We start from the raw sequence: 72,089 nt of genomic DNA, 5'->3' as shown, positions 1-72,089 counted from the left end.
AGTCATTGGACCCGGGAGTGAATGCTGATTGTGCCCTTTCACATTGAGCGTGTTTGATGTCCCCTTTCTAGCCATTCAACACTGGTCAAAAAACCTGCTAAGATCCACCAACATCTGGCTTTTGTTGGCAATGGAAAAGGGCCCCTGAGCACCAACCTAGGGATGTGATGTGTCGTATCCATTTTATCAGTCTGCACAGCAGCTAGTAAGTCACTGTTTCAATCTGCATATGTGTGTGCTCTGTGCTCTGCATATAACGTTTCTCTCTGTAGTTGTGTGTGTATCCTCTTAAACAGCAAAGCAAACTCGGCCAGCAGTGTAAAAGGAGTCGGTTTAAAAAACCTGCTTAAATGCACAAATTTTGGTGTAAAAAGGGTATAAACAACATTATCATTATCTTTTTCAGGTACAGAATACTAAATGTATAGCTAAAGTGATACACTTACAAGAGGATTATCAGTTAATAAAAATAAATACTAAACATACAATATTACAACCAACTATTCAAAATACTCTCATCTAGAGCCTGACCGATATTAGATTTTTGGGGCAGATGCCAATATTGATAGTAGGGAGTAAAAAAAATTCTGATATCAATATATCGGCCGATATATTTATATATAAACACTTGTGAAAAAGATATGTAATGAAAGCAGGATATTTTACAGTTTTTACAATAAATTTTATTGTCCAAAATTACATCAGTGCACTGAAACGGTAAATTTCACTAGGAATTAGATAAAATAACCATAAAAATAAAGAACTATAAATAAAAAACATAAGAACACATATACAGTACAGGCCAAAAGTTTGGACACACCTTCTCATTCAATGCGTTTCCTTTATTTTCATGACTACTTACATTGTACATTCTCACTGAAGGCATCAAAACTATCAATGAACACATGTGGAATTATGTACTTAACAAAAAAGTGTGAAATAACTGAAAACATGTCTTATATTCTAGTTTCTTTAAAGTAGCCACCCTTTGCTCTGATTACTGCTTTGCACACTCTTGGCATTCTCTTGATGAGCTTCAAGAGGTAGTCACCTGAAATGGTTTTCCAACTGTCTTGAAGGAGTTCCCAGAGATGCTTAGCACTTGTTGGCCCTTTTGCCTTCACTCTGCGGTCCAGCTCACCCCAAACCATCTCGATTGGGTTCAGGTCCGGTGACTGTGGAGGCCAGGTCATCTGGCGCAGCACTCCATCACTCTCCTTCTTGGTCAAATAGCCCTTACACAGCCTGGAGGTGTGTTTGGGGTCATTGTCCTGTTGAAAAATAAATGATGGTCCAACTAAACGCAAACCGGATGGGATGGCATGTCGCTGCAGGATGCTGTGGTAGCCATGCTGGTACAGTATGCCTTCAATTTTAAATAAATCCCCAACAGTGTCAACAGCAAAGCACCCCCACACCATCACACCTCCTCCTCCATGCTTCACGGTGGGAACCAGGCATGAAGAATCCATCCGTTCACCTTTTCTGCGTCGCACAAAGACACGGCGGTTGGAACCAAAGATCTCAAATTTGGACTCATCAGACCAAAGCACAGATTTCCACTGGTCTAAAGTCCATTCCTTGTGTTTCTTGGCCCAAACAAATCTCTTCTGCTTCTTGCCTCTCCTTAGCAGTGGTTTCCTAGCAGCTATTTGACCATTAAGGCCTGATTCGCGCAGTCTCCTCTTAACAGTTGTTCTAGAGATGTGTCTGCTGCTAGAACTCTGTGTGGCATTTATCTGGTCTCTAATCTGAGCTGCTGTTAACTTGCGATTTCTGAGGCTGGTGACTCGGATGAACTTATCCTCAGCAGCAGAGGTGACTCTTGGTCTTCCTTTCCTGGGGCGGTCCTCATGTGAGCCAGTTTCGTTGTAGCGCTTGATGGTTTTTGCGACTGCACTTGGGGACACATTCAAAGTTTTTGCAATTTTCCGCACTGACTGACCTTCATTTCTTAAAGTAATGATGGCCACTCGTTTCTCTTTACTTAGCTGATTGGTTCTTGCCATAATATGAATTCTAACAGTTGTCCAATAGGGCTGTTGGCTGTGTATCAACCTGACTTCTGCACAACACAACTGATGGTCCCAACCCCATTAATAAGGCAAGAAATTCCACTAATTAACCCTGACAAGGCACACCTGTGAAGTGAAAACCATTTCAGGTGACTACCTCTTGAAGCTTATTGAGAGAACATCAAGGGTTTGCAGCACTATCAAAAAAGCAAAGGGCGGCTACTTTGAGGAATCTAAAATATAAGACCTATTTAAGAGTTATTTCACACTTTTTTGTTAAGTACATAATTCCATATGTGTTCATTCATAGTTTTGATGCCTTCAGTGAGAATCTACAATGTAAGTAGTCATGAAAATAAAGAAAACGCATTGAATGAGAAGGTGTGTCCAAACTTTTGGCCTGTACTGTATATATTTAACTTGAAACAACTTGAAAACAAAGGATCAAATACACATTAAATACTGTCTATATAACTTGACTTGACCCGAGCATTTCCACTGAATTATTGCTTCTTAATAAAAGCATTAATATCAGTGCATATCGGAGAATATATACACTGATAAAATTGGCTCTACTCTCATCTTAATCTGTCAGTGGGTAAAACTTTGAATCGCCATTTTTCCCAATTCAAAGGAGCAAAAATTTGTGCTCTTCGTCTTTCGACCTCATTTTTCAAAAAGCAGGATATGAAATAATTTCTTCATATTTATGGATAATCCTAAATTCAAAATTAATCTGCCGTTGAATTTAACAAACCCATCCTTTAACTACATTTCCTTTTGTACATAGAATAAGGCCCGGTCTGTGAGAACAAACATAAAACAGGGACCACTTAATTTAAGCCTCTTCCCATATTTGGGCCAGTATTCGCCTGATTTCATGGCCCGCATTTTGCCCATATACAACATGTTTGTCAAATGCTACTTCCACATCTGGACCAATTCTGGTGCACACACAGAAAATCTTACAGCTACTCGACAATACAGGATAATCACAGCCGGAATCTGCACAAATGTGGAAGTGCATGGGCCAGACTCAGGCAGAGGACCCAGGCACCCCAGGGTTGGGTGGGTAAGGCGAACAACACTGTAACACACTGTATATTTGTATGAAGTGTTTGAGCCATAAAGTACTAAGTATTTTCAAGCTAGCTCACTAGTCATCAGTTGCTTCACAACTAATGGCTCAAGAGAATTATTTCCAAATTGGGCTCCTCAAGTTAAAAATGACATGCATGCGATATCATTTTTTTATAATAATAGTGGAATATAGGCAGTAATAATGTCAGTGTCACAGCAACATGTCAGTCACATGTTGTGTGTGTGTGTGTGTGTGTGTGTGTGTGTGTGTGTGTGTGTAGTCTACTGCAGATTTGGGTTTCGGGGGAAGGTTGAACTGAACGCGGAGAGGAGAGGGAGGGGACTGGTGTCTGTTCTGACCTTCAAACCAAACAAACCTTGGATGTCAACATTATTTATCTAACAGCTCCTACAGATGACCACACACAATTATTTCATTGTGTGTGTGTGTGTGTGTGTGTGTGTGTGTGTGTGTGTGTGTGTGTGTGTGTGTGTGTGTGAAGAGCTGATATATGAAAGATCCGCAACATTACAGCGAGCCTTGAGCTGAGGCGGATGATGCTAACTCCATGCTTAATGTCATAGCTAGCCAGAGTATGAAAAATCACAGTAATTAATGGAACAATTTGTTGTAAATTTAAGCGAATGTGTACAGGAAATGGCTGTCAAGCTAGTGTGTCTCCTAAAGGCGTTACAGAAAGAGACGAGCTGCGAATCCCACTAAAAACGTATGCTAACCATAGCCAGCTAACCTGCTAGATAGCTAGCTAAGTTTCGGTCCATTCATTAAGCGGACTGCGGGGACAAGCGGGGCGGTGCATCAGAAATCGGACACTTATCCAGTTGACATTTATCCAAACAAAACTAACGCAAAATAAACATCTAATTCAGTCTGGTCCATCACTCTCTGTCTACCAGCTAAAGACTTAGATGTAAGCTAGCTTTCACCATAACCATAGGTTGAAAATGTCAGAGAACTGGCTCCGATTTGTTTTACACTGGTAGCTTGGGTGGGCGGGGTTTCACTTACGAACCTACATGCTGAACTACTCGCTCTCCCCGTCAATATCGCTGTCTGCTGATTCAAAAATCGAGCGCACCTAAGCAGGCTGCTGCCTCACCTGACTCTCCTGCTGCTGCTGGAGTCTCTCCTGTAGGATAGCCTGAGCCAGTCCGCCCGTCGCGCCGCCCGCTCCGGCTGGCGGTTTGTCCGTGGACAGTGTCCGTACGATGTCCACCACGGCCAAGGAGGGGGCACCCACTGCCCCGCTCCTGAGCCTCAGGAGGCCCCGGCTCGCTCGCACACACATGGGGAGCACAGACGTAGCCGACATCTTGGACAGTAGCACTAACTGCCGGCGAACGTATGTGACGATGTGAGTCTAAAGGACAAAAGCATGCGATTGGCTGGTGTTGATTTGAGTGGCAGACAGGAGGCACAGTCAGAGGAGAGGAAGGCCATGCGTAGCAGGAGGGAGGCGGGCCATAGAGTTTTTGGTCCAATCAGAAGCCCGAGTGAGTCTGACCTTCGATTGCAACACAAACTGCCATGATGGTTGATGGCAAAATGCCCCAAGTCTGCTTAGTTACATCACCTGTATTAAAGAACTGTTAAAACAAAATCCTCAGACATAATCATAACAACTTTAAATATTAATGCAGGAAATATGTGTAAAACACTGTATTTCCTGTAAGTGTAAAATAATGAATTACAAATACAATAGCAGGTGTTTAATATAAGCATCTTCGATATTGACCAAGTACATTAGAGGGAATTTGACTCTTGGTGTACTCAAACAGCTAAGACAAGGTTTGCAGCCTTACAATTACTTCAAAGGTATGTGGGAGCGCAAAATAAATACTGTGTGGATTATGTAATACTATTAGTTTTACCCATACTTTTATATACGTTTATAAAGAATATATATTTTGGTACATAAATCAGCACTGTACTGTGTCATCTCACCATCTCCACCAGAACAGATTTATTTTTCATCCATTTCACAGATAAAATGCTATCAGTCTGATTTTTGATATGCCATACTATTTCCCTATAAATCTTCCAATTTTGGCATATATTGCCAGGACGCTTGAATGCATTGTGCAGTTGCAGCCACATTCAGATGATCTGGGAACACATCAATTCCAAACCATTCAGCAAAATGATATGGAATGATGATATACATATGCTGCATACCACTTCACATGTGAAAAAAAAATTACATGACAAATGTACAATATTTTTGACTACAAAGGTGGAAAATTGCCTTTGGTCAATCCGGCAGTTCATTCACACACTACACAACAACAATTGCAGATATGTATATATATATACTGCAAGTAACATGCAAGTAAGGTGCAATACAAACAACAACAAAAAACAATAGAAAAGAAAAACTTAAAGTCTCTGTACCTATGGATGTGCAGCTTTGACATGTGCTTTCTGGACAAGAACAGGTATGTGGTCAAGTGTTTTGGTTGCGGTTAACTGTGTCTTTAATAAACACATTGCACACTGGTCTCTTTGATTGATTAATAAGACAGAAGATTAAAACAAAGTTAAGCTTTAATTCGTGGTCAGACAGGTTATTCAACTGAAAACATAAAAAACACAAAAAAAGAGATTCTCCCTTCTTCATCAGGAACCAGCAGTAGAGATCGGACTCCCCTGACCTCAGCTGTGTGTCCAAGAGGAGTGACCGGTCAAAGTCTGAACCTCTTACATTCAAAGACGGACATCCTCCTTCTGAAGAGAAGTAAGCTGTTACTGACTCTATACTAATAAAAAGTAAGAATTTGGAACTGATGATAAACACACGAGTTGTGTACTGAAAGACAGAGCTTCCAGTAGCTGCGGCTCCATCAAGACTGGTTTTGCAGGTTGTTTCACATTGTGTGACATCTAGAAGTGACTGCAACAAGTCCTGGCACCTAAACAAAAAAATAGTATAAATAGTTGTCATTAGCATCCAAAATAACCCATAGGAGCATTTTCTGATCTGTGTCTTATCAGAAGGACTCAGCTCTAACAACTTAAGACTCAATTTGGTATGTATTTGGACACAGAATGAGTACTATGGATTTGTCCCCATCACTTACATAGAAGTATGAGGGGATCTCCTAATGGCCAGTATGAACAGGAGGGATTAGTACAGCAAGTAGCTTCAATGTATGTGCACCTGACTGTTGCTTAAAGACAGACTTGAAAAAATATTTACCTATCCTTTAATGTTAGCTTAAGTTTCAGAAACAAACCACTTGGTTAAAGTTGGAAAATAGACAAAAAAAGAATTCCTGTCTCTGGCGCCAAGCTCAGACACCATGCATGCATAAAAGTCCACCCTTCCCTCCTCCCTAAGAGGTTTTACTGCTCTATAACAACAATATACTACTTTTGCCTTGCTTCTGACAGACTAAAGTCATAATTCTAGTCCTCCACCACTACCACCAGACACAAACCTCTCAGCTGATATCTTTGCCTCGATCCTTCTTCACTGTAAAGGTAGTGGCCATCAGTTGCCATTTCTCTGACCCTCCTAGAGACAACTAGTCTCGCTGGTTAAGGGCACACCACTTTTGTCCTTCTCTGCCTCCTCTGATCAATACCTTACCACTTCCCTCATACAGCCCTCTAACTGTGTGCAAGGCTCCAAAAAGTGTAACATGTAGTAGTCCAACCATATGTCCATCCAATTCTGCTCAGGCCAAGGACACATCTTTTCTTTCATTCACCCCTCTCTCTAAGAACTGTGTGTGAAAACCTATGACCAGTGGCCGTCCTATTACATGTGCACTGGACTCCATTCCCACAAACCTCCCCAAAGTCTTATCTCCCACCATTGAGCCACCAGTCACATGTGTGATAAATGCTTCACTGGCTTTGGGTCCATTTCCAACTGCATTCAAACTGGCTCAGGTAACTCCTCTGCTCAAAAAACCCTCACTTGACCCTACTCAAGTGGAAAACTATAGATCTGTTTCACTGCTTCCATTCCTATCTAAGCGTATAGAAAGGATGGTTTTTAAGCAGGTCTCAGAATTCCTCTCACAGAATGACTTCCTTAATCCAGATCAGTCAGGCTTTAAGAACAACCACTCTACTAAAACGGTTCATGTTGTCTGTGACAGAAGCCCTAAGGGCAGCTAGAGCTGCAGCCCAGTCCTCAGTTCTTATCACGATGGACCTCTCAGCATCCTGCATGGGCACGGGCATTTTGGCCAAAACATTTGCTTGGTTTGAATCCTGTCTCATTGTGCGCTCCTTCAGTGTGTAGCATTAACGCCATAATTTAGAATTTACTCTCATTGAAATGGGGCACCAGTCCTCTGGGAGGACAACAATGAATTATTTCCTTGATAAATTTATCAATCTCATAAAAGAAGCTATGACTTCTCGATTCAATGGAACTCCAGTCTCTACGTCAAAAGAACACAATAGGACAACAACTCAGTGTAAATAAAGGAATTTATTAACTAAAATACTATCTACAGTGTAAATGTAAGGTGTAATAGACATAAAGATGAAAATAATAATGAAATTAGCGGTGTGATGAGTCGGCAATGGTGGGAGAGAATATGTTATGGCTATACACTATAGCTAGACAGCTAATGATACTACGTCTGCAAATGAGGTTTGATGATTAAATATTACTATATTTCAACATCAACCCAGTCATGAGCAGAGTGTTAAGACCGGCCTACTGTGAGTTGTGCTGTAGCTGAGGACCCTTGGCTGGAACCTAGGTGGCTTTGGTTGCCGTGGTAACCTTGACGCGGGATCTAGGTGGATTCTCCTGGAGGCCATGCCCCATTATCACGGTGACGGATTCTGCCGGTGTCTCAGCAATTCAGCTCTGGTGGAGTTTGCCAGGAGACTTTCTGTCTCGGGCACTCTTGATTTCCGGTCGGCTTCTCTGCAAGCACATGGGCAGATCTGTTATCTACTGGCGTCTCTTGCGGGTTGATGCAAAATAAACTCTAATGCTCTTCAATTTGGCTGGATAACTTTAGAGGGGACTGGTGTTGACCAGATGGCTCTAAAGTTATCACAAAGCTTCAAAAAGGAAAACTTAATAATAATTAAAAGTTACAAAATTACTCTGAGGCACTTCTGTTGTCTTGGTTCAGCTGGTCTTTACTTGGCTTATAAAAATAAAAGAGTCCAAGTGTAGACCAAATAATGTTACTTGGAGCACGTGGCAAAGAAATAATAAAGGACACGGACAAAACGATCAAGTGCAAAAATGACTACGAGCCATGGTTGTGGCTAGCAGCTTAGAGCTAAGAGCCGGGCTGTTGGTAAGAGCCTGGACTACAGAGCTTTCAGCTTCTAGCTTGCTAGCCTGGGGGCTGGCGCACGTTTCAGGGGCATGTTTCAGGGGCATAACCTGTCTTCTCCTTTGTTTAAACTTGGAGAAGAGAGTAATTTTCCATGGAACTTTTGAATAGTTTAATTCTAGATTTTACCTATGAACTCACACATCCGTCTTCCACCATTCCATAAAACATTAAATTCAATAACATATAAACCCAATGGCACTAATAATGACAGATAGGAGTAATACAAGTGTTGATTTCATATTACATCCTTCAAACCTGGAATTAATCATAATACAAGTACTTAACTGATCAAAAAACAATATAAACATTTCCTAAAGCTAATAGTCTATAAATGTGGATTACACAGCAGTTCTTTGACTGTAATAATAATAATATGGACATTCTGGATATCATGTAGTGTGTGTTATCTTGTGTGAAGGATGCTCACAGTATGGTCACATGAAGGACATTGTCTTAAAGTCTACATGTTACATTTCAAACATTCTATAAGATAGAAGTTTGGGATTGACCTATTACATAGAAACATCTCATGAGTTACAGAACAGTTAGATATTTAATTTTACATTCTTCCTCAGATCTGTGTCTGTGAAGAGTGTTCTGCTGGTCACTACCCAGGATTGGAGTGCGGGTTGTAGTTTATGACTCATATCTAGAGAGGGACAGAGGAAGGGAGGTTGGTGTGTGTGTGCGTGTGTGTGCGTTCATGCATGGCACAGAGAGGCCAGGATTCACACCTTAGTGATAATCAGTCCTTTTGGTGTTATTTGTACTATGTAAGAAAAAATCCAATATCATAAGACAGAGTCTTATTGTTACAAATTGGAGATTTTGCCTATATTCTCCAGTTGCCTGGTGTCCATTCATTGATCTTCTGGAGCTGACCCTTTGACCTTTGGTCTGGTTCTGTATCTCTCTGGCATGCTAAAAGCATGGACTGTTGATGAGAGAAAGGTCCTTTGTCTCTGTTTCCAATCAATTTGATAGTTTGATGGTGGGAAGAGTAACAAAGTGTCAGTTGTGGGTCCATAACTCTGCATGTCCTTACGATGAACTTCCTTAATGGCTTGTGACTGATGCCAGGCCAGGTATGTATGCTACAAATGTGTCATGGCAAGTCCAAACGTCCTTATGCCATCTCCTCCCCACAAGGTTTCCCCAAGCATCGATACTGGAACCCCTCATCCTTGCAATATACACCACCTCCTTGGGTCCTATTATCCAATCGCATGACTTCTCATATCACTGCTGTAGCTGGCCCTTGGTACCAGTAACTGAGGCGGAGAGTTTCAAACTGGTGCGTATATTTTATTTACGTCGAGCACCGTGAAAACTACAGATAAGAAATACAAAAGAAAAAATAAGGAACATTAGTCAAAATACACAAGCAGAAATTTCATTAATACATTTACAATGTTGATCGCAATCAAAAGAAAACTTCATAGCACAAATTACCAAATACTATAAAAGTGCAATTAACTAAATTAATAAGAAAAGAAAAATACATTCATTAGACAAAAGGTGATAATTAAAAATTCGCACGAATAATTACCGCAGCACCATCGCTCAGAAACATCACTCAAAATTAAACAACCACAGGATTAATAATCACATCAATTCAAACTTACATACCTCGTTCCACAACCAAGGGGGCTAAAATATTAGGGGAACATCAAGGTACGAATCTTCTAAAGGATCGTCTGTTTCCTAACAACCCAACAGTAAGAACTTGACATTAACAGCAGGGACAAGATAATTATGATGGAACCAGTGCGTCATCAAACAACAAACTTACTCCGAGTACATCATGGACATCTTCAACAAAGAGAAGGTGAGCAGCACGCCACACCGCAGCGGACAACAGGTGAGCAGTACCAGCAGTGACAGGAAAGCACGGGTGGATCATGTCGTCTAATTAATCACTTCCTCCCCTTCCTGCCACCGCATTTCCTCTGACGCTACACAACAGTGACCCGCCCCCAGGCAGCAGCACGAACCAACCCGCTGTCATTCACAACTGCTATGCAGATGACACCCAAACTATACCTCTCGTTCTCACCAGAATATCCCATGATTTTGGCGTGGATCTCATCCTCTCTCTGACATATCCTCATGGATGAAGGAATGCCACCTTCAACTAAACCTCTCTAAAACTCTTGGTCATCCTGGCAAGACACCGGGGTGTCAAGGTAGATGACCAGCTTTATTTTTCTGACTATGTTGCATCTCTTTCCCGGTTGTATCACTTTGTTCTATACAACATCAGAAAAATCAGGCCTTACTTGACTCAGTACTCCACCTAGCTCTTAGTACAGGCCATGGTTATCTCTCCCTTCGATTAATATAATGTTCTTCTGGCGGGCCTTCATTTGTTCACAGTGAAACCCTTCCAGGTGGCCCTGTCTAGTCTTTGATCAGCCCAAAAGGACACATGTCAATCTGCTACTCATCAACCTACACTGGCTATTTTTTGTTTGTATCATCGTTTGTTAAGTTGGATCTCCTGCACAAAGGTCAAAGACACTACATGCTCTTTCACCACCCTATCCTCCACACCCTTCTACACTGGAAATGAACGGAAATTCTGATCTGCAGATTCATCCAATATAGATGTGATTCGTAGATATATTCATGTGCATGACAACATAGCTGTTCTAGAATGTTGTGAACAAACATCAGCCTATCTTTTTTATGCCATCACCACTGTTTTGTCCATCCAATTACTCACCAGAAATGTGCCGACAGAATACAGAAACTTTAGAAACTTTTAAATGGGCCAAGCTCAATGTCCTAACATGTGAAAAAAAAGTTTTAAAAATTTATTTATTTATTCACAATGTAATCATCATTTACTTTTTCTAGAGTTGTATATCTTACCTAGAAAAGTAATAATGTCAAGGATTCAGTTGAGGACCACTGGACATATTTGGCTCAGCCTGCTGGACAGCACAAGATATGCATTTACCAACTGAATACATATTCCACAAATGCAACAGGAGTGCATCTTTTAACACTGGTCAAACAGCCATAACATTATAATCATCAACAAACAAACAGTATAATTTAACTAAGGTAAATATGACACTTTGGCCTGAAATACAGTATGTCCTGGCATGCAAAATCAGGCACCATCAGCCACTACACAGGCGATGTCACTTCAAAGAGGAGAAAGAAGCGGGAGTCTGTAATAGCTGCAAGCATAATATTGACTTCCACGGCAAATTTCAACCCTTGCAGCAACTGTGGCCGCCAAATGTTGGAGAAAAAAAGACTGTTCACAGACCGGCCGATAACATTACAGTTTTGAACCAAATAGCCAACAACAGACCCAGCTATAAGTTACCTTAGAGCTAACATTAGCCTAATGGTAACGTATCTAGACACAGCTAAAATGCTTATCAATTTGCCCTTCACTGGCAACGTTAGCTAGTAGCAATTGAAAACACATAATCTACATAATTTCACATAAACAACATAATCTAAATAATTCCACTCATAAAAAATGTTTACCTTGGTAAACTTGATTCCACCTTTCCCTGGTAGCCGAAGACGGTAAGTTCTGAAGGAGCAAGTTAGCTGACGGACTTTTGGAGGAGAGCAGAGAGTGTAGCGTAGCTCACACACACAACTCTCCCAGAGCTCGAGGAGGCAATTGGAGGGCAAAGATTCAAACTTTAATATTTGAATAAGGCGCCTTTCTGTCCAGAGTGTGTACTCAAATTTAAAATGCATATATTTATTACAACCCGTTTTCCAAACATTGACTTTACCTTATATATAAGCTTATATAATAGGGAAAAAATCTGAAACTATAACTATATTAACTATATTTTGACAGTTTACTACTGCTTATACATGTTATACATTGGCAAAAACACATTTATTCAACATTTTTGTTGTGAAAACTTCTGTAATTACACAAGATTTTTGTAAATTAACAAACAAATCTCAATAAAATTACAGAACAAATACTGCTTTTACTGTTAATGGTCAGTAATTTTATCTCATTTTATAATCTTTTTACAGTATTAAACTTGAATTTAACAGTTTAATCTGTTAAATAACAAAGAAATACTTGTGAAATTACGATACAATTGCAAATTTATTTTAACAGTATTTTTATGTGAAAAAAAATGTAATTTTCTTTCAAAAAAATTGAAATTTTATGGTTATTCACAGTTACGGTGTTTTCATGTTATTTTACATTTGACATGTAAAATCACAGTCTATTTTTGTAATTTTATTAATATTTTCATGTATTTTAAAAATACAGGAAAATCTGTATAACATACAGTAAAAATTCAGTTAAATTACATAATTTTTTTACAGTGTGTGACGTTACTAGAAACGCTCTCATGAGACATCTCCACTAAAAAATGCTGAAGGAAATTTTGTTATGACGTGCATTTTATTGTTTAGTTGCTATATCAGTCAGAATGGAGAGTAGTTTGAAGTCAATTTGCATTTTCTTGTGTCTGTCAATAGATGTTACCAAAGATCCATATTTTACCTATAGCACAATTAGTTGTCAATCACTGGTGAGTGACTATTAATTTGACAAAAACCCTTTATGATGAGATAACATCAATAGCAGATACTTTACTGAAACAGTAAGAATGAATGATGTCACCATTTTGAGCAGGGGCTTTCAGAAATTAAAGCAACTACTTACATTTCCTCAGATCTGTTTTCAGCCTCTGCAGTCCTTTATTGTCCATCCTGAAGTGAGGGGTACACAGTGTCAGAACATATCCTCTTTCATTACAGAAGCATTAGCAACAGTATTAATAGTATTTCTAAAATGGAGGAAAGATATGCTGTCCAGAACAAAAAAAATATCCAGTCAATAATTGTGTATAGGCAGACGTCTCTACCTTATTTTCACAGACAACTTCATCTCTTTGTCTATTTATAACTATGATTTTTTGCCAAATGATTAAACACAACCTTCCCTACATATAACTTTTTAAAAAATCAAACAAATCCACCATTAAAACATTTAAAAAAATGACAGGCTAACAGCATTACTTAGCACGGTTGCCTGGGCTGATGCCTCTTTGGGTGTTTTCTCTGTATTACAGCAAGAATCTCCATACCTGAGATGTTCCAGTCTGCAGAGTGGGTCCTCAAGTCTAGAGGAGAGCAGCATCACTCCTGAGTCTCCTGGATGATTGTAGCTCAGGTCCAGTTCCCTCAGATAGAAGGGGTTGGAGCTCAGAGCTGAGGCCAGAGAAGCACAGCCTTCCACTGTTACTTGACAGCCCGACAGACTACAAACACACAAAACATGTTTACATATTAACTAATCTTAATATTCTATTACATTATTTGTGTCACAGTAAAATCTAAGGAAACACTGTAACTTGGATAAAAACTGCTGACAGAATTAGCTTTTATCTTTATTTAACTAATTTAAGAGTTGTATTCAGACTGTGAAAAAATATTTGGCTTTCACATAATATAATGGCCAACAATGACTTATGAGCAGGCCTGGTGTGGTGGATGCAGTGTGTATAAAATATACAAAGCAGCAATAAAGGCAGTTTTGGACCATTATTGTATAGTCAGTTTAGGCAGTTTGGGCATCTGATTTGGATGCCCCCCGGACATTTGTGTGTGTTGGCAAACCAAACACACACAACTGTGAGGAGATCCCAGGGCCCACAGAGAACACACTGGAGGTACAGTATATCCCATTTCCAGTGCCTCATGAACCAGAAAGAGCTGGAAGATGTATGACAAGTAACCGAGTTGAACTGGCACGGTTTGAAGATCACATTAAAATCTTATACTGTTAAGGTGTCTATTCTTAAACATTGATTAATGGTCACTTATTCAGTTTAAGGAATCCTGACCTGAGAGTTTTCAGTCGACAGCAAGGGCTTCCCAGTCCACCAGAGAGCAGTATCACTCCTGCATCACGCAGGTCATTGTTACTTAGAACACTTGTTCTAACTTTCAGACAAGAGGACTCAGAGCTGATAACTAGAGCCAGAACACTACAGCTTTTCTCTGACAGACCACAGCAACTCAGCCTGAAGAAAAAAATGTAAATATCATTATCTTTCATATGATAAATTAATAAATAAGCATGCAATGTCATAGTTACAACATTGCACAATCTGAACTGACCTGAGAGTTTTGAGTCTGCATTGTGGACTCCGTAGTCCAGCAGAGAGCTGCTTCACTCCTGAATCCCTCAGATCGTTCATGCTCAGGTCCAACATTCTTAGACTGGATGACTGTAATCTAAGAACTGAAGCCAGAGCTCCATGCAATCAGCCTGAAAGCAAAAATGAGGACAGAAAATTATTTGCATTTTTTCTTTCTGCCAACAGCTTTAATGCAGATTCTAAGTTGAACTCAGCAAGTGAGACCAAAGATCACTGCTATCCAGCTCACAGAGAACTAAAATGTCCATAGTGTAATTTCAGTCCAGAAACAGTCATATCAATCTGTCATTAGTATGGTGAAAACTATACAGTGTACAGTATATATCATTATGGTCCATACCATTCCCTTACATCATAATTATGTGTCTTTGCTACAGGTGTGTGGATGGGGCATAAAGGAGGATGACTCAATGGACTGTTTTCCAGCATTTATTTGCTCCTGCAGAAGACATTAAAACACATTAACTGCCTGCTGGTCTTGAATTGCTGCAGCAAAAAAACGCATATAAAACTTACATTAATGGTATTAATGGTCAAAACAGCACAAAACAGCTTGGTAACATAATAATATGCCACAGATAATAATATGTACCAAGGATTCTAGCATAAATAGCTCACTTTCCAAAGAAAATAACATAATATCACAGCAGCCTTCTCTCACACAATTTACCCTCAGCAATGCAAGACAGCACTATAGGGGGTAGAAGGGAGGAGTTACGGAAGCCCAGGAGGTATGGAAAAGGCAGAGTGCAAGCCGGTAATTTCCACAGGAAATATTAATAAAATAACAGTAAATAAAAATAACTCATTGAGATAAAATTCACAAATACTCAAAAAAATCAGTAAATGATAAATAAAATTCAGAAACATAAATTGTGTGCATTTTTAACTCTGTTACATATATAATGCTTTAGGTTACACGTTTTCAGGGGAGACTTTTTGGCAACATAGATAGGAGGAAAAATCTCCTAATGTAAATGATCTAACCTGAGATCTTCCAGTTTACAGAGTGGACGACCCAAGCCAGCAGAGAGCACCTTCACTCCTGAATCCTGCAGGTCGTTTTAATTTAGGTATAGTTTTTTCAGACTGGGGGACTTGGAGCTGAGGACTGATCAGAGCTCCTGACAGCATGTCTTTGGGAGATTAACTTGATTCAACCTACAAGTGAAATGAAACATTTCCCTTTATATTTAAAAGTTAAGTTTGTAACCCTTTGAGTGATTATTATACAAATTGTTTTATGTAGGAAATTTATAACTACAAATAGGCTAACACCAAAACACAGCACAAAGATATGAACACCAGTGTACAGAGTTAAATCAAAGCACCATAACTTTATCTAACCTTAGAGTTTCTAGTCTAAAATTTGGACTCTTCAGTCCAGTCACTCCTGAATCCCGCAGGTCATTGTTATTCAGGTCCAGCTCTGTCAAACAACATGACTGGGAGCTCAAAACTGATGCCAGAACTGTACAGCTTCCCTCTGACAACTTACAGTCACTCAGCCTGAAGAAGCAATAATGAGGATGAAACATAACAATGGAAAAGATATTAGTGCATTTAAAGTAAATTAAATCACTTTAAGTTTGTTTATTAGTGTATCTATATACTGTATATTTATTTCTGAACCTACAGAGCTTTGTTGGAGGCTTTGACCACTGGCAGCAGCCTCAGAAAACCCTCCTCTGAAGCAGAGTATTTTTTCAGGTCAAACATGTCCAGCTCTTTCTCAGATGACAGTAAGATGAAGACCAGAACTGACCACAGAGCAGGAGGCAATTTAGTTTATCTGTGAAGTGAACTGATCTCAGGTAATGTTGAATCTCCTCCTTTAGAGAACATTCATTAGTTCATTCAGAGAGTGGAACAGATTGATGCTTCTCTCTGGAGACAGATTCTTCCTGATCTTCTTAATGTACTGGACTGTTTTGAGGTTGGTTTGTGAGTAACGCTCTTCCTGTTTTGGCAGTCCTAGTAGGAGAGCCTGATTGGTTTCCAATGAAAGACCCAGCAGGAAGCGGTAGAAGAGGTCCAGTTGTCCATTTGGACTCTGCAAGGCCCTGTCCACATCACTCTGGTAGAATTTTGAAGATGTGTCGTTAAATAGCTCAGACCACTTGGATTTTGATTGCACGTCAGATAGCAGATTGATTCCACAGTTGATGAATGTTAGATGGATGTGAACAGCAGCCAGAAACTCCTAAACACTCAGATGGACGAAGCAGGAGACCTTCTCCCAGTACAGCCCTCTCTCCTCTTTAAAGATCTGTGTGAACACTCCTGAGTACACTGAGGCTGCTCTGATATCGATGCCACCTTCTGTCAGGTCTGATTCATAGAAGACCAGGTTTCCTTTCAGTAGCTGCTCAAAAGCCAGTTTTCCCAGAGACTCAATCATCTTCCTGCTCTCTGGACTCAAGTGTGGATCTGTCTCAGCTCCTCCATCATACTTGATTTTCTTTAGTTTGGACTGAACCACCAGGAAGTGGATTTACATCTCAGTCAGGGTCTTGGGCAACACTCTTTCTCTGTCTGGTTTCCAACACCTCCTCCAGAACTGTAGCAGTGATCCAGCCAAAGACTAGGATATGGCACATGTCATCCTGCTGGCCTGATTCTTATTTCTGAACCTCTTCTTGAAGTACTCCTCCTTCTGGGGGTCAGTGAATCCTCTGACCTCTGTCACCATGTCAACACATTCAGGAGGGATCTGATTGGCTGCTGCAGGTCGTGTGGTTATCCAGAGGTGGGCAGAGGGAAGCAGTTTCCCCCTGATGAGGTTTGTCAGCAGCACACCCAGTGAACCTGAGTTTGTAACATCAGTCATAACTTCATTGCGATAGAAGTCCAGAGGAAGTCAACCCTCGTCCAGACCGTCAAAGATGAACACCACCTGGGGCTTATCATAGCTGTAGGTTGCTGCTTCTTTGGTTTCAGAAAAGAAGTGATGAAGAAGTTTTTTCAAGTTGTACTTCTTCCCTTTCAGCAAATCAGCTCTCTGAAAGTGAATGGAAATGTGAATTGTATGTCCTGGTTGGCTTTGTCTTCAGCCCAGTACAGAGTGAATATCTGTGTTAAGACTGTTTTCCCAATGCCAGCCACTCCCTTTGTCATCACTGTTCTGATTGGTTCATCTCTGTCAGGTGATTAAAGCTGTCTTTACATCTGATTGTTGTTTCTTGTCTGTCTAGTTTCCTGGATGCTGTTTCAATTTGTCTGACCTTGTGTTCATCATTGACCTCTCTGGTCCCTTCCTCTGTGATGTAGAGATCTGTGTAGATCTGATTCAGAAGGGTTGGATTTCCCACTTTGGTGACTCCCTCATACAAAAACTTGAATTTCTTCTACAGATTATTTTTGAGTTTATGCTGGCAGATGAAGACATGTGTTTCTAGATGAACAAACAACAATGTCAGCAGGTGAATGATACAACACAGATGGCAAAAGAAGTCGAGTATAAAGGGGTTATTCTTGATTTGGGAAGAACATATGTAACAAAATAATCTACAGTTTAATTGGGAGTATTTGTTGCAGTTACAGGTGTTTTTAATGTACAAAAGAAAGAGCCCAAAATATATTATGCCATAAGCCTACAAATTAAAAGAGTTCAGCCGGTTAAAAAGTTAGTTTTATTTTATTTTTTGTTCTTCTTCTGCTTTTTCTCCAAACTGTCTCCCACCTCTTGATCATCTCTCCCAGTCTCCGAATATTCTGGGTTATCTGGACTCAGGACCCTTTGGATCCTTTTCAGCTCGTTCTTCACTAACGTAGTAATGTTCTCCTCAAGTAACTGGAACAGAAAATAAAACTATTTCAAATGTGACACTAAAGTCAAATTTTGCAACATCAAAGCAATGTTGCATGAGGTGATAATAACTCACACTGGTCTAAAGAGAGTGGCATGGAGATTCAGTGCTGAGAGGTTGCTTTTCATTGATTTTAGAGGAGGTAAAAGGTGTTGTTGAACATTCACATACCGTAAATATGGAGTCCAGGTCTATTTGATGCCTCTGGTCAGACTGAACACACTTGTCCAGAAGGTCTCCGTGAAGAAAATATGATACATAATGTGTTCTCATAGCTGACACACTAACATATAGCAAAAGAAAGTGTGGTCATGCTTAGCTGTAGCAGAAAGACTTGAACAGTAGTGTGAGTACAACAGTCATGATGACACATTTTTGAAAGTCTCAAAGAAAAATTCTATATCTCACAACTGAGAGTCTGACACCTATAAACTGATTTTCTTTGGGTTGCCACTTTTAAATCATCACCTCTTTTTAGGTGGAGGGTGTCCATCTTTGAATGTAAAAGGTTCGGACTTTGACTTATCACTCTTCATAGACACACAGCTAGGTTCAGAGGACTCAAATCTCTCCTGATGCATTCTGAGAGAAACAGAATGTCACTTCTAGATGTCACAATGTGAAACAACCTGCAAAACCAGTCTTGATGAAGCCTCAGTTACTGGAAGCTCTGCCTGTCAGTACACACAACTACACTTACAGTATACATAACTCAACCGTGTTTATCATCAGTTTCAAATTCTTACTTTTTATTAGAAGAGTCAGTAACAGCTTACTTCTCTTCAGAAGGAGGGTGTCTGTCTTTGAATGTAAGACGTTAAGACCAGAGGTTCATGACCAGTCACTCTTCATGGACACACAGCTGTGTTCAGAGGACTCTGATCTCTCCTGATGGATCCTAACAGAAATACAAACACAAATTCATACACACTTCCAGTAAATGTTGACTTAAGTGTTATACACAGAACTGCAAAGCACGGTATTCCCACCTTGAACAGGCTGTGTAAAAAGGGGCTTAACATTAACACTAGTTAGATGCGTGGATCTGCATTAACCTTGGCGGATCGGGTGGGTTGAGCCCAAAAAATGAACATTTTGATTAATTTGTAATTTGGAAAATTACTATATTTTGATAGTTATTTTCCCTTATTTTACAGTATTTTTCTGGCGCCCCAGCTGCCGGAATATTACCCTTTTTTACCTGTTTTTTTTTTACAGTGCAGGAAATAATACAATTTTTATGAAATATAGTATTAGGCAAGTTCCCTGCTCCTTTAAAATGTGTTAACTGAACTAAAGTTGTATAGTTAGTTCAGAGTTGTCACATATATTTTTAAATAATAACTCTTGGAATAGGAGATCCTTCCAGTCAGCAAGCTGTGCCAGGGCCTGCGAAGCAGAGGGAACCACGTCCTCACTGGCCAAAAGGGGGACACCAGCAGAAGTCTGTGGCCCTGTTGAAGGACTCTCAAGTGTAGGCCATAGCAGGAGAACCAGCAGGAAGGCATGAACTAAGCTCTGCAGCCAGGTGTTTGCCGGCACATCTTGACTCAGAGAATTGGTCCTCACCATCAAGGAGAACCAGAGGTGGCAGTGGGTTGATGCCTCTGAGGCAAAGAGTTCCACATCTGCCCTGCTGAAGAGATTACCCGCAAGCTTGTCAGCCATGGGGCTGTGAGGAGGTACTGCCGTGATACCCGGAGCCTCCTGTGCCTGTGCCACTTAGTGTTCAAGTGGAGGCTGTTCAGCCACCTTTGCAGAGGGTGCAGAGATAGTAAGCCCACGATTGAGGCCACTACCGGTTTGCCAGAGAGTCCTCCTCTGGATATATGGCAACAATCTGCTCTTTTGAAAGAGGGGAAGGAGCTGGAGAGTGTTGTCCACAAGCTGAGTGGATGGACAGGCAGTCACACCAATGAAGATCGTGCTTTGAGAGGGAATCAGTGAGCTCTTCTTGAAATTCACCATAAGACCCAGCAGGGCCACAAGAGAAAGAGAAGGAGATGGGCCCCCTGAAACCTGAATGGTGCAGCCAGGTCAGACAGTCGGCCAGGTATGGTAGGATTTTCATGCCCTGTGACAGCAGGAGCAAGAAAGCCGCCATACCTGGTGAAACCCTGTTGGGGAGAGGGAGAGACTGAATGGATGCACCCTGAACTGAACACAACTGCTTTGTAAGGCAAAACGTAAAAACTGCCTGTGGTGAGGTGCAATGGAAACATGAAAGTAAGCATCCTTCAAGCCAGTGGATGTAAACCATTCCCCTTGGGCAACAGTTCAAAGCATGGCTGTTGTGCTCAACATAACAATGGCAGGACCTGAAACCCACTGGTCTCTTTCTTTAGAAGAAAATAAGTTGAGTAGAACCCCCTGGGATGTGACAAGGGATGTACTGGTTTTTTTGTGCCAGGAGGGAGGATAACTCTTGGTCCAGGGTTAAAGCCTTTGCCGGTTCACTGACTATGGTCAATCTGACCTGGCTGAAAGCTGGGGCTGGCACTGGAATTAGAGTTTGTACCCATGGTACCCCTTACATATTCTTCTGAAGGGGGAACATTAAAGGCAGCAGGGGCCGGCCTGTGTATGAAAAAGGTGTCGTTGGGTCTGGTGGCATGTCCAACTGCAGACAAGCAAGGGCCATACTGATGACAATCCTGATAGAGCTGACTCCTGTGGCATCCAGGGAGTGAGAGCCCGGCTCCAAGGCTCCTCCATATCATCATGAAGTAGGGTGGCTGTAGCGACCACTGACACGATGGTGTCCTCAGGCAACAACTCAGGCATGGGTGGAACAGGTGTCTCTGCATCCTCTCTTTCAATACCAGGATGGAGGGTCAGGAGAAGAGACTTCATTTGTGCCAATTTGGCTGATAGGTGCTCCAACTGAGAAGATAACCCTAATCCTTACCTTTCTCAGATTTAGCCCTCTTTCTGGAGTGGGCAGCTGCGATCGCCTCAACCCATGTAACCGTGGAATGGGTAGGTTGACCTGGAGGCAACTGGTATGTCATGAGGAGACTCCCTGCTGAGCAATTGCTCCACCCCTGCCAAGCTGTCAGCCTGCAATTCCCGCGGCATGACGCTGCAATCCATGCAAAGGTGCTCTTAGAGGCCCTCCCTCAGGTGCTTGAGACCAACACCAGGGGTGCAAAGATCATGGCCATCATCTGCCTGAAGAGGGGCAGTTCAGTAATTAGGTGTCAACATTGTGGTAACTCGTGTAAACACCCACCAGATACACTGAATGTACACTGGGAGGGGAAGCAAGAACACCACCTACATCATTAAAAGCGGTTGCCAACAGTGCTAGTAATATTCTAACATGTGTTATGAGCAGGGAGCAAAAGCACGGCCGTCACCAACAGGGTGTTGCTATTAGGGATCAACCAATTATTGGCCTGGCCAATTATCAGATGCAATAATCTGCATTTATACGATTATCAGAATCTTTTTCCAATAACTGATAACACATTGATTTTAAAATGCGTAACTTTAGCTCTAATGCAGCTGTCTGTCCTAGTCTGTTTTCTTGTAATTATGTGATACTAAGTCATCATTAAGAGATACAAATCTCAAAATTATGAGTTTTCGTTCGTAATTAGAAGATATACATGCAGCTGAAATGTGTCCCATGTAGACATGCAGTTAGCAACATATCACAGCAAGTACATTCCTTTGGCTACTGCTGTTTGCCGAACAGAATAATGTTAATTTTTCCCCTTCAGATGCCTGTTCTCTCACACTGGACTCCAAAACAGCCCACCGCTACATCATTGTCACTAAAGACAAAAAGAAGGTGACAGGGTCAAAACCAGTGTCTGATCAGCATCATATGATGTACTTTTTTGACCCACACAGGTTTGAGTCCTGGGAACAGGTGCTATGTAGAAATGGTCTAACTTGTTGCTGTTACTGGGAGGTGGAGTGGAAAGGATTTGTTTCCATTAGGATAACTTACAAAGGAATCAAATGGAAAGATGAGGATGTTGCCTGCTGGCAAGGAGGGAATGAGCAAGTCATGGATCCTGGACTGCTCTGAAGACAAGTACTGCATCTGGCACAATAACAAAGGAGGAGAGATATATAGATAAATTTATCTCTCCTCTGTGTCTCACAGAATGGGAGTGTATCTGGACTGGTCCACTGGCACTTTGTCTTTTTATGCAGTGTCTGGCACACGGAAACACCTCTACACTTTCCACTGCACATTCACTCAACCTGTCTACCCTGCATTTAGGTTCTACTTTACACTTGAGGTGTTTCGGTGCTCAGCATCTTTATGTGAGCTGTAGGAGAGTGAGTTCATTCTGTCTATGGCAACTGCTGACAAGATTTTTCAGTATGTAAATAACATCCGCACATATAAATTATTGTTTGCACACAAATACGCTGAAAGTAACATGGGTATCATTTCCATAGATTCAGCCATTCTTATGTTTACATTGTACAAAACAAAGTTGTGTGCACTCAGTTTTCCCGTGCAGAGAGATGGACATGGACACACATGGAAATTTCAGGTGTATTCACTTTCAGTGTGACCTCCAATTAAATGGGTTAGGTTATGGGGCACCTTGGTGACTCACCTGGTAGAGTGCATACCATTAGGACTCCCATTAGACTTTCCTGTCTCTCTCTCACTGCTACTTTATTAAAGGCATAGAAACGTCTCCCCCACCCCCCAAAAAAGAAAAAAGGTTATGTTATCTTAGTTTGTTTCCAACTGGTCTCATAGTCTGAGTCGAGTCCGTCAGACTTGATTTTACCTATTCCAGGTGTGAAAGTATTTTGCTTGAAGACCGTGAAAACATCCTTACAAAACATCCTAGTTATAATACATCTTTGCATTATTGTTTTTACAATATATGAACATGAGATAGCAGTATGTGCTATGTGAGTATTATTTTATGTTAACTTTGTTTTTGTCCATGCTAGGAATTCATTCTATAAAATATGGATAAATGTGATTTTTCTATTATGAGTTTATAACATTTGTAATGTTTTTGTATTGGTTTCATATTATTACAAGTTATAATTATCATAATCCTGTATGTTCAGGTATTTTGTGGTATGTGTTAGTGGTTTCTTTCTAGCATGGAACATTCCATAGGTCAGATACAGTATCTGTGAGGCTGAGTGCTTCCATGTACTAGATATAAATCTTTAAAGGGTTCCTAAAGGACAGGGGTTACTTTAGGAGTTCCACCGTTGTTTGGCGGGGATCTCCACTGACACTCTGCATGTGTAAGTGAATATTCCACTATATTGTACAATATATTTTTATTCTCATCTATTAGTGTTTTTCTGTGTTTATTATTGGTGATATTCATGCAATGTCCACAACACTAGTCCTGTCTCCGAGCCCTCCAGGCAGTTCCTTCCTCAACATGGTTTTTGCTCTGATATTCACTGTCAGCTGTGAGACCTTACATAGACAGATGTGTGCCATTCCAAATCATCATTTACCACAGGTCGACTAGAGGTGTAGAAACATCTCAAAGATGATCAAGAGAAATGGAGGAACCTGAGCTAAATTTCAAGTGTCATAGCAAAGTGTCTGAATACTTATATCAATATGATATTTCAGTATTTCCTTTTTAATAAATTTTCTAAAATTATTTTTTTTCTTTGTCATTATGGAGTATTGAGTATAGATTGATGAGGGAGTTTTTTTTTTTTTTTTTAAATGAAGTGGTCTGAAAACTTTCTGAATTTACTGTATGTACTGTGAGCACCAGAGGGCAGTGTACACTCATTATTTTAAACACTCTTGGCAATCACCTGTAGACCACACTAGTGTAAACATTCTTACACAGTAAGGTGTGTATGTCAAAAAACCAGTGCTCATTTTTTCTGTAGCCCGACCACTTTTGGTTCAGCTGATTGCATAAGAGAATTCATAATTATGTTTCTAAATTGTCCTCCAATGCTCAAACATAACTGCATACTGGTAAAGAGTAAAGTTCCTCCAAAAAAGGACAGAGGCATGCTGGCAGTTTTTTTAAGCTTCCAGTTTTATTTTAAATCATCATCAGGAGGCAGAGGTGACAATGACCAATGGCTTATTAATACCAGGTGTTTCATGATTGCTCAGATACATCATCCATCCACCACAACCTCCTCCTGACATGGACTTTGTCTCTCTTTATACTATGTCACCACACTTTTCCCTTTGCTCCTGTCATAATTACTACGACCACTAGATGTCGCCTAGCAACAAACCGTAACTATGGGTCATAATAACCTGCTACACAGACGACCTATGGGCTTGTTTTTTACACGAGGACAGTCTCAAAGGTGAAGAGCAGTATCTGCGCTTGAATCTGTTAAATGTGTCTCTGGCTTCAAAGACATACTCACACTGAGAAGCTTCTTGTGCCATGGATTTGGATACATGAGATAAAGGCAATTGTGACCCTCTCTAAGGCCTCTCACTGCAGGAGCCTGATGGGTGGAGTCCGGTCATGTCACCAGGTTAGCTGGTGCTAAACTGGTGGCAGTCAGCCAGTCTTTCTCTCTCCACTAGCTTCCACTAAGTTTGGTTTTGTTTGTCTTCAGATTAATTTCCTTTTCGGTTATCTGCAATAAACTTATTTTTAGTTATAACTCATGCGTGGTCTTCCTTCGACAAATTGCAACAGCAGCAGTCACTAATAACTAAAAATAGTAATTTGTTTAGTAGATGACAGAGTATGGAATAAAAGGTCTCTTGAAGATGTTGCTGTGGGTGTTCTGTGTCATCTTCCTGAAGGCTTCCTTATCATCCTGCAAAAGGCCAGTTGCAGTAATGTACCATAATACTTGTCTATTATAGGGAGCTCTAAATGAATTAAGCATCTATCTATCTATCTATTCACTATCTATCTATCTATCTCCTCTTCCGTCCTCTTCAATTTCCTCATGTAGATGTCTGTATTTTTATAGGAGATTTGGTTTTGCCATTGTTAAGGCATCAGGTAGAATATCTGACTAAAAAGTTACCAACTACCCACCCGATTACATAAAAAATTATGTGCTACCCTCAATGAATACTCAATTACTGCAGCTTATAACTGTATGACCATATAATTATGCTGGAAAACAAAAGCAAAGTGCAGCATGAGCCATAAAGCTGCAAAGGTCAGCCTGAAGGCCAACCTACAATACACTTAGTAATTAAATGGAATTTGATGCTCACATTTCAAGCTTTTCCCATTTTGGCATATTTGTAGATGCTGTGCTTTGGCTTTGGCACTGCAGCAGTTACGACTGACAGGCATACGAAAGCAAACACACACTCACACACAACACACACACACACACACACACACACACACACACACACACATACACAAAAAGCCCTATCCCCTTACTAACCTCTTCACCACTAATTATAACTGACTCTTGGGTACGTTGTGGCCTCACACTGAAGTCTCGAAATTCATTTCACTGTTGACTATTGTCCTACAATGCAATTCACAATGAAAATGGAGGAGCGCGTCACATCAGGAATAAAAAAAAATTAGTTTGTGGCTTTAATTAGCTCCAAAAGACATCGTTTGCATGATGTCTCATGAGAACAAACTGGTCATGTATACTGCACCAACTGCAGAAACAACCTATAACATTAATAGTTTATATTGTATGATATATGATGTAAAAGTTTAGCATTTCCAGCCATATCTCTATATCCGTCATTAATGCCAGTTCAGCAGAGATAACTCACTGAGAACTGCAGAGTCATATTGTAAAGGCAAAGAGAAAAACATGGAGTGGATTCCAGTAAAAGTTGCTACCTTGACAAGCTTTGTGCCCAGGATCTGAAGTTACCTTCAACCACTGTCAGTCCAGCTGATCACTGACTGTACAGAGACAATTGTGTACATGTATTAAAGGTTTTGGAATTGGGCAAAAATAATTTAAAAGCTACAATTTATTTAAGAATAAAACAGTGTTTCTATTATACATACATAATAATGAAAGAGTTCCTGTTTATTTTCAAGCTGTAGTGTAAGTCAGATAGATGAGTGGTGTGAAGAAGTGACTGCTTGTGTCACCAGGACACACAGACTATCTTTACATCTGGTACTTTTACTTACAGTTATGTTTATGCTCTTACACTGACTGGACATTTACTTTATTGCACACCAGATTTGATTCTCAAAATGAAATCATACTGGTAGTAAAATAAAAGTACTAGTTAATAAAATAACATTCATTTGAGCGAAATAAAGTGTCAGAGCAGGTAACACAGTCAAAGCTCACCTGATAAGTCGTCACAGCTGTGCTTTTCTGTCTTTAGAAAAGCAGTAAAGTCAGTTGCTGAGACTCAGAAAATCAGCCAATCAGAAGAGAGGCTCACCAACTTGTTGATACAAGAGCTATGTAAAACTACATTGAGATGCCTTTGGTTCTTAAAACCACAAATATATCTTATTGATATCAAAACTGGTATATGTTGGTGCCTGCATAATATATTATACCAATAGGTGGCGATGTTAGCCTTCACTAGATAAATTGACTGAATTTGACTGAAGTAAAGACTACGCCTCTGATATCCTCTGAATAAAGACCTAATAAATAAATATTGCAATACACAGACTCAGTTTATTTTTGGAAAGTGCTGTCGTCTCGTTTATGCCTCAGTGTCATTGTTGTCCTGTCGCTAGTAACATGAATTGAATTAAATGAGAGATAGAGAGAGAGACAGAGACACAGCGAGAGAGAGAGAGAGAGAGAGAGAGAGAGAGAGAGAGAGAGAGAGAGAGAGATGTAGAGGAAGCGGGAGGGGGAGCCGAGCATTGCTGTTGTCGCTGCTGTGGATCTGGTCGCTGTGATCAGAGGGGAGAGGATCATCACCGAACAACCAGCGGCTTGTTTTCAGGTAAAAACATTTTCCTCACACCTGATCATTCTTCATGATCAGTGATTATAATATGTATCTGGTATGTCTCGTGCTATGTCTCTGTGAAGATGGAGATGCTGAGGCGGAGAAATGGAGAAAGGGGCGCTGTTCAAAACAAAACCTCTGAAATAAAGCTGCCCTTCATCCGTCACATTCACTGACAGTCAACCTTTACAACGAGTCTGTTCTGTCTGTCGGGATGGGTTCAGGTTCAGTCCTTCATGTCGTGTTTCGTGTGCGTGTTTTCATTGTGTCAGCGGGGCGTTTTTCTGGTGCTGCTCCTTTACTACGCACATTGGCACAAACCACAAACCGAGCCTGTCGCCGAGTGAATCTCGTCTTTTTTATTGTTTTCGATCATGATCGTTGCTGCAGGGTTTGTGCTGAGTCTGTGCACGACATGCTGCCTGCTTGAATTTCCATTTAGTGCGATATTTTGTGTTTCCGATGTGGTTTGTTGTAAAATGGAGGCTGGATGGAGGAGGAGGAGGAGGATGCTGCCATGGCCTCCTCCGCCTCTCACAACCTGCTGGCACATCACATGCTTTTCCTACATCCGTCACATAAACCTGAATCTAGAGATACAACCACCAGGCGGCCAGACTGTGTTCTGTACAACTGTTGTTGTGTTCGGGTTTTAAAACGAGCTTATGGTCATCACGGTGGTTTTCATCTCGGCCAGTATTCCCACAGGGGCTCAGTGCATGATACACACTCCTCCACTCTGTAACGAGACTGTTGTTCTGATTCAATACAAGGTCATAATAAACACACAGGCCTATTTATAACAGTATTCAATTATTATTATTAAATTATCCAATGTTAATAACTATACAGGCTTCTCTGTTACCAATGGGATTCTTAAGTGATTCTCCTCAATAACATATTTTATAGATGATAAAATCTATCTATCTATCTATCTATCTATCTATCTATCTATCTATCTATCTATCTATCTATCTATCTATCTATCTATCTATCAGGGCTGCATGATATGCAAAAAAAAAATCGTATTATTATTTTGGGAGCTATTGCGATTTCAGTTAGGGTCATTTCATTTTCACTTCATTTTCATTTCATTTTTTGATGATGTGATATTTTTTGGGTCTTGTACCAAAAAACCATGTTCCTCTACATGCGGAGAACAAGATTTATAGGCTGGGTTGTCTCTGTACCACAATGCTTATGGAAAAGTGACAGCTCCTGCAATTTTTTTGCAGCGCATGCAATTTGGATATTGCATTTGGCCATATTGCATATTTCAATTAGCTATATTTTGATTAATTGTGCAGCACTATCCATCTATCTATCTATCTATCAGGTCTTTAAAGAGACATTTAAAAAAATCTGGACAACATCATCTCTCACGTTCCTTAGACGTCAGATCAGACAGGCCCACAGTGAACAAAGTTCAGCCAAGTAAAAGTCAAAGATCCTGGTGAATCCATTAGAATAATGTGAATCTGATACGTTTGATCTGAGGACTGAGGACCACAACAAGATGTCCTTGGTCTGAGTCCAGCCGTTTCATATTTGTGGGTTTCCATGCTGACTCACAATTGTGTTGCGTAACCTTTATTGTGGCCTCAGCTGAGTCCTGTTTTTAGCCTGGTTCAGACACTGATCACCGTTCTGTTCAGGCAGGAATCAGCCAGCTGGGACCACAGATTACATAAAGCACACTACAGACACAGAGACAGATAATTACTTTAAACAGACAAACTGTTTGTGAATGTTCTCATTCGTCCAGGTCATAGTAATCTCTCTCTTAAATTAAATCGAAGGCAACTGGACTTGTATTTGTCTGTGGAAGACGTTTCGCCTCTTATCCAAGCGGCTTCATCAGTTCATCATGTATTGGTCTCTCTAGTCCGCACTAGTCTGACGACTAGTCCAGTTGCCTTCGATTTAATTTAAGAGAGAGATAAACAGACAAATCAAATCAGTAGGAAGTTTTCAGCTGAGTGTTTATCCTACAGGAAGAGGACACGTGTGCTATCATGTGATTGCTACGCTGTTGTTACGTGATTCACACACAAGTTAACTTTTTGTGTTACCACAAAATAGTTGCTCTGAGATCAGGATAAAACATTTGAGTCGACACAGACTTCAGCTGCTGGATAAAATAGGAAAAGTTCAATTTTCTGAGAATAAAGTGAAAAATAAATCTGTAGGCTGCAGTTGTAATTCATTTTTAGTCAGATTTGATCTTGATTGACTGTTTACTTTAAATTCTTTGAATCCTCTCTGTAGGATGTCTGATGCAACTAATAGCAACGGTTAGCCTAGCATGTAGCTGCTGCTGCAGACAGTCAATAGCTGACTCAGATTTTTAAAAAGTCCCAAAACAACACAGCTGATGTTTGTGTGGATTAAAACGCACAGCTCAGGCTATAGAGACATCTCAATGGCCTCCTTTGACAGTGTGTGTGTGTGTGTGTGTGCGTGCGTGCGTGCGTGCATGTGTGTGTGTTATGTAGATTCTGTTTTATGTCTGTGCATATGAAGTGTGTTATTTGAGTGTTAGGGCCACATTGAGGAAAAAAAAGAAATTTGAAATTTTGGGAATAAAAGTCATAATATTAAGAATTAATAATATCAAATTTTGAGAGAAAAAAACATTTTTTAGGAATATTATATCGACCAATCAAACAGGATCAAACAGGTGACACGACAGACAGTGCAGCCTGAGCTGCTTCTGGCAGCCGCTGTTTGTCTTTCTAAGAATAGGCTCTTTTCAATGTCCTGTTGATGATGCTGATGATGATGATGATGTTGCTGCTGTTGCTGCTGCTGCTGCTGCTGCTGCTGCTGCTGATGATGATGATGATGATGATGATGATGATGATGATGATGATGATGATGATGAGCCAAACGATGAAGTTCCTCCTTATTAGTGAAACCTCTGCTAAAGTAGAACTTCACAGGATGCTCCATGTTCCTCATTTTAAGGCTTCTTATATTTCCCCTCTAAAACAACATGCAACTGAAAATTACATCTTTATTGTCATAATATTATAATTTTTTTCTCATAATGTTACGACTTTATTCTCAGAATTACAGCTTTATTCTTGAATTTTCAAATTATTTTCCCTCAATGTGGCCCTAATACTCCGTCATACTAATATAAATAAACTTCAAAAAAAGACATTAGCCTGGTTCCAGACCCCGGTATCCCTGCCCTCATCTCTAATTTGTTTAGTGGTTCAGATATTTCTAGTGCTGTGGTCCTGATTGGCTGCTTCCCTGGTTGGAAAAACAACCAAGCTGAATAAAGCTTGTCTAGATTGGATTAAGAATGGGGATGTCTTCTGACACTGTATTTATCTACAGTGCAGTCTGAATGATCACTTCAGGATCAGATCGAGAGTTTTCTTGAATTCATCAGCTGTTACATGACATCAAATATTTTCTTCCCTCTTAGAGGAGGGGGAGAAGATGTATGGATCAGTGGTGGAGGGAGTGGCTGCTGGATGGATTTCAGCATCTTGTCCATTTGCTTAAGTGGAGAGTAGATTTAATCCAGTCAGACCTGTCAACAGCTAATGACGGACAGGGGGTGTTGGCATTAGTCTTTTTAGCTACTGCCAATATCAGTATGATGCAGCAGGTCAATTAGCTCCCTTTCTCCTCGTTTTCTCTTATACACAGACACACACAGACACACACAGACACACACAGACACACAGACACACACACACACACACACACACACACACACACACAACAATGTTGTTACCGACATTTTCATCCATTTAATTAGTTATTTGGAGATTAAATGAATTTATGATGAGTTAGAGCTGCTGTAAGTCCTAGTCATGTCTCTGGTCCAGCTGTGAAACAATTTCCTCTTCTAAAATGTTAATTGCAGGCTCAGGCCAAAGGGCCAAGGGGTCAGGGGGCCCCTAAACCAAAGTGACTGTTAATTACATTTCTCTTTTCAAACAGCTCAGTCTGAAGTAGAGGATCCTGATCTCTCTGTTTTACTACCTATTCTTTAATATTGATCATCATCATACCATCTGATTTCTTTTATCGGCCTATATTTTTCCTACATAATCCAGTTGCACAGTACATTTTTAATCCACAGTTAGTCTAGATTAAAACCAGTAAAGCAATTTAAATATGTTTTTCAGCAACCTGCACCACAGGTGATGTTGACGGCCCTCATCTGACTCCATAACGATACGGAGGCCAAATAGTACATTCTCAGAGTACTTTTTATTTTAATGATAATGATTGAACATTCATGTTCATGAATGAACTGAAAGAAGGGGGAGATCATTTTTAATTTTTTATATAATTACATCTTTTAACCAAAATTGTAATGATTTGCAAATGATTTGCTGGTCTATTTGCAGTATCTTCGCGGCCCACCAGTGGTTGGAACCACTGATTTAGACACTCTTTCTTCTGAACAAAATACTGAAAATTAGGTACAAGTCTCTACTGACAATAGAATTTTTAGTTATAATTAAAGTTTTTCTAGGTTCTTGTAAGGTCGAGTCTATTCTCAGGAATTATAATTAAATCTTTTGTGGCCTGTGTTTGTAACGATTCCTGGATTTTACTGACTGGATTGTTTTTTTTTCTCTCAAGCCTCAAGATGAGTCAAGTCTAGGGTTGTCACGATACCAAATTTCTGTTTCGATACCGATACCAATATGTATTTCGATACTTTTCGATACTTTTTGTAAAAAATATTTCATTATATTATGTATTGCCTTGATGGGTTATTTAAATATTTAAAGAATGTAATTTAATTTTTAAAAATATATTTTTTAATGTATTTATTAACCATGGACATGTTTTAGCTCTCTGTATGCAGGCTACTGTAGGTTTACTACTGGGCTGGGAGGGGCTTTGTACTTCTTTCACTGACATTACAGTGCAGTGAACTGGTGAACAACATTATCACCTGTCGTTCTTGACTGAAGTCTCAGAACAAGTCCGCATGGTTGTCCTTTAAATGTTTCGACAGGTTCGAAGTGTTGCCTGCTTTTGCGAGACACACTTTGTAGCACCGCTTGCACTGTGGTGCCTCTGGGTTCAGTGGCTCGCCTTTATCGTTCGGTTTGAACCCGAAATATTTCCACACCGTACTTCGGGCTCCAATTTACCAATTCATTTGCATTCAATAAAATGAAATAAAAGTACCGTTTGTTTTTAAATGCTGGTATAGTACCGTTTTCAAAACTCTAGTATCACGGTACTATACTGGTACTGGTATACCGTGCAACCCTAGTCAAGTCTTAAAAGAGTTTATTCTTAAATCAATCAGGCCTCAAGTCTCACATCCAAGTCAGTTTGGTCTATCTAATGGAGAAGAATGACCCTGTATATATCGTAAACCATAAGGGTTTGAGTCATCAAAATAGGCTTGAACAGGCCCAAATAAACATAATCCCTGTTTATAAATGTGATTAATTAGAGAAAAATGCATTGCTGTTTAATTAAAGAAAAATGATGTGACATCACTCACCGTGTCCCGCCTCCTCTCTCACAGGCCCAGCTGCAGCAACATGACCAAGGAGGAGAACCTGGAGGTGCAGGAGAAGGAGAGGCACGATCGGGAGGAGCAGGAGGAGGGGAGGGTTCAGAGAGAGGAGGAGGAGGCTCTAACCGAAGAGGAGGAGGAGGAAGAAGAAGAGGAGGACGAAGACGAGGAAGAGGAATATGAGCTACAGGAGGAGAGGGAGGGAGAAGAGAGGGCAGAGGTGGACGATGAGGACGACGACGAGCAGGAGGAGGAGCGGGAGGAAAGAGAGGAGAGGGAGGGAGAGGAGGATCCACCGGCCGGTCGGGAGCCTGAGGCTGAGCCAGTGCCCGAGCCCCTGTCAGTGTCCGAGTACCAGAGCCCGGTCAACGAGCCACGCCGCAGAGCCATGGTTCACCCGTCTGCCCAGGCACCGCTGCCCAAAGACTATGGTACGCCATACCACCTTAAACACACAGTCATACCACCTTCAATAAACTCTGTTACACCACCTTAAATACACACTGTCTTACCACCTTAAATACACACAGTCATACCACCTTAAATACACTCTGTTACACCATCTTAAACACACACAGTCATACCACATTAAATGCACACAGTCATACGACCTTAAATACACTCTGTTACACCATCTTAAACACACACAGTCATACCACCTTAAACTCACTACACACGACCATACATTTTCAGGTTGCTGAAAGTAACGCACAACATGTCTTCTTTAAATTATATTAAACGATTAGAATTTATTTGCTGTTAATTAGTGATTAGTAATGATTAGTGAAAAGTGGGATCTGATGTCTGATCAGAAGCTGGTGGGATAATTAATCAAACTAATGAAGTTCAGTTATAATATTTTGTGTTTTTTTTAAATGTCAGTAGAGAGAATTGTCCAGAGTTTCTCAATGGTAATACATAGAGTGGATAAACATACAGATAAACAGATTGGGGCCACTCCAGAGTCCTGCCCCATAAAACAACATCCAAACACAAGCACAGTAAATAAACCTCAGCAGAGGCTCCATGACGCTGCCAAAGTTCCACACAGCTACAGAAACACACGTAAACACACACAGATCATGCACACAGTGGTGAAGGTAAGGAACTTGTTGGAGTCATAGACCAAAGTGGTTCATCACAGTGGATCATCAGTGCTCACAGTCTGTATCTCTGACTGCAGATTGACAAAAGCTGCAGACTGTATGGACGACAGGCTCATTGGTATTCATCAGACAAACTCAGAGCTGGCCAACTCCATTATACACTCTGCATGTGTGTGTGTGTGTGTGTGTGTGTGTGTGTGTGTGTGTGTGTGTGTGTGTGTGCGTGCGTGCGTTTTCCCGGCAGTGAATACAGACTGGTCCTGCTCACCAGTCTTGACAGAGGATCTTTTTTGTCCTGTCTAAATGTCTAAACAGTGAGCTTTGAACTTTTAACAGCCGTTATCTACGAGCCGTCGGTCTCATTTACAGTTACATTTATTCATTTGACAGATGCTTTTGTCCAGAGGGTTATGCACATGAGGTAGAGTCTAACTTACAACAGAGCAACGAGACGCCATCAAGAACAAGTGAAAATGAACTTGAAAATGATGCGTGGAAACCATAGACTGTAGATAAAGATGGACAAAGCCTCTGTGACATCATGCAAAGGTTTCTGAAGAGCGGTTTTGAAGCTCAGAGTGAGCTGCTCCACCGTCACCATCTTGGCAGTGCCTGACTCCGCCCCGACCTCTCAGAAAATCCACAAACAGGCAGGCACATGGAGCAGACTTTGGTGCATGATGGCTTAATAACTGTATTGCTTGAAGGCTAACACGAGGGTAATTCCTTTGCTTGCTAATTAGCAAGTTAATTACCTAAGCTAACAAGATGATATGGTGAGTGCAAAGACCAATACCTGTTTATTAGTGCTAAAAATAAAATAATAATAGGAAAAGAATTTCACTCACCTAAAAAAAAAACAGGAGCACAGAGTTCACAACAACTCATATTATCTGTCTGATATTTGTATTAAAAGAGAGGAGTAAGGTGACGCCAAGCAGACAGCTAATGGCTAGTCCACGGCATCCACCTGTCACTCAAAGTGGCCACAGCCTGAATTATAGAGAACTTTAAGCCTTAATAAAATGTAAAGAGGTGAGTTGTAAAAACAGCTGTCTTGAAGGAGGAAATTATCTATAGAGACCAAAAATGTTTTTGTACCTGGCTATAAACATGTTTATTTCTGCAGTTGGACATTTTAACACGGGAGTCTATGGGGATTGACTCACTGTTGGAGCCAGACTCTAGTGGTCATTAGAGGAAGTGCAGTTTTCTATTCTTAGCTTAATTTTTCAGTTGGAGCCTGGCGGAAATGCACTGCTTGACCCAGTGGCGATGGGAGTCAAGGCAAGAAAGCCAGTTAATTCTACTCTGAATATGTGAACAGGAGTCTACAGACTGCTGTGCTTTGTGTAGAGAGGAGCTAGTTGAGGTTGTTCAGGGTTTGATCAGGACATTAGCAGTCCTCTGGGTAGGTCCCACTGGGAAGAGACCTTCAGGCAGACTCAGAACATTTTTGAGGGATGAAATATTCCATCTGGCCTGGGAACAATTCAGGATCCTGGTAGATGTATCTAGAGAGAAGGTTGTACAGGTTAATGTACCTTGCTTAATTGGCTGCTACTGTGACCCACACCTGGGAATGTTGTACTAAAAGGATAGATGGATCTCCAGTATTTATCACAAAATATCTTTGCTTCTTAACTGGTAAAAACCCAGACAGCAAAAGATAAGCAGAAAATGTTTTCACCTTCCAGATGTTGTTGTAGGAGACCTCTGATGCTGAAATTTATGGGTTTTTATTTTTTTTTACATTTTAGTAAGTTTTTAGGGAAATGTTGTAATATTGCAATGCTGGGACTAAGGAGGAGTAGAATTCCTGTATTTGTGCTCACATTGTCTGAACAAATATACAGAACAACTCAGGCTTTATTTGCAGGGTTGACTTCTTATTTCGCCCCATTGTAGTATATATTGTGAATAATAATAACACAATAGTCATATTTTTATGAGTAGTCAACTATTAATTAAAAAAAAGCATAGGATAGAATTTACATTACAAATCTACATGTTCTATTTACAAAGCTAAATGATGTCATAGTACACAGATGACCTTGTTGTGTAGTAGGAGCTTCGAGCAATGAACAAACAATAAATGATAATAATGTAAAAAAATTAACATTTTACTTGACAGTATGCTGCAGTTTTACATGAGCAAGCCGCCCCACCAAGCAGCTCGCTCAGCAATAAACTTCCAGGTGATCCCTCTGTCTCTGAAGAATCTTGTTAGCTCTGATGCTCTGATTGACTGTCATAGTTCTTTCAGGTCTTGGTCTGCTCTTTTCAATGTCTTGGCATTGTCCAAGTAAATTACTCTACACAGTCCTCAACTTGCAATAAATCTCTGAGACTAACTCTAAATGTACTCCCCTAGTGACGGCACAAGTGAAGAGTGCAATGTATGCCTTCTTATGCTGACCACTTACCTTGACATACAATGGCCCTGCAAAATTTACTCCAGTGACATCAAAGGGTGGGGACTCTGTAACCCTGTCTCTCAGTAAAGGAGCTGTAACTCGCTGTGCTGGTTTCACTTTCAGTTTCCTAAAAATGTAACAAGATGACATCATCCGCTTAACTAGTTGTCTCCCCCTTAAAACCCAATATCTGTCCCTCACCTGCACTAGAGCATCTCTGACTCCAGAGTGCATTATTCTCTTATGATAGTACTGAACTAGCAGTTCAGCCTATCTGTGATTTGTACCACCCAAGGGTGTTGCTCCCTGACACTAAAATCAGAGTGCTGCAGCCTGCTTCCTACACTGATGAGTCCATTTTCATCTAAAAATGGTTTCAAATCTTTGATTTTTGAATCTGTCTTGATGTCTTGTCCAAATTTCAGCTGACTAATTTCTTGGCTGAAACTATGCTCTTGAATCACCTTCAACCATTACATCTCTGCTGCAGTGAATCTTTTGACTAGAATGTGTATTACCTATGAACCTATTCACCCATCATCACTGTTTTTAACCTGCTATATTTCGGTACGTTTAACAGTGGCTCTGCTTGTTCAATGCTAGTGAGCTGTACTACAGCTTGAAACCTAGTCCTAAGCTCTGTGTTTACCTCATCTGCAACATATTCCTGATCTATGCGCTTTGCTTCAACAGCTGATGGCAGTGAAGTAGGTCCACTCCACCACAGCTGGCTTTTAATAGGATTCTCAACACCCTGGCCTCTGGTGGGTAAATCTGCAGGATTGTTTTTGCCACTGCAGTGAAACCACATCGACTTTGTATTTCAGTCACTCTGTTTGTCACAAATGGCTTCCACCTTTGTGCTGCTGTGCTTGTGAATCTGTCCACATGATCCACTGATTTCTTCCCACGTTCAGAGGCTTGAGAGGATTGTTCCCTAGCCTTGCTCCAATTAGTGCGCCCATGAGTTCCAAGCAAGGTGGCGTCATTTTCTTTAATGGGGCTACCTTTTTACAGTCTCTCCATCCATGTTCTGTCCTTTCAGATAAGCAACAGCACTGTATGCCTTTTCACTAGCATCACAGCAGATGTGCAGTTTGATTGTCTGTGATTTTGGCTGGATCACGATTTGGTACCATCTCGGAATGGCCATCAGGTGGAGCTGTGGCAGCTCTGCACACCACTGATCCCATCTTTGATCCAGGATATTTGTCCTTTTCTGCTAGAGCTATCTGCAAGAAGCCTTGGTAATATCTGTGGCGAAGGCTATCTGGTGGAGTCTGAATCTGATTAGCACCTCTAACAGATTTGGATTAAGGTTGGGCCCTGTCAGTAAACAGTCAGTCATTTAGTGATGGGCAACCCTCCTCATGTGAGGATGCATCAAACACCACTCTCAGTTTGGTTGTTGCTTTATCTTCTCGGATGACAGCATGATGTGGTATGTAGTATTTCACAGCCTCAGGTTGCTCTGCCCCTGAAGTGTCCTCTGGTACATCCTCGCAGATGCCTTGCTGTAGGTAATCCTGTATGAAGTCATTGTAACTCATGCACAAAGTTTCATCCATTTTTTGTCTCCTCATGAGTCCTTCAAACCGCCCCTTAGTGACCCTGAAGTTGTTTGGGAGCTCAGGTCTGTCAGGTTGCTATGGTAACTCAACTTGGTAGCAGCCATTCGTGTGTGTCATAGTCTGTTCAAAGCTCTGAAGAGCCTCTATTTCCTCTGGGCTCTGGGTTTTCTCATTAATGATACCCAGTGACTTCACCTCCCAAAAGGCGTGTAGTTGTTTAGAGATCTGGGTGTCCTCATCTAGACTGATGTGCATACAAGTGATGTCGGTTATGCTGGATGTTGTGTCTGGCCCTTGCAAAGCCCATCCGAAGCTGCTCTGTATGGCTACGAGTGATTCCTTTATTCTCTGGACCTTGCCAGTCAGCACTTGCCAGTAAAAGTCTGCTCCTATTAACACTGACAGTTCGGTGCTGGGCCCTCTGCCTGTGCCTTGACAGTCTGAAGCAGAACTGTGTTCTGGACGTTAATTTTCAGTTTCACTGTGCTGGACACAGAAGACGCCACAGCATCTGTACTACCTAGGTCAGTATCTGGCTTAGCTTCACTTTGATCACAGACTGACTGTTTTGGGCCTAGGCAAACAATTCACAACAGACCTCTTGGCTTGAGGACTCCCATCACTTGAGGATGGTCTCTTCTGAGCATTCACAGGGCTCCTTGATGAATTTTGTGTCTAAGTGTTGAGCCATGTTAACTGCAGTGATAATCCAAACAGTTATTTTCCTTTGTGAAGCAAAGACATACGTTACACTTGCTGCACAGCGTGTTCGTGTATCCTTTTTCGCAGTATCGGCAGCGTCCTCTCTTCGTCTTCACTGGGAATTGTGCAATCATGTCTTTACATACAGTACATCCAGTACAGATGACCACTTGGCTGGTGGACTCCTATCGTTTGAGAATGGTCTCTTCTGAGCATCCAAAGGGCTCTGAATTGTATTAGAACAGAATCAATTAAGATACAAACCAAAAATATTACAAACAGTGAAATAATGAAAATATTACAAACACTACATTGTGGAAATGCATTCTTACCTGGATGAGAGAGGATGCTAGTTGTGCCTGAAACTGTCTCCTGTTCAGTGTCTCTCTCTTCGACATCTTTAGAGCTTTATAGTCCCTTTTGAGCCAGGCATTGATCACAGCGAGGATAGTGGCCAGAAGACGTAGATTTCATTGGAAACTTGTATTTCACTGCAAATGAATCCAACAAATCCACACCTTCCATGTACTTGTTGTAGCCACCAACAATGTAAGGCCTCTCAACTTCAATGTTGGTTTTGGTGGCTTTGTCCCAGCGTTGAATCTTCTGCAGTGTCTGGACCAGCAAAGGATGCCACAAGGGTCACTGCTCTGTTGTCGTACCATTTGACAGCACAGATGTTGTGGTTCCCCTCCACTCTGACATCAAAGCTTCCTCTCCCCTTTTTCTTCAAGCTCTTCTCATCCTCAAGGTTACAGTTGGGTAGACATACCTGCCTGGCTGTTCCCTGATCACAGAGCTTAACTACCAGTGGGACACAGGTGAAGTAGTTGTCTGCGTAGATCTTGAAGTTCTGACCTTCTGGAAGCGTGGAGGCAAGCTTCATCACAACATCATCTGACAATCCAAATTCGGTGTTGGCTTGTATTCCGTTGACCCTGCCTTGGTACACATCTAAATCACGAGCATGCCAGAGATTCCAGTTCTTACCCATAATTTGAACCCCCATCTGTGTGGCCTGCCACACATGTATTGCTTGATGTTGCTGAATCTCCCTTTGAAAGGAATCATCATCCACAGAGTTATGCTTTTTGGATACCACCTTCAGGCACTTCTCCCTGAATGAATCAAGAGTTTCCAGAGTTTGTCTTCTTTCTTTGTCTCTGACACTGTCAGGTTATTAACAAAATGTAATGATGTCAACAGAGATTGGAATCTGCTGCGTCGCATCACATCAGAGACAGGGGTGTACCATGTGTCTGTCTCCCAATACATACGGCATTTGCATTAGGCCCATCTTCAGGTACGTGCCAAGCATTTTCTCAATTTCATTTTCACATGTGTTAAAAGATGTTCCATTCTTTTGAAAGCTGTACTCATTTGTGTTTTTTGTCAAGGCCTGAAGCATGTCTTCTGACACAAACTTCTGGAAGTACTCCAGTGGTGTGTGGAGGAAAATGCCATCACTGGTGATATCTGAACCAGAAAAATCAGTATGGGGACTGATAAAATCCTTTTTCAGCAAACGATACCCGTCACAAGGCATGGTTTGTTTTCCTGGTTGGGGCTGGATGTCCACGTAATCATCGGCTGTGCAATCAGTGGCTTGGTTGTTTTCTTTGTCCACTTCACTGGCATCTTCATCTGCCTCTGAGTCACTTGAATCAGTGTTGTCTGATTCCATCTCAAAATCACTTGCTCCATCTTGGACGGCAGCGATCACATCCTTCACAGTGTATAGATGATCTCTGCAAGCTGGTGGCATTCTGAAATGGAAAAAGCAAAAAATAATAAGATACATATACAAGATATGAGTATTATTTGTGGTAGATAACCTGAAAGAGTAAATAGAGTGGTGGAAGTGTTCAGAGTGGAGATCCAAGTCCTAATCCTAATCCTTTCCACAGTCACACAATACTGTCTGTCTGGCCTATTATGCCCTCTATTATCATACTGAAAGGAATACATGTATCCACCCCCCAGAACACATGCCAGTTGCATTGTTCAGTAACAGGTGAGGTCTTCAATGGCATGAACAAAGCAACAAGCATCCCCCAACCCATCCCAGAACATTCAGAGCCTGTTTCCAGTCTCCTAATGCAACAAGCAGCTATTGGGCAAACACACAAAGCTCAAAAAAAGCCCAGGATAGGTTCAAAGTTTTATTTAAACTGATAAGATACAGATAGAGTTTCAAATACCAAAAACAATGAATTAATTCAATTCAATTCTGGTCTAAACTAGAAAATTTTAAGAGAGAAAACACATAAAGAACTTACTTACAGTGAATCAATGCATATATTATATTTCTAATGGTATTTTTTTCCATCAAATACTCAAAATGAAATTTGAATGACGTTTTCCTCAAGAATGTTTTCTACAATAACTAAATATCTAGGCTACATGTTCTAGGCATTTACTTACTTGAAAAATCCAGAGAAATCCAGTCCAGTGAAACAAGGAGATGAGCTCAGAGGGAAGTTCGCAGGTAGTGTGAGTTCATGGTCAGATGACTGGACCTATAAACAAATCTGTTATCCAGTAGCATTGGGAAGATAAACAATAGGACCCACTGACTATGTAAATGTGGTCTTTAGAAAAACAACCAATCTGAGATAATTTTTTAGGATGGCTAATAGTAGTGTTGCAATTTTGCAACTGTGGGCCTTACAGGCCTTACACAATGCTTGTGTTTCGCTTGACAGACTTTTCAATGCTAAACCAGAGGGAAGAAATAAAAACTCAAACCAATAAACCTGTGAAACCAGTTTAAGTTAAAATATATCTTACTCCTTTGATCCCATCAAACTGCCTCTCCTCAAAAACTAATATCACCTTGATTAAAACACTATTGAATGATCCCGCTCTGCTTCAAGTCCCATCCTGAAATCCTGTTTCAGTCTGAAGAACATCAGATTAATACACAGTTTGAGCTGGAGTCCTGAGCTGTTGACAGTTAGCAGAGAGAAGTTTGTTATCGAACTGATTCCAGTTACTCAGTGAAATGAAATCTGCCTCAGAGCTCAGACTGCAGACCTGGCAGGAAGAGAAACTGCTGAACTCACAGGTTACTTCTGATTTGTTGAGGGTGACAGGAACGTCTTGGCATCGCCATCTGGAGTGCTCCACTCTTTTTAGCTTTCTTCATTTGTTTTTACTTCTCTGTTCAGTTCACCTTCACTTTCCTATCTTCTTTGCTTATCTCTTTTGTTTCTCTTTGAGTGATTCATTCTCTTTATCACAACTGAACTAGGACGTGAACCCAAATGCACAACTCAGACACAAAGTACAAATTAATAATATTTTAATAATAAAGCAAAAGAAAGTCGCTCTAACAGAGGAATATATAAGCAAAGTGCACAAATAAAAATCGCTCTTTCAAGGAAAACCAAAAAACTCAAGACACAGGAAAAGACAAAGTATCAAAATACTGTGCAGCAAGACTATGGTCAAAAGTAGTATTGAATTCAAAAACCTGGCGTGGGAAACGTGGCCGGCGTGGTTCTCTGGTAACATGACAAGACAAACTGGCACAGGACAAAGGGAAACGCAGACTATATACACACACACGGTAATGGGAAACAGGTGGAAAAAATCAGGGCGGGGCAGACAATCAGACAAGTGGGAAACACACAAGGGAAGGAGGAAGTTACCTGAAACGAGAGGAGAGTTAGGTTTTCAAAATAAAACAGGAAGTCACGAGACAGACAAAACTAAACATAACTTAATGTCTTTTCATGGACATGACACTCTTTCTTTGGGTTTCCCTCTAATTTTCCTGTATCCCTCTGTCCTCTAGCCTTCACCTTTTTCGACCCGAACGACCCGGCCTGTTTGGAGATCCTCATGGATCTTCGTACCACCATCCCAGAGCTGTTCGCCATTGTGCGTCAGTGGGTTCCCCAAGTGCAGCACAAGATCGACATCATCGGCAACGAGGTGAGAATGCACAAATATCAAAACACTGAAACACTACCATGCCTTTTTTTTTGTTCACATTGTTGTCTGTGAGTATTACAGAGAAAAGTATTCCAGTTTGGGTTATTTTAGGTACTTACTAGTCTATTATTGGCAGTAAATTTGGGTCAGCACGCTATATTTTGAATATTTTTGGAGACATTGATTGAATTAACATTTTCATAATTTATTATTTTCTTATTTTCTTTTCTTAATTTATCAAATAAAAATACAATCACAAAATTCAGCTTCTATGTTGCACAGATTTGTAGCTTTTTTCATCTCATATCATCATAAACTGAATCTTGTTTCTTTAAAAGTAAAAAAAATATAAAAAAGGTTTGATCGATAGGAAGATATATTTGTGGTTTTAAGAACCAAAAACCATCTCAATGTAGTTTTACATCTCCTCTCTCAGGCTTCTCTCTGGAGCTCTAGTAACAACGGGTCAGTGAGCCAATCAGAAGAGAGGAGGCTCTGAGCTTCTCTTCTGACTGTTTTCTGAGTGATCCAATAGAAATATAGCAGGTTTCAGGTAAAGACTCAGAGAAACTAAATCCTGCAAAGTTGGATGGTGGGTCCAGGTGGGCTGGGCTTGGGGCATGGCTGAGAGCGGTGACTGCTTTGTTGTGACATCACAAAGCTCCAGAAGTCCTGACCGTTGGTTTTAAGGCTCAGTTTCTGAAAAAAAGGCTGTGTGCATTTCTCTGTGGACTCAGCGCTTGGATACTTTCACAGAGTTAATATAGAACCTAGACCTGCTTTATAAAACAGACATGGAAATCCTTTAAACAGTATGGGTCTTTAAGTGAAACAATTGGAGAGTAGTGCAAGAAAATCAAAGTGATAAAGGAGAAATAATATAGAGCGCCTGGTTCATTGTTTGTTTTGAGAGGAGAGTGACGCAATAGACAAGCCTGTTAGACATAACAAATCAGAGCGTTAGTTTCTTTAGAGAGAGAAATGGCTGCACTTTATCTAAACTTCAGATGATAAAAGGCAGATTGAAATTCTGAATCAGAGATGACACCAACCCTATGTCCTGTGGTAAGAAGGTAATGCTAAAGCTTAAGAAGCAAGAAGTTCACTTCACGTCTGTATTGCCTGCCCTACTTGTTCTGGCATGGAGCCTGATCCTGACTCAATCATCATTGTCACATTGACCCAGATTCAACCCTCTGGACACACACACACACACACACACACACACACACACACACACATACACACACAGATAATGAACAATGAAATCCCACTGACAGCTTGAAGCTTGTGTTAAGAACAAAGGCTGAATACTGAGTATTAACAATTCACATTTCATTCTGTATGAATCACTATCAAAATGTAAAGAAACACAGGATTGAATGCTGTTACAGTGTAACAGCCAAACAGGTTTTTAAAGCATAAAGACACCTTCCATAACTAAAACCACTTCCTGTCTAACTCCAGTTGTAACCACGACCTTAACCATAATCAGAATAATAACTCTAACATGTCATGGTGGCTGTGATTTTGTTCATAAATTGGAGGTGAGTTCCCACAATCTCAGTGATAATCAGCACACAAACAAACATTGTGATAATGACCCAGTTAAAATGATTGCATGGACACGGAAAAAATAGAGCAGAGAAAGTGGTGAAGAGGGAGAGAGAGACAAGAGGGAAACACAGAGAGAGAGAGAGCTCGGAAGTCATTGAGGCTCTATCATGATTCAGCAGGAGGCTGACTCAGCCTGGAGGAGTAAAAAACAAGGAGCAGACACTGACACGACTCAGAAACAAAAAAGTCCTGTCCAGACAACTGTTGACACTTCACTTGATCATGTTTTTGCCTCATATTATTTTAATTTCATTTTTAATCTGGCAGCTGATCACTCTTGAAAATTATACTCTAGAGAGCCAAAGTGAAACAGAGACTTGAGGTTGTGTTTCAGATGTCAAAAGAGCTCATTCAAAATCATCAATAGCTAAAAATTCACAACATAACATACACAGTTTGTCATGCAGTTCACTTCAAATCTCTAGATGAGGCTAATCAACTCAAAAACACCATTATTTAAGCATTTCATTTGAACATCATCTCCTCTAACCTGAGATCATTGTGGGTTAATGCTGCGTTCAGGTCACATGGGTCAGACTGTAACTCCAGCCATTAGAGTGGACAAAAAGGTTCACATCAGCCTCAGTTGTAGATACCAGGTCAGGGACAGTGTCAACAACAATAATACAGTAAATTCCTCTAATTAAAAAGGAGCTGTACTCTGTTTAAGATAAGATAAGATAAGATAAGATAAGATATTCCTTTATTAGTCCCACAGTGGGGAAATTTCCAGCATCACAGCAGCAAAGTGGACAGTACAAAGAAAAAAAAACAGATTGCCAAATGACAAGAACCAAGATACTTAAAGAGATAAATAATATAATAAAATAAAATAAAATATAATATGTACAATTAAATACTAAATATACAGCAGATGACTTGTATTGCACATGGTGGATTATCAGTCTTTGGTGTGTAAGGCCACTGAGTGCAGTATTTGTTGTAAAGTCTGACAGAAGCAGGAAGGAAAGACCTGCAGTATCTCTCCTTCACACACCGTGGGTGCAGCAGCCTGTTACTGAAGGAGCTGCTCAGTGCTGAGTGAGTGTTCTGCATGGGTTGAGAGATGTTGTCCAACAGGGATGAAAGCTTAGCGATCATCCTCCTGTCGCTCACTACCTCCACTGGGTCCAGGGGGCATCCCAGAACAGAGCTTGCCTTTTGCAAGTGGGAGTCATTGGAGTTGTAGGAGAAGTCTGTAGTGTAGAGGGTGAAGAGGAACAGAGCCAGAACCCTTTCCTGTGGGGCTCCTGTACTGCAGACGACTCTGTCAGACACACAGTCCTGGATCCTCACATACGGTTGGTGAGGTAGTCGAGGATCTATGTGGTGTGGTGACAGTCCACTCCCATGCATTCCAACTTGTCCCTCAGGAGCGTGGGCTGGATGGTGTGGAAAGCACTGGAGAAATCACTGGAGCTGGGGTGAGGGTGAGGCAGACGACAGGAGGGACAGGACGGGGGAAGGCACAGATGACTGATCAGATCTATTGAAGAAGAGATTTAGATCATTCCCCCACCTTCTATTTGGTTTCACTTGTTAACAAACTGCTACAGATCAGAGATGGAGACTCGAGTTGCAATGACTTGAGACTCAACTCGGACTCAAGATTCTGTGCTGAATGTCATTTCAGGGAGCCAGAATCAATGAGGCAGCATGGGACTGTTGCTGACTCATTTTACATCAATAACTAATTAAAAAAAGAATGAAAAACTGACTGTGAAAAGCTCAAAGAAAAGAAGTTAAAATCCAGGAAAAAAAGCTGTGAATAGTTGTATCAAGGAGCAGTAACTGCAGATAACAGAATGGAGGAGCAGAGTAGCAGAGTGAGTTGAGGACCACAGCTCCCAATACAGCTCCCAGTGAGTCCAGTTTTACACAGTAAACACAAGACAACAGGGATCTAGTCTGAATATCTTCAGCAGTATAATCATGTATAGCTTCATATCCTGCTGTTGTTTCTGCATAAATTGTAACACACTAATTAAAGTCCTTAAAGTCTGTGTGGTTTGGAACTTGAGACTTGACTTGGACTTGAAAAAAATAACTACTGAGCATCTCTGCTCCAGATATGTAAAACAATAAAAATAGTTGAGTAAGGCTTAGTTTCCAAATATTTATCACATAATGTATACTGATAATGAACATAATGATTCGTTACAGCCCTGGCGTACAGTAAGTAAAAATAGATTTTGATGAAATAGAAAATGTGTTGTTTAAATAAGTGATAAAACACATTAGGGTCTCCACTCTCCAACAGCCACTGTTTCATTAACTGAAGACAAATAAGTGAGCAGATGAGGATCAGGCTAAATTAACCACATTAAAAGCCACAATGTGTCACTAATGCATTCATACATTTTACCAAACATTCACTGAGATAATGTGAGGAAGTGGAAGCTACATATGAACCCCTACAGTTAGTGTTATCCACTGTGAAGTGTGTGTGTCTTTTCTCTGTCTGTGTTTCAGATCCTGAAGCGTGGTTGTCATGTTAACGACCGCGACGGTTTGACTGATATGACGCTGCTGCACTACAGCTGTAAGGCCGGAGCACATGGAGTTGGTAAGATACTTCCAGTCAGTCAGTCTGACACAACCCAGCTCAGCTGCACTGCTGTGATCTGTTAAAGGATCAGTCAAACCTTTTTTTCAATCAGAGACTTCATTTGTGTTAATGAATAAACTTTTACTGCCATGTGCAAAACAAGAGAGGAAAAGTGAGAGTCCTTGGTTATTAGACCCCATAGTGATGGCACATAGCTGGAGATGTGGATGTAAAGAGGAGTGATGATGAGCTGGATATGACTGGATATGAAGGACCGGAGGGGAATGGAGTAGAGAAGTGTCACAGCAAATCACACTGAAATGACAGCTTTTAAAGTATGACAGGGACAACGTGATTGGCTGGTTGAGATCATGGTGAGATCTGATTGGTTGCCGAACACCTGAAGTCAGCTGATTACAAGGAGTGAGGGTGAGAGAGGGAGAAAACAAGAGAATTGTGAATGGAAGCAGAATAGAGATAGTCTCCTGACTGAACCAAAGCTAAGCTTCATTTCACCATATCTTTTAATTATTATCAGAAAATCTTATGAAAAGACCAAAACCACAGTGAACTGATCTCATTGAAAAGTCTGTGCCATAGTCAGGTCACTATGATTCATAAAGCATATAATTGATATGAATTGATATAAAGATATGAAACACAACTGTGTTTATCCTTAGACCCTCAAAAATACCCTCCAAGAGGAAATAAGGTAGAAACTTAAATACGAAGAACTATACTGGTCTGATGCAATGATTCCAGAGACCAACATCAGTTCCTCACATAGTTCCCAGTCAGTGCACAGGGTTGAGGATCTGTGTTGTAGAGATGACGTCAGGGTGGGTGTCGGTTCTGCTCCTGTGCTGCTGTAAAGCCGCAGTTTCATGCTCTCTGTTTGTGCAGGCGATCCAGCGGCGGCGCTGCGTCTCACCAGTCAGCTGATCTCTCTGGGCGCCGACGTGAGTCTGAGGAGTCGCTGGACCAACATGAACGCCCTCCACTACGCCGCTTACTTCGACGTCCCAGAACTGATCCGAGTCCTGCTCAAAGCTGCTAAACCCAGAGGTACACACACTCACACACAGACACACACACACACACACACACACACACACACACACACACACACACACACACACACACACACACACACACACACACACACACCACACACACACACACACACACACACACACACACACACACACACACACACACACACACACACACACTCACACACACACACACCACACACAGGCTCAGTGGGTGGTGTGAGTACAGGATAGAAGACGGTTCAGCAGAGCAAGAACAGTCCTTGATCATTTCCTGTCACAGATTTTCTGTCCCTCAGTGTTCCTCACTCTCAGCACATGTTAAAGTCAGCACTGGACTGGAGACTTCTTCTTCTTCTGTGCTCTCCACAGTGATGAACTCCACCTGCAGTGATTTCCACTACGGTACAGCCCTCCACATCGCTGCCTCCAACCTCTGTCTGGGTGCAGTGAAGTGTCTGCTGGAGCACGGAGCCAACCCCACTGTCCGGGTAAGAACACACCACTGTACTTTATGTATTTATTTATTTGTTTGTTTATTTATTATTTGAGGGAGGTAGTTAACCTCTAGCATAATAATCAGGCTGAATCATCATTTGGCTTCATTTCAGTCATCAGTTTTCTTTAACATTAAAATCTGAATCCTGCCTGAATGCTTTGGGAGGATGAAGAAGTTTATGGTGCAAAGGCACAACTTTAGGGATTTTACTCAATACCAATCATTGTATTGGCAGCAACAACAAACTCCTTTGATGTTTGTTTTTAGTGTTAATTAAGTTATTTTTTGCATTTTAGCACATGTAGGAATGGAATTCACTCCCAAATCATATTGTACAACAAAATATGGTTTTAAAACACTAAAAAAGCATTACCTAGAAGAAATTTCCATAGTAATGAGTATACTTTTATGTATAGATTCATGGCAAGTAAGCAATTTGGAAGGATGATATTTGTCTGTGAGATGATGATAAATTCAGTCAGAACTTGTTCATTTTCTAGCGTTTGTGTTAAATTAAATTTGAATTGAGTCACTTGTTATTCTGTGCATTATTATGTGTATGTGTATGTGTATTGTTATGTTGTGATGAGTATTGTGAATTTCTATGGTTGTATTGTCAACAGCAAAACTGTATAGACCCCAGGAAGAATTTGAAATCTAAATCCCTCCATCTTCAAATTTTAAATAAATGTATTGGGTGTGTAATAGACCAGTGGAAGAAATTCATCTGTCCAATGAACAAATCCTACTGCTCCCCACACTTTTTTTATTTTTATTGGTGACAAAATGTAACATAAGAGATCATGGACAGACAGAAATAAGATAATATATATAGTAAGATAATGGGCTTAAGAATAATAATTATAATTTTATAATGGAATGTCAAATAGAAATGAGTGGCGAGGTCCATCACACACTATCCAAAACCCTGTTCTGTACTTGGATCGGCACTTGAGCTGTATTAAATCATGACTTTCAGAGTGATTATTTAACCTATAGAAAATTTCCCCTCCCTCTGTGCAGAATGATAAGGGCCAGGTTCCAGGGGAGGTGGTCCCTGACCCGATGGACATGACTCTGGACAAGGCAGAGGCAGCCATGGTGGCCAAAGAGCTGAAGCAACTGCTGCTGGATGCCGTCCCTCTGAGCTGTAACCTCCCTAGAGCCACTCTCCCCAACTATGACAACATCCCAGGAAACCTGATGCTGTCCTCGCTGGGGCTGAAGCTGGGAGACCGCGTGTTGCTGGATGACATGAAGGTCAGAGGCAAACTGAGTGTCAGGGACTTTAGTCAGTCCACTAAGTGAGAACAAACACACTGAGGTGCAGGGTTTCAGACACTGTTTGATGATACAGCAACAGTTTCATTTGAATCACATCGAGGCCGCTAGGTCCCATAAATACCAAAGATCTGCATCATACTGAGTTTAAACTACAGCAACCAAAACTTCCTGTAGTTTAAGCTCAGGTTAAATATGAATTGAATAATAAAATATAATGGATCAAATGAAAGGAAAGTAAATGCATTGACTGTCATTACATGAAGCATGAAAACCTTGTTTAACTATTTCACATCAACTCTGGCGGTTTTCCCCACTGCTCTTTGAATATGACTTTTTACAGCTACATGCACTGTAAATGGAGACTAGTTATTGTAACAGCAAGTGGGCAGGCAGGGGTAGTGCAGTTTGCATCTCTGTTGCGTTGCTGCTGCTGCAGCTCTCTCTCGCTCTACATAGAGTTTGCAGGTTACTGAAATGTTGGATTTCTCTTCATCACAAATTTTCTGATTTATTTTTGACAGAAAATGTCACTAAAGCAGCTCTGTTTCCACATGCAGCTGCTAAATTGGTTAAAAATATATTTATATCATTGCATGTCTGTATCATATTGAGTTTCAGACTAGACATTGAAACTATAGTGGAAGCTGTCAGTTTTATGTAATGTTGCTGGTATGATGTCACTATGACATCAACAGGTCTTTTCTCTGTCTGTTTTTGCTGGGTCACGTATGGAAGACCAGTGACATCACAGGAAAAGTAATCAAGCATTTCTTTAATTTCATATTTTGATAGGTATTAAAAACAGGAATTGTAAAAAGAAGTTTTATAAATTAACGATTGATCCATCAATAAATACTTCAGATTTAAAAATGGATTTACAAAAACAGCATAAAACACTCATTTAATAAGCCATTTATAAAAGCATTTATTAGTTCATGAATGAATAATAAAACTATTTAAGAAGGCATTTTTCAAATGGGAATACATACCTGGATTCCCTCTTCAGTTTCCATTTCCTTTTCCAGCTGCTTTTCCTTTCCCTTTTAGCTAATCGATGAGCTTAGTCATGTAACTTCTCCTTTTAACCTTTCTGAGACACTCTGGACCTTCAGTGCTGTAAAACAGGCTAAACAATCCCAATTGTCCGTGGCATATAACAAGCTCTCTGATTGGTTGGAGAGCTTAACAGTCGGGTATTACCAGCACTGACAGCCCAGTGCAGCCATGCAGTGTGTCGCTCTAACCCCTTAACATGAGTGCCGAAATGAAAACCAAGACCTTCGCTGCCGCCACGCACAAACCAACACAGCCAGTGTGTTCCTGGCCTGAAGCCTCTGCTGAAATGTGTTTAAACTGGACACAGGTCCTTTCCACTTCCAGGTCTGATCTTTAAACCAAGATTCCCTGCACACAACATATATAACGTATATAATAAGATAAATAAAACAGTTTTTTCTACGAGTGCTAAGTCAAAGGTGACTGGACTTGTTTGGACAGAACCACATATTTACAACTGTTCCAAATGTCCTACTCAAAGGTGGGGTGAAAATAATACCGTCACAGGAAGGGACAAGACAGGATAATTGTCTAAATGGGAATAACACCATATAATCAAAGGCTTTCATAGTATTGCACTCTGTTGCATATAACAGTATGAAAAGTGCCCGAGTTGCAGCATCTTTAAGAGTCTAAAGTTCAAGTTGTCTTTGACGTAAAACTTGCAAATGAAATTAAAAAGCTGCTTAAGAGCGTGTTCTGAAATGAGACGTGATGTCATGTGAACATGGCTACACATAAAGTCAGCAGTAACAAATATATTTTCAGCGTGGCATGTTGTGTGATCGGTCCACAGTAGCTTTAATTGGTTAAATAAACCACTGCAGATGATATTATAGGTGCTTTGTGGTTTGAAGTGAATGCATGGCTGCAGGACAGAATGACGCTGTGTGAGCTCTGAACAGTGTGTTCTCGCTGTGTAGCTCCAGAGAGACCAGAGCAGAGATGACGTCCCGGCTGCAAACCTCACACAGGTTGGTTGGACCGGGCTCCGACTGGACCACAGACTAACTGAACTGACTCACCACGCTGACAACATGTTCTCTTCCTGTCACATGACCAATTAAAATCTGTTCACCTTCACTTCATCTATAGTAGTGATGTTACTGTATGTGCCGAGTTACATGTCCTCCCTCTCCCCTCCATGAAGTATAGCAGCTGACACCCAGATTATCTGCCTCCATGCAACCTAACCAGCTAAAGGAGCTCTGCAGTCATATTTCATGCACGTTTAAGGGTTCACCTCTAACTTCAGGACTCTGTCTCTCTCACAGACCGGCACCCTGAGGTTTTGTGGTACGACAGAGTTTGCCAGCGGTCAGTGGGTCGGCGTGGAGCTCGACGAGCCTGAGGGAAAGAATGACGGCAGTGTGGGTGGAGTCCGCTACTTCATCTGCCCTCCGAAGCTAGGTAACAGCTTCAAGTCTATCAACCCCTGCAGCAGTGATGGTTATTTGTTGTTATTATTTGTTGATGGAGCGATGAAGTTTGTAATTCAAGTCATATATCTGCGACATATACTGTTGACTCCAGTGGCGGCTGCTGATTATTTACCTGAGTGTGGCTTCAGGTGCTGAAGGCTTCTTCTCACACACTATCAATGTTGGTGTTGAGCACTAAGCTTTGACACCAATTATAGAACTGAATATTAAATCAAAACCACAGTTTATCCATCGCCAAGCAGAAAGATTCTCAAGAAAATTTAAACTTTAAATATTTCAACATAAATGCTGAATGCGTTTATTCAGCATACCATATTGGTAAGGACATGTCCCTAATGTCCATATGCAAACCTACGCCCATGCTTTTTACTTGTATTAGAGGAAGGTGGGATTTTAAATATAAATAAAACGTCAGACACAATTAGCAGATAGATACGTTTCTCTCAGAAGTTGGTGAACACACACCACTCTAGTGGGACAATCATCTTTGATGTTATAGTACGTTATATCTTTTTCGCTACAGGGATTTTTGCCCCGGTGTCAAAGATTTCCAAGGCTGTGGACCAGACACCTTCATCTGTCACCTCCACCCCCCGAACCCCCCGCATGGACCTGGCGTCCCGCCTTGCTGGGAAGACCAAGAAGGAGAAAGAGAAGAAGGAAAAGGAGAAAGAGAAAGGTAACGTTTGTCTAACATTACAGTCTGTGTTAATGTCACATGTCGAATCTCTTAAAAACAGATTCCTTACATTAGGGAATAGAAGTAGAAGTAAGTCCGTGTTACATTTTTTCTATAACAGTGTTAAAGAGAGTGTCGTGGTTGTGAGTGGTTATGTGTTTCCTTTGTGTTGTCAGCTCAGAGGAAGAAGTCGTCCATTGCCAGTCTGGATCCAGAGGGACTGAATGTGGAGGTTGGAGATCAGGTTCTGGTGGCTGGACAGAAACACGGCATCGTCCGCTTCTACGGCAAGACCGACTTCGCTCCAGGTCTGTGTGCCTTATACTCTGGTAGCTTGATAGGCCACCATGCTAACATGCAACACTGCTAGACACCGCTGAATTCAAAATACTACTCTCTCACTTTGATAGAATTTATAAAACCTTGGTGAAGCAGTTTTCAGCTTGAAATTAGGAAACAGTTTCTTTAACAAACTTATTAATATTATTAAAGCTGGTATCAAAGCAATACAGTGTCAGTATAAAGGGAAACAGCTGTTGGATTGTTCTTTGTGGGGTAAATTCCTGGTGAACATAATTTTTTAATTACCGTTTTTTTATTATTATTATTATTATTACATTAACTGTTATTACATTAACAGTAACAGTTTTGACCTGAGATTATGATTCAGCAGCTTCAGGAAAGTGGGTCAAACTCAGGTAGAGGCAGAACAGGTGTGACCTGAGCCGTTTGTGTCCCTGCAGGTTACTGGTTTGGTATTGAGTTGGATCAGCCGACAGGGAAACACGACGGCTCTGTGTTTGGAGTCCGTTACTTTAACTGCCTGCCCAAATATGGAGTGTTTGCGCCGCCCTCCCGCGTCCAGAGGTAAGGTAGTGTTCAAAACAACAGATGTAGCAGTATTTTATTTTACTTTAGTGTCTGTTGCTAGATTATATCAGTGTAATTTCACTAATCAGTGCATGATGATTTTAATTACTTTATATAAAATTATATCAAATTCAAAATATTGAAGGGCATTAACATCAGCGGAGGCCGGGTGCTGTGTAGAACTCCATAATAAACCAGAGCAACATGAGATGTGTTGTTTTTTCTTTTTTTTTCCTCTTCAAAAGTGTCTTTTTTAAAATGATGTGTTCTTCCCGACAACATCATAAAAACACCTTTCGTCGTCGTTGTTTGTGTCAGAATTGGAGGCCCTAAAGACGGCTCACAGAATGACAACTCCATGGTGAAGAAAGTCCACCAGGTCACCAGTAAGTATCTCTCATCATACTGTCAGGTCAAACAGAGGAGGTACACCGAGGTGTCTGAGGCTGACAGCTTTCCAGGAGATGTCAGATTTTTGTGGTATGGACAGACCTTCATAGTTTGACTTCATAGTTTTGTCTCACCAGTTTTATTGCCACTACTGGAAACAGTTTTACAGCAGAGTATCATACCAACAGCCATCAGGCAGATCTGAAACACACCCATCTTCACCCAGTGTAGATTAGGCTTAGGCGATATCCAAAAGGTAATATTGCAATACAGTCCAGCCCAAATATCGCAATATATATTATTATGATATCTTTCATATTATACCATTATATTACTGTATTTTATGTTTAGGTATAAGTCATGCTGCCACCAAACAACAGTTCAGCAGCAGTTCAAAGGGCCGGACTCAGGAGCAGGGCAGATACATTGCAAAACTGAAAAAAAGTGATAATACAAACAATATCACATATGTTGGGAAATATTGCTCTATTTGATATCACTGAATATTAGCCCAAGCCTAATGTTTTACCTTATTACCCTATTAACCAGGCGAACAGAAGAAATATGAATGGCAGCTAGCCCTCAAAAATTCCTTTGTTCAACATTTGTACCCACTCTGAACACACAGGCTTCTTCACGGCAGTACAACAGAGAGTTGAGAGACATTCACCATTAGCAATATGTGGTTATTAGAGTAAAACTGGACTTGCCATGTGTTGATGCTCCACTGTGTCTGGTAATATTGTTGTGTCTCTGCAGTGCAGTTTGTAAAATTGTTTCATATCTGATACAATGATGTAGGGCAGCTAATAACTGCAATAATCCTTCAAATGTGGATACAAGCGACAAATTGGTATGTTTATACCTCTGGGGCCATTCATTTGAAAAATCCCATTAGCCACTTGAAATTTTTAAGATGGCCACCATTTCTGGAAAAGGAAACACATATTTTACCACAGACTTTTACCCACAGGACAACTCTCTACGATTTTGCAATGTAATCTTGTGTTTTAGACTGTGAGGATGTCAAATTCACAACTCGTAAATTTCCTCAGAGATTTATTTGTGCAATTTCTGATATGTAATGTGAAAAATTCTGCATAAAACACAATGTATATGCAAAACATTTATGGTGAATGATAAACCAAAAGATCTGTAAGAGTCAACAGTTTACTTGCTTACATTAACACTAACTACACTAATATCAGCTCGCTAATTTGCTGGCGCAAGGCTAGTTAGCAAGCATTTTTGTGAGTAATATTTTTGCTGAAATATACTTTCATTTCATTTTTTACAGTGTACTAAATTTCACCTTCTACATTGTTGAAATGTTTGATTTGACACCTGGATTATTCATATGAGAAAATAGTGGATGAACTTATTGCAAAAAATAACATTTCTTTGCCAGAAATAGATAGATAGATAGATAGATGGATGGATGGATGGATGGATGGATGGATTGATAGATAGATAGATAGATAGATAGATAGATAGATAGATAGATAGATAGATAGATAGATAGATAGATAGATAGATGATACTTTATTTATCCCCTAGGGGAAATTCATGTGTCCATTAGCTCAACAATGATAATTAGATTAGTCCACATCCTTTGGCTGAGGTGTTGTATAGCCTGATGGCAGTGGGAATAAAGGATCTCCTGAACCTCTCTGTTCTGAGATGACACGTTTGCTGCACCTGTAGCTGCTTCTCTGTCCTGCCAGAATGTTTTGGAGAGGATGGTTGGTATTGTCCAAGATGGCCTCCATCTTACATTGCATGCGTCTCTCCACAACAGTCCTGAGTGAGTCCATTCCTGCCAAGCACAGACCCAACCTTTTCTACCAGCTTGTCCAGTCTCTTTGTGTTCATGTCAGACATGCTGCTGCCCCAGCAGACTGCAGCATAAAAAAGTATGCCGGCCACCACTGACTGACATCTGCAGTGAAATGCTGCACATTTTATCAAAGGACCTGAGCCTCCTGAGGAAAAAGAGCCAGCTCTGTAGATGACATACTTGTTCAGGGACCGGTCCAGTTTACTGTCCAGGTGCACACCTAGGTATTTATAAGTGTGCACCACCTCAATGTCCTTCCCTCGAATGTTGACTGGCTGAAGGGTGGGCCTGGACCTCTGAAAGTCCATGACCATCTCCTTGGTCTTGGAGGTGTTCAAAAGGAGGCAGTTCTTGTCGCTCCATTCACTGAAGGCCATTGTCAGATCCCTTTACTCCTCTTCCTACCCATTCCTGATACGTGCCACAATAGCTGTGTCATCCGAGTATTTCTGGATGTGGCAGGAGTCAGAGTTGTCCGCCATATATAGGGAGAACAGGAACGAGCCAGAACAGTCCCCTGAGGAGCCCCAGTGCTCCTCAGAAGGTGGAGAAGCAGCCGCTCCAGGGTCTTCATGATGTGTGATGTCTGTAGTAATTTATCTCAGCCATCATCCTACTTTAGATACCGGAACAAGACATGAGGTTTTCCACAGGACAAGGACCCTCCCTGTTTGTTGACTTAAGTTGAAGATCCTGTGGAGAGGCTCAGCCAGCTGGGCTGCACAGTCCTTTAACAGCCTCAGACACACACCATCCGGGCCTGTTGCCTTTCCAGGACATAGCCTGTTGAGCTCCGCCCTCACCTCCTCTGCTTTAAAGGACAGGAGACTTGACCCCAGTGTGGAGGGAGTTGCAGCTGCAGTGTCAGGTTGTGGAGGAGATGCCATAGGAGAAGCTGTAGCAGAAGCAGTGGGAGAGAGAACAGATGAGGCTGTGTCAAACCTGTTGTAGAACAGGTTGAACTCATTGGCCATGTTCAAATCACCTGATGATGCCTGGCTGCTCTTCTCTTTATAGCCAGTGATGGTCCTCATCCCCTTCCACACCTCTCTGGTGTTGTTGTGCTGCAGCTTCCTCTCTACTTTCTTTTTGTAGTCCTCCTTCGCCTGCTTTAATCTCCTCTTCAGCTCATGTTGCACACACCTGAGCTTCTCCCTGTCTCCATCCCTGAAGGCCTTCTTTTTTCTGGTTGAGGAGGGTCTTGATGTTACTGGTGATCCAAGGTTTGCTGTTTGGAAAGCAGTGTACAGTTCTTGCTGGTATTACAGTGTCCATACAGAAGTTAATGTAGTCTGTGGTACATTCAACCATTCTATCAAGGTCAGGGTCCTTGCTTTTATCATTTTTCTGTGACTCCAACAGTACATTTCAATCTGTGCACTCAAAACAGTCTTTTAGATACTCACTGGCCTCCAGGGTCCAGTTCCTGAATGAGCGGGTGGTTGCAGCCTGCCTCAGTACACAGGGCTTGTAGTAAGGATGAAGAAAAACCAGATTATGATCTGATCTGCCAAGTGGTGATAGACCCGAAGCAGTGTAGGCCTCCATGACATTTGCATACAACAGATCAAGTGTCTTATTTTCCCTTGTGGGACAGTCAACATACTGAGTGAAGCCAGTCAGTTGAGAGATGAGAGTGAGATGGTTAAAATCCCCCGATATTGCAATGAATGTATCAGGGTGCTTGGTCAGTACTCCCGCAACAGTCTCGTGAATGAGGTCTCTGCATCCATGGTATGGCTTCTTCAGCTCAGCCGGTATGGGATGTTAAACTCCATATCTGGTAAACTTTAAAGCCAGGAGTTCTTCCTTTGTGTACATTATTTTCTCCATTGTCAGACGAAACAACAACGTAGAATAAAAAACATCAATCGAAAAAATATATACTAATATAAACAAATATATTGCAAAAAACTACTGAAACTTGCTGCCACTTGTTGCCAGCACATCATTTGAATACAGTGAAATGGTGGCCATTTTGAATTTTCATTTTCATATTACAAAAAAGTAATACTCAAGGATGATTGGTGCCAAATACTTGTATCCACATTTGAAAGATTTCATTGATATGCAGTTATCTGCTGCGCTAATGAAGAAAACTACCAGCAAAAAGACCCAAAATAAAAACAAATAATACAGGATGTTATGATCAGAAGCATAACCTTAAAAACCTGGTGGAAGCATCAACATCGGTTCTGATAGAGGTTTGAGTTTCTTCTCTCTGTCTAATGATCAGTTATTAACACACTGTCTGTTTGTTTGTTTCCTGCAGTGTCACAGCCGAAGCGTAACTTCAACACAATGCGTTCTCCTAAAGACCTGACCTCTGAGAGCTCCATATCCAGGTGAGAGCAGAGACCACTGGTTCTGGATTGTTCCGAGTGTATTAATGATAGAAGATGCTGCTTTCTGGAGGTTTAGACTGACAGTGCAGGGAAAGAAGAGGTTCCTTCATGACATAGTGTCATTATCTCATAATGAGAGAGATTGTGTGAACACGTCAAACAGACTTCTTCAGCCTTCTAGCTCCTTTTCAAAACTTCAGTCTGAGTCAGACTTTTGATTTACAGTCATATTTTCCCAGACAGACAGACAGACAGACAGACAGACAGACAGACAGACAGACAGACAGACAGACAGACAGACAGGCAGACAAACAGACGGGCAAGGGCGGGCGGGCAGGCAGGCAGACAGGCAGACAGACAGGCAGACAGGCAGGCAGGCAGGCAGGCAGGCAGACAGAAAGGCGGACAGACAGACAGACAGGGGCAGACAGACATACAGACAGGCAGACGGGCAGAATTTTCAGCACTAAATCTGAAATCTAGGATTTTCCCAGGCTTTATTATGACTTTTTACAAGATGGGAAATGGTAACTATGGTAACAGAAATGTGGTATTAACGCAGCATTTTTTCCATGTGTGTATAAATGTGTGTATAAAAACATAAAAGTATCAGATTTCCCATGTTTGAATGTGTCTCTTTTACCAGGCGTTATGACCTGACCTTGTCTCTCAGGTTCACTAATATAACTTCATCTGCCTTTCCTCTTCCTCATCCTTCTCAACTCCTCTTCCCTTTGGTCTTTGCCCTGCTCAACGCCTCTTCCTTTCTTCCTCCTCCCTCTTTGTCCTCCTCTTCCTCCTCCTGCAGGTTGCTATTCTGCTGTTGGTTTCCGTGGATGCTGCGTGCTGAGATGCATTCCTAACAACCCCCTGTTCCTTCTCCCTCTGCTCCCCCACCATATTGATTTCTCTGCTCTTTCTTCTCTCCATCTTTTACTTTTCCGTCCTCTCTGAGTCTCCTCAGACTATCGCTATCGCCGGTCAAACTTCTCATAGTGAAAACCCAGTCTCTTCTTTCTCTTACGCTCAGCCCAAATCCTTCTAATTTAGCCGTTCTATAGCAAAATCTATAGTGCCTTGGATCTGATCAAAACATCCTGCATTCCTTTAATGAAACTGAAACAGCTCTGCTAAAGCAATTCCCCTAAATCTATCTTTGTATCCCTTTGCTCATCTTATAATCCCATTGTCCCAACTTGGTATTTTACATGTTGTGCTTTTATTCAGGGCAGAAAAATACAGCTGTTTACTTTCTCTAAGGCTAACAAACACTACTGAACATTAGTTTGTGCTGCTACATGTTTTGTTTTTTGCTGCTACTAGATTTGGGTCTTGCCAAATTTTGAACTGAGTGCCAGATGAATTTGTCATAAACTTACTTATCAGTCAAGGTTGGCACCTGTTAGCTAAAAGAAGACAATAACGTGAACACTTTGACTCATAGATTGCGGTTTGTAAAAAACAGACTTTGTATAAGTACCTGAAAATAAACAACAATGACCTGGGAAACAAATCCTGAGTCATGAAGGGGGGGTGTAACTGAGAGTCATGATACTGTGCTGTTATGAAAGAGAACATGGAGGCACAAATGTTCACATTTTGCTTGTTCTCTGCAACGTTTCCAAACAGCAGTGTGTGAGATGGATTCTGCGTAGCTCAAAATGTTTGGGTGCAGAAAATGTTTTGGATATGGAGTTGTTTGTTCACATCTGGCTGCTGCTTCCTCACTACTTATTTGAGACCAAGAACTTCATCATAACAGCCACTGTCTCTGTTGTGTAAATCCACCGTCCTCTGATCCCATGGGGGAGTTGAGGTAGACACTCTTTAAGACACCTCAGCTGTGGTGTCCATTGGCAGAATATGGCTAAATGAGAGCCGTGCATGCATGGTCTCTGATGAAGCACTGATATAAACATGTTTCAGAGGGGCCTTGAACCAGAGGGATAGATTCTCTGCTCAGAGCACTGTGGTTACACATGTGTAGCTGCAGATCCAGTCTCAATCCTAGAAAACTTTATAACTCTATAACTAAACTGAGCGTGAGAAACTTTTATCACCTGCATGCTTTAATCTCAGATGTCAAAATGAAAACAGGGTTTATCTGCTATTTTATCATAGTGTTACAGTCAGTTATATTTTTTTACCTCTCAGATGTATGCAACAGGCCTAATTTTAACGTTAGGATGTGAGATAGCAAAATAGTTCTCGGTCTCTTTGTGACATCTCCTGTCACATACAGGGATCGTTGCTCTGTAGTTTATACGGACGCCATCATTTTACCACTAGTTGAATTTGATGTAACTGCACATCTTAAAGATAAAACACAGCTTTAAGTTGTGCTTTACTAGAAATCTTAACACAAAGTAAATAGTTGGACCTTCCCTCCACTGAACAACAGAAGACTCAGTTTTAGTCAGTTTAATAGAAGTAGATAGACGAATAACTGTCATCATTTATCAAACATTAGTCCATCTAGTTAGAGTTAAATTACAGTGTATTATAGACATCTTATAAATAAAGAGCTGTAGTTGTAATCTGTCATTAACCAAAACTGCTAACAGACCCAAAATCATCATTATCTTTGATGCAACTTCAAAATCAAAAATGTTCAAATCAGAAATGTGTTTTCAACCCCATTAAATGTTGTATTATGTTTTTTGTGTTGCTGCTGTCTTGTTTGCATCTGAAAACGAGTTTCATCTAAAGCTAATATCAGCTTTAATGACCTGTTAAAAATAATAATTTGTACATTTCTGTGTCCCTTCATCAAACCTCTCCTCTATCTCAACGTTTTAATTTCCTACCGTAGGAATTTAGACCTGGATCATCTCTCCAGAAAGTCCATGATATTTGAAAAAGTTTTCTTCCCTCTTTCTCTCCCCCTCCTCTCTCATCCCTCTTGCTCCATTTAAATAAGACTTTGGTACTTCTTTGTGAATGTGAGCATCAACAAAAAACACAAGTTAATCTAAACTTATGTGTGTGCTTAATGTTAAAACCTCTCTCACCAAGTGTGTACATAACTGAAAACAGCAATATGTAAACAGTGTACCTATCTCTGTGTGAAAATGGTTCCTGTGTTAATGTCTCCTCACACTTTGTAAAGCACACTCATACAGAGAGATGAACACACTCACTCTGTTGGCCGAGGCTGCTGGGGGCAAAAAACATTCAGAGAAAATAACCAGATAACCAGAAGAAATCAATGTGTGGAGGCAGGTGTACACCTCAGTGACAGGTAGACTCAAAAATACAAGAGCCATTGTGATTTTCTATGTGATTTTTCACTTTTTCTATTAGAAAGTGGCCATAGTAGCAAGTAAATACAGTCAGTTTTACCCAAAAACAAACAGTCTAGTTATGGAAATCCAAAGTCAGTCATCTGTAATCTATGAATAACACTGCAGGATTTGTATGTTTTATAGGTCAGATCCTCAGTTTATGACCATGAGTCATTGTAGACATTTATTTAAATATAGTTTTTATTTTACAGCTCAAAAAAGATATTATTTTACATCTGACTGTGTTCCCACTAATTTTCCGTATTTAACAAACCCACCACACATTAGTCTTCTTTGGATAAAACATTCAGCTCTCAGCGATGCAGCTTCATGTTTCCAGAGCTGTAAAACTGTAAAATGTGTATTGATTGCTTTACTTGTCAGTCATAGGTTATGCTTTTTTACATAGTGTTGGCTTTTTAAATGAAATAATTTTATATCTCCCGAGTTATATTCAGTTTGCACTTTTACTCAACGATTCATATTCTGGTAAAAACAAGAAGATAGCTCTTGAATTTTTGGTAAAGTTCCAAAACTGGTTATTGAAATTTTGAGTCGACCAGTGTCTGAAGCCATTAAGTGAGAACCTTCCCTATTCACTGGTTGTGTCTGTGTGGATTGACAGAAACCAGGCTGAATGCTGATTGGTTTGGTTGGTTTGTGGAATATTTTTTTTCTCGGTTGGTCTTTGTGCTAGTCTTTTGCAGCCTCAGCTAAAGGAAACACTTTGTGGTTGGTCCTGCACACTGCTGTTGAAAACTGTTCTGTTTGTTCTCATGGAATCAGCTTCAACATTACACAAATGATAACTACAGCACTCAGTTTAGCTCAAACCAGCTGCAGAACTTACATGATCGGACCAAGGTTTTCCATTTCCACTCAAACGCAAAGCTTAGCTCCGAGTGTTGCTGCTGAATACGAGAGTAAAAGGTCAGGGAGTTAAAAACGTATGTCAACCATTTCTCAAGCTTCGCTATGAGTAGTAGGTTGAGTAATGGGACACAAAGTAATGTCCTGGGAGCCCTCATGTCCAGGTTTTTTTCGGACTGACAGTCTACGTGGTTTTGTCAGCTTGTTAAGTTGCAGAGTTTCAGCACTTGCAGCTGAATGGAAAGAACTGACATTAAAAAGAGCTGATTAAAAGAAATCATAGTCAGTTGGCAAATCCAGTGTTCCCGCCTTTTTTGGAAAAACTAATTTGTTTAAGCAGCTTTCCAGGTGAAGAAATGTCCTTAAAAATGACCAAAATGTCCTGACACTACAATCTACCCTCGAAAACTGTAAAATATTTTGATCAGGTTGCTAAAACTTTACAATTCCCCAAAATTTATTACAATGTCCCAGCAAATTCCTAATTTGTTCAGGAATGGGGTGAGGCTATGCAGCTGATTTTAGCATTTGACTTGTAAAGTTTGGAGTGAATTTCGAAATCTGACTGAGGTTTTACAAACCAAGAAATCCAGATTTACCATACAAGTCTAACTGAAGTTAGACTTAAACTTAATTTTTACCCACTTTTCTGAGATAATCCTGCATTGATAGTGTAGACTCTGGGTTATTGAAGCTGTCCAAATGTGAGAATCTTGACATCATGTTAACACGATAAGACTAACCACTTTACCTTCCTGTATTCATGCTGTGCGCTACTTTCATCTGCCATCCACCCAAACCCAAACAAAAGATGCACTGACGTTAACTCGTGTTGTAGTTTACATCTTTTTACAATTTCACACAGGACGCTGTTCAATGCTAAAGCTCCACAGAGTCAGGATCTGCTGACTTCATCTTAAGTGAACATTGACATTGGTAGACAACAGTGATGGTGGAAGTTTGTTTTTGTACAGTAAACGTACAGTACAGTCAGTATGTCCCAGTGAAGCCTCTCTTGGTTTGCACATAGTGTTCTGACTACTCTGTAAATGTGGAGCTTCTCTGGTTTGGCCACTAAGTGTCACTAGTGAGTCACTGGATATTCATCTTACAACAAACAAAATATTATTATTCCTCATTACATATTTTCTATTTGGTTTGCTCCATTTAAGGACTATAGTGGTTTTGCCTGTTTTAGCTCTTTAACACAAGCTACTGAACCTTCACTCCACATTTCTACTGACTCTTTTCCGAAGCTTTCATTTAGCTTTCAGAGTTACTTCATTGTTTCCAGCGAGCCGTGAAACCTGCTGCAGAAACTTTGCATAAATGTCAAAATCTAGTCCCCTTTATATTATTAGTCTCACCTCCACCTGATGGTGTATTCAAGAATGAAAAAATACATCTGAGAACTGATAGCTGGCTGCTATCCTGTCGGAAAATCAACCCATGAAAACCAACAGATTTTCTGAATTTGCCAGAATGTAATTTCACATTAAAGGCTCAATATTCACCAATTTATGTCAATACAAACCTTTTCATTAATCTCTCAGTAACATTTACTCGTGCTCACATACCTTAACCCACTGCACTCAGATGTATCATTATCTATGACAATCTGCTACAAGAAATGGCCATCCTTGTTCAGAAGATATGTCCAGGATTGTGGTTTCTGTCTTAGCTGCTGGTGTGCAGATAAAAGTGATCGGTTTTATAATATAACAATATCAGTAAAGAAAGCAGTGATATCTTTTATGTTCTTGGATTTAACCCTGTCATAGAAATGTAGTACCAAGAGTTAACCAATAGAAGGCATCACTATGACAACACTTTCAGCACAGTTGCTTCATAATGGTTTGTTGCTTCAGACATCTTTGTTTTCTCAATCACTAGCAGCCAGTTGTTGAATTTCAAGTGTCAGAAAGGGGAGTTTTGAAAATGGTTGCCACTGAATTACACCCTGATGGTTACATAAACTCTAACCTAAACTAAATTTGACTGTAATGGATTATCCCTCTGTGGTGAAGTTGGTTTTCATAGAAATGAACTGAAACAGATGGCTACCTGGAAGGAAGGAAATCAATCAAACATGGATGGATGATTTGGAAAATGATCAGCAGCAAGGGAAAGTGTGATCTTTTTTAGTTGATAGGCTAAAACATTCACAACCAGTGATTGGTCCTGTAAAACCTCTATAATCGATCGGTGTATGTATCTGAGAATATAATGTTGAAGTCATTCTCATAGAAACTAACTCAGCACTGGTTGTTTTAACATTAATAAGTCTTAATAATATACAGTATATAGCCTATATTTTGATAACTTCACAAAGTGTACTTTTGTTCTCTGGTTTTGTAGTGTGTGGGTGTTTCTTTGTGCTCGGTTACAGTCCATGTGTGTGAGTCACTCCTGTTTTGAAAGTGTGTGAAGCCGACGGACATTTAAGATGAACAGGGGAGAACGAGCATCGGGCGTCCTCATCCTAACAGATACTCACTGCATGCTCTCTCTCTCCCTCTCTGTAACTTTCTCTCAGTATTTTCTGATTTGGGTTTTTCAGTATGTGTATCTTCTTCTCATCAGCATGGAAATGCTTCTAATAATAACAGTGACAACTCTATGAATATAATAAAGAATTTGATGTTGTTTTTCTACCTCTCCTGTCCGTTGCTTTTACTCACTGAAAACATTTTAGGGTTTAAGTTTGCGGTTAAATTGTAATTTATTTTGATTATAATTACACAGGCATAATGAAGCCTGATTTAATGCATTATCAAAATTGTATACTGTTGTAAACATTAAACAAGTAGATTCAGGCATAATTTAAACCTTAGAAATAACTTTCACATACAAAATATACAACAATGAGCCTAATACAGACCCTTGAGGAACCCCACATGTAACCTATCATTTTAAATAAGTAATTCTTATCTGAACATATTGATACCTGTTTTCTGATCAATTTTTTTAATTAGGAGTGTGCATCATACATTTCTAAGTTCTTATAGCAAGTCATGGTCAATAATGCAAATTTCATTGGTGTAAATTTGTGAAATTATCGAATCTAGAAAATATTTTTTAAACAACTAGAGACATAGAAGAGTAAACGCCATACAACGTTTAACTCTTGCGAAAATCTTGTTGAAAAAAGGACATTATAATAAGTTGCAGACCATGTAGACGCAAACATGGTGCATGTTTTTATATTCAAGTAAGTGAGACTCTGACCAAATCTTAACCTAATCATGAAGCACATGTCAAAAGGCTCATCTCAAAATGTAAAATACAGATTTAGAACTTATTAGCAGGTCTTTTGATACAGTAGATTATCGTATAGTACAGTAGAATTATATAAATATATATGAACTAAATATATATGAACAGGCATAAAATGAAAATTTGAAGTACAAGTAACTCATAACTATTTTTTTATTACATTCAGTATTTGAATACATGTATTTAGTAACATAAAGCTGTTTTGAAGCATTGAGAAAAAACAAAACATGTTATACTGAAACCTAGTGGTCAAATCTTAAATCATTGATAAGTGTTTTTCATGGTGAGGTTCCATACAAAGTACATTATAAATTATGTTGTAGTAATTGTTTTCATAGCCTACGTGTTTCTGATACATAATTTATACAAACATCTGAAACATAACAGCCAACCTAGCCCACAGGGTCAGTTACATCTTATTGTGTCCCATATACAATAGGTTTGGAAGAGAGTAGCTCGGATCCTTGAATTTGACTTCCAATCTTCACCGGTCTGTCACAGTCTGCCCAAATCCCAAACTCTGTATGGATAAATAATTGTTCCTCTGGAAAGCCTGGGTTCAAAAATGTATCACAGTTGTAAGGAACTTGTATCAGGAATTACAACATTAAAATCTCCATCTAATGCTAACACTCTAGAGACGGTCCTAAAAGTCTTTGGTCATGAAGCTTCTGCCTACTATTCTATGATCCTTACAGCCAATCATGATCGATTTATAGGAATGGGAATAAAATATCAAGGGAACTGTGAACAAGGCTGATCCAATTCAAAATTATAAATAGAGTCTACTGGACACCATCCAGGCTGCAGAAGGTGGGTTTGGTGAACCATCCAGAGTGCTGGAGGTGTCATCACAGAGATGGTACTCTAGTACACATGCTCTGGAGCTGCCCTAAAATTCAGGAGTTCTGGTCAGCCATTCATATCAGTGTAGAGAAAGTTACCAGCCCACCCCTTCTCCTCAAGTCTCTTTATTTTGGGTGACCCCTCAGCATTGAGTGGCTTGACTCTGTCTCATGCTGGATCCAGACTGCCCTCATGTTAGGATAGAAACTTGTGGTCAAAGAATAGAGAGCCTCCTCTGCACCAGCATTGTCTCTGTGGCACACTTCTCTTGTTCACCCGGCTGCTCTTCAGCAATTATCATAAAGTTGGAAGAGTATCGCTGGAAATGGGAGCTGGGAAATGGGAACATCACAGTGAGGTTGTCCCTTTTTTGTCTTTTGTCCTCATCTCAGTATGTTATCCTTATTTTTTGTATATTCATCATTATATTCATTAGTTTCCTTCTTATTATATTTTATTCTATATTTTTGTATTTTGTGATTGAAATATTTGCATGTTCTATTCATCATGAAAACAATTCACTGCTAATTTAGAATATAAAACAAACACAGGACAGAATTTATGATAACTACTTTTTTTAATGAAACCACTCTTCTTACAAACTGTGCTTGTGTTTAAAAACTACACACAATGTCTTCAACAAACTAATTTCAATAAGTTACATAGAAATACAAAATAATTTAAATCTAGAAATAAACTGCAGCTTTGGCCAAACAGCTCTCCTCAAACATTTAAGAGTCAACTGTCCCCAGGGTGTGAAGTCCGGGGTGTATAACTTTCCCAGCAGCACCTGTATGCATCACCACAATAAAAAAAGTGATGTTGGGTCACCAACAGTCTCATCTCATCACACTCTGCTGAAGTTCCCTAGAGCAGGCTTCAGGCAGCTAACCTTTGACCTCTGGGGCTGTGAAGACAGCGTCCCTGCACAGGATGAGTTTGACCTGAGAGCAGCAGGTGGACAGTCTATCGGGTTTAGAGGAAGGAGGTGAAGAGACTCTTCTCTGCTCCAATGCAGGGAGGAGGGGAGGGTGATTTGACCTTTGACCCACTTTGCTGTCGCTTCCTCCTGGCCCTGCGGTTCTTAAACCACACCTGAGAGAGGAGAGAGTTTTAGTTTCATGTTCTTAAACAGGACATTTAGAGTAAACAGAATGAACCAAATGAATATTCTTGTGCTATAAAGTATAAAAATCATATAGATTATGTTTTGTACAGTAAAAAATCTTCACAGACTGACAGTCTCCTACATGTACAACAAAGATAGTTTTATGGCTTTGAGTCCAGTGTGGGGATTTTATTCTACTGTAAATCTGCTCATCATGTTGTTTTGATGGCAATTCAAGTCTGTCTTTTTTTTTCATCTCGAAAAAATATTTAAATAAATACTCAAAGTTGCTTTGAACAAAAATATCTGTCAAATAAATTAATTAATATTCAAATATATTAGAAATTGTCTTTGGCTCGTGCGTAAAATGTAGAGAGGTTTTTGGTTTGTATGTTAAATAATCTTAGTTACAACATTCAACAGTTTTATCAGTTTTTTCCTGATGAACAGATTTGAATTGCCACATAAACAAAAACAAACTTGGTGAGTCGGTAACTAAACTAAAAAAATGCAACCTGGAAACGTGTCCTGGATAGACTTTACGCAATTCCATGAATGGGCAGTACATTTACTTTTCTCCATCCAGTGAAACATAATGTCGGACTCACCCTGACCGTCTCCTCGCTCAGCCCGGTGCTCCTCGCTAGCTCAGCGCGCGCCTCCATCCCCGGGTAGTCGGTAAACTCGAACAGCGCCTCGAGCTGCTTGGTCTGACTGTCGGTGAACACGGTCCTCATCCGGCCCTTCTGACGCGGCTGCGACACCTCGGTGTGGTGGTAGCCATGGTAACCCGGCAACAGCTGAGCATCTGGTAAAAAAAAAAAAAAAAGAAAATCATTTAATAGTTGAAAAAATACTGGATTTTATTATTATATTATTATTTTATATTACTACTGTAGACATGACTTTAAACTTTTTTTAACTTATTTTTTTCTTGAACTTGAAACAATAATAGTTTTCTGATCTGTCTGATTTCATCCTAAATTAAATTTTTAAAAAACTTTATAATTAGACCACACACCTGCAGAGTCCCGGCCGCTGAAGTGCACATACACTCCAGGGTTTGGACAAATGCTGCTGAAGTCTGTGCGATGGAAACCGGCTGCGTACGGGTAAAACACATCTCCAAAGCTCATCCCTTGGTATTGCAGGCAGCCTGGCACTGACACTGGTACTGGGACCGGCGCAGGAGGCCTGAGGTTCCCAGAGTCCAGACTGAATCCACTGGGGATCCCCTGGAGATATCCCTCTGGTGGAAACTCCATCACTGGCGGCTTGTGTCCGAGCTGCGGGGAGAGGATGCGCTTGATGCTGAAGTCAGACACTCTGCTTCCGTCCATGATTCAACTCTAAGATCCAAAGTTTCCAGAAACTTGTCCCAGTAACCTCTGAGCTCCCAGAGTCCTTCAGTGTCCAGTTTTAAACAGAAACAGAAACAGAAGCTGCCATCAAACACCTGACGGCTCTTTAATATGTTAATGAGCTTCTTGAATTCAGTGTTTGATGCTGGAGGTTCAGTCAGAGATGAGAAGAAATCTGGACTTTGATTTGACCTCTGAACCCTTAGATTCTTTGAACTGAGAGATGATGTGACTGAATATGAAAAGTGTTTTGTCCATTAAATCTCCTACTCAACTGTTGACTTTCACTGTTCTTCAAACAACTTAATTATCCTGCTCTTATTAGAGTTAATGGGACACAAACACTGAGTCATCCTGTAGCTGTTTAATTAGTTCAAAAATACTTGTAGGCTACATTAGATTTAAAAAAAACAAAATCATTTGTTGCAGTGTGCTATGAAATTAGACTTGGCCAAAATGCAAGCAGAAAATCTTTTTTCTGTGTATCTATACAATATACAAATCTATAGATTTGTTTTCATTTCAGTGACGACTTTCTCAGATTTATTTATTTATATAATCGTAAATCAAAAATATTCAACCACACAACAAAACAGCCGCAGACCAATCAACCTGACTGTTCCTTGTACAGTGTACGTGTTGCTTGACCCACACAGACCTTGTCTCCTGAAGATGAAGTATATACATCTACATAACACACAGTAGCTCAATGCATAAATTGTGTTTTAATGACAAAAATCAAAATCTGTATGTAATAAATAACTTTGCAACACAGTTTCCATTCTAATACAACCCACTCTTACACTTTTATACAGTTTTCATGTGTGCCAGTGTGGGTAAAGAGTGTGTTGTCTAATGCTTGATGAAATATTTCCTGCAGGTCCAGTTTGGGGGAGAATAATCTGCAGGGTGAGATGGTGGCCTGCAGGTAGTGCCATACTCAAGGTTGTGTTCACTGTACTAAGGAAAACAGAGAGCAGACACACAAAGTTCCTATAAACAGGAAAATTACACAGGTAATATATAAAACATGGTTGATTTACAAAGTGTTGAACACCAGAGACTGACTGAAAAATATATCTGATATTATCACAGTGAAACCAGTGTGTTTGATCTTTGCCACATCACAACTCTGTGAGACAAGCTGAGGATGAACGACAGGAGTCACTGAGCTGTTCTCACATTTTCTGGTTTTAATGTTGTTGGTTTGCATAGCTTCAGTCTGAAAACCTGCAGTGACCAAAACTGTCTGAAAATAGTATTATAATCAGTAAAATTTACTTTCTGTCACAGGAAAGTGACAGAAAGTCTAATACTGTTTACACAATATTAAACTGTGGTACAGTGGCAGTAGTAATAGTGAAGTAGTGGTATCACCATTTGTTCATTCGTTTTTATTAATCTTTGTTTCATCATCTGAATGTCAGCTAGTGGTATAATAGGGGATAAATTAAATCTTCACTTCAGTGTTAAAACTGAAGACTGCTTCAAAAGATGACAAAAAATCAAAAGCATTAAATATGAATATGATGTTGTATTGAATCAATGTCCACCCTCTGTGGTTTCCTGTGAGTGTGAGGTGATATTAGCTCAGTCTGACATCTGAGGGAAAGCTCAATAGGTGATCAGTAGCAGATCAATCAGTGTCCTCTCTTTAAATTCTCTCTGAACTGATTGATCATTAACACACATAAAGAATAGAAGAATAAAAAGAAACTACAGCATCCTCAGACTGAAGAGTGAGGAGCAGAAGGAACTGAACATTCACACATGTAAATATGACACACTCCTTTTAATTCAGTGTACAATGCAAACAGGAGGTCAAAGGTCAGAGAGAGATTGACAGTAAAATATCATATTGCACAAATACAACTTTAAATACAACTCTGACTCCTGCCACATCCAGAAATACTCGGATGACACAGCTATTGTGGCGCGTATCAGGAATGGGTAGGAAAAGAAGTATAGGGATCTGACGATGGCCTTCAGTGAATGGAGCAACAAGAACTGCCTCCTTTTGAACACCTCCAAGACCAAGGAGATGGTCATGGACTTTCGGAGGTCCAGGCCCACCCTTCAGCCAGTCAACATTCGAGGGAAGGACATTGAGGTGGTGCACACTTATAAATACCTAGGTGTGCACCTGGACAGTAAACTGGACTGGTCCCTGAACATGGATGCCATCTACTGGAAGGGGCAGAGCCGGTTCTTTTTCCACAGGAAGCTCAGGTCCTTTGACGTCTGCAGTGAAATGCATCACGTTTTATCAGTCAGTGGTGGCCAGCGTACTCTTTTATGCTGCAGTCTGCTGGGGCAGCAGCATGTCAGACACTAACACAAAGAAACTAAGCTGGTGTTGGGACTCATCATTCAAGAGACCAGATGTTTCTTTGCTCCACTGGACAAAGGAACTCACACTCCACAGTTCCTCACTGTTCACACCTGGGGACGACCCTTCCCCCCACGAACCTCACTGGCCAGCCAGTGTGGGTCAGCGTGTGACATGTGACCCCCAAGGGTGTCACCAAACAAAACCAGATCTCCTTCTTGGTTCTCCCTCTTCTCTCTCTCTTCTCTTTTTGGCTTGCTCTGGAGAGCAGCTCCTGTTCTCTCCTCTCGGCTCTTCAAAGGGCAACAAGGCCCCAGCCCAGGTCAGCTTTGCTACCTGAGAAACCAGCTCTCTCGCTGGCCTGCTCACAGCAGCCTGCAAACACTCTTCTCAACAGCAGCGACCTGCTTCGGATTAACTTCGGAGAGTGAACCAAGTTCTCTTCAGAATCAGCAGCCACAACACAAGGCCAGCTGATTTTCCAAGCAACAGGAGTCATAGCAGAGTTAGCATGGAACAGCTAACTCTGTGAGGAGAACAAAGGAGATAACAGCAAAGCAACACAGCCAGACAGGACTTTACTCCACCAGGAAGCCTCCCAACTCACTGGACTTTACAACAAAACTGGAAAGGACCTCTTTGTTTGTTCTAAGGACTGGGTAACGTTAACTGACTGGGCCTAACCTTTCCCAGCACAGCATAGCACAGCACAGCATAGCTAAGCAGCAGAAGTCTTAACTTTGTTAATGTACTTGTTGATTGATGTCTTGTTGTTGTAATGTTGGCTTAGGTTGTGGTCAGTCATACAGTTGATCGGGCACTCGTATGTTCACACACATAGTAGTATGTCCCAGTTCTAGAACCTGCAT

General features: G+C 40.6%; 3 protein-coding genes across 3 annotated transcripts in view; 1 reads left to right on the top strand and 2 right to left on the bottom strand.

Annotated features, from left to right (window-relative positions):
- Positions 1-4,448, bottom strand: part of timm50 (translocase of inner mitochondrial membrane 50) — a 53,037-nt gene extending 48,589 nt beyond the window's left edge. The window contains exon 1 of the mRNA XM_022767373.1: positions 4,217-4,448. Within this exon, the coding sequence (XP_022623094.1) occupies positions 4,217-4,429 (213 nt within the window). The 5' untranslated portion in view covers positions 4,430-4,448. The remainder of the gene's footprint in view (positions 1-4,216) is intronic.
- Positions 4,449-27,178: 22,730 nt separating this feature from the next.
- clip3 (CAP-Gly domain containing linker protein 3) lies at positions 27,179-64,950 on the top strand. The gene is made up of 15 exons (XM_022767351.1): positions 27,179-27,274; positions 32,802-33,223; positions 42,388-42,527; positions 46,617-46,710; positions 47,596-47,757; positions 48,117-48,235; positions 49,267-49,503; positions 51,507-51,557; positions 51,858-51,993; positions 52,549-52,704; positions 52,881-53,012; positions 53,448-53,571; positions 53,893-53,960; positions 58,074-58,146; positions 58,955-64,950. The coding sequence occupies exons 2-15, from the start codon at positions 32,818-32,820 to the stop codon at positions 59,007-59,009; spliced, it is 1,953 nt and encodes a 650-aa protein (XP_022623072.1). The 5' UTR covers positions 27,179-27,274; positions 32,802-32,817; the 3' UTR covers positions 59,010-64,950.
- A 2,447-nt stretch (positions 64,951-67,397) lies between these two features.
- LOC111238011 (homeobox protein goosecoid-like) lies at positions 67,398-68,870 on the bottom strand. Its single transcript, XM_022767370.1, has 3 exons — positions 68,552-68,870; positions 68,139-68,338; positions 67,398-67,517 (listed from the first exon to the last, which is right to left on the bottom strand). The coding sequence occupies exons 1-3, from the start codon at positions 68,868-68,870 to the stop codon at positions 67,398-67,400; spliced, it is 639 nt and encodes a 212-aa protein (XP_022623091.1).
- Positions 68,871-72,089: the final 3,219 nt, after the last annotated feature.

This window comes from Seriola dumerili, unplaced genomic scaffold, assembly GCF_002260705.1.
Source record: "Seriola dumerili isolate Sdu_G_001 unplaced genomic scaffold, Sdu_1.0 BDQW01001168.1, whole genome shotgun sequence".
In the NCBI taxonomy this organism is placed as follows: domain Eukaryota; kingdom Metazoa; phylum Chordata; class Actinopteri; order Carangiformes; family Carangidae; genus Seriola; species Seriola dumerili.
The sequence above is the reverse complement of the archived record's forward strand: the minus strand, read 5'-3'. Positions and strand labels throughout refer to the sequence as shown.

What these genes read in the sequence shown, in the direction of transcription:
- clip3 (XM_022767351.1), top strand. Translation starts at nt 32,818, where the DNA reads ATGACCAAGGAGGAGAACCTGGAGGTGCAGGAGAAGGAGAGGCACGAT. An exon ending in TCGACATCATCGGCAACGAG is followed by an intron (nt 42,528 to 46,616) that starts GTGAGAATGCAC and finishes TCTGTGTTTCAG; the next exon opens with ATCCTGAAGCGTGGTTGTCA. An exon ending in CATCTGCCCTCCGAAGCTAG is followed by an intron (nt 51,994 to 52,548) that starts GTAACAGCTTCA and finishes TTTTCGCTACAG; the next exon opens with GGATTTTTGCCCCGGTGTCA.
- LOC111238011 (XM_022767370.1), bottom strand. Translation starts at nt 68,870, where the DNA reads ATGGACGGAAGCAGAGTGTCTGACTTCAGCATCAAGCGCATCCTCTCC. An exon ending in CAGCGGCCGGGACTCTGCAG is followed by an intron (nt 68,339 to 68,551) that starts GTGTGTGGTCTA and finishes TTTTTTTACCAG; the next exon opens with ATGCTCAGCTGTTGCCGGGT. An exon ending in TGAGCGAGGAGACGGTCAGG is followed by an intron (nt 67,518 to 68,138) that starts GTGAGTCCGACA and finishes CTCCTCTCTCAG; the next exon opens with GTGTGGTTTAAGAACCGCAG.